Genomic DNA, 72089 nt, shown 5'->3' on the forward strand with positions numbered 1-72089 from the left:
TAAAATGCATTTTCGGCCTGCAAAAATTTAGAAAACTTTGGAGGCCCAAAAAAGGGGTTTACAGGCATCCTAGACCCCCTAAAGTCCAGAAAATGTTGTTGGACCAAAAATGGTGTCAGAGAGCTCTGAATGTCCCAAAACATTTGCAGCCTGAAAGGGGCATTAACCCGCATCCTAGACCACTGACATTTCCCAAAATATTTTTGGCATGAAAAATGCATGCTACACCCCTGAAAGTTCAGAAAACACCCCAGAAATGTTGCGAGCTCAAAAAAGGCCTTAACATGCATCTTAGGTCTGCAAAAATGTTGAAAACTTTGGAGACCCAAAAAAGGGGTTTACAGGCATCCTAGACCCCCTAAAGTCCAGAAAATGTTGTTGGACCAAAAATGGTGTCAGAGAGCTCTGAATGTCCCAAAAATATTTGCAGCCTGAAAGGGGCATTTACCCGCATCCTAGACCTCTGAAATTCCCAAAAATATTTTGTGCACGAAAAATGCATCCTATACCCCTGAAAGCTCAGAAAATGTTGGCAGCTCAAGAAAAGGCCTTAAAATGCATGTTAGGCCTTCAAAAATGTTGAAAACTTTGGAGGCCCAAAAAAGGGGTTTACAGGCATCCTAGACCCCCTAAAGTCCAGAAAATGTTGTTGGACCAAAAATGGTGTCAGAGAGCTCTGAATGTCCCAAAAATATTTGCAGCCTGAAAGGGGCATTAACCCGCATCCTAGACCTCTGAAATTCCCAAAAATATTTTGTGCACAAAAAATGCATCCTATACCCCTGAAAGCTCAGAATATGTTAGCAGCCCAAAGAAGGCCTTAAAATGCATTTTAGGCCTACAAAAATTTAGAAAACTTTGGAGGCCCAAAAAAGGGGTTTACAGGCATCCTAGACCCCCTAAAGTCCAGAAAATGTTGTTGGACCAAAAATGGTGTCAGAGAGCTCTGAATGTCCCAAAAACATTTGCAGCCACTGAAATTCCCAAAAATATTTTTGGCACGAAAAATGCATCCTACACCCCTGAAAGTTGAGAAAATGTTGGCAGCTCAAGAAAAGGCCTTAAAACGCATGTTAGGCCTTCAAAAATGTTGAAAACTTTGGAGGCCCAAAAAAGGGGTTTACAGGCATCCTAGACCCCCTAAAGTCCAGAAAATGTTGTTGGACCAAAATCGGTGTCAGAGAGCTCTGAAAGGGGCACTAACCCGCATCCTAGACCACTGAAATTCCCAAACATATTTTTGGCACGAAAAATGCATCCTACACCCCTGAAAGTTCAGAAAATGTTGGCAGCTCAAGAAAAGGCCTTAAAATGCATGTTAGGCCTTCAAAAATGTTGAAATCTTTGGAGGCCCAAAAAAGGGGTTTACAGGCATCCTAGACCCCCTAAAGTCCAGAAAATGTTGTTGGACCAAAATCGGTGTCAGAGAGCTCTGAATGTCCCAAAAACATTTGCAGCCTGAAAGGGGCATTAACCCGCATCCTAGACCACTGAAATTCCCAACATTTTTTTTGTTTTGAAAAATGCATCCTACACCCCTGCAAGTTCAGAAAATGTTGGCAGCTCAAGAAAAGGCCTTAAAATGCATGTTAGGCCTTCAAAAATGTTGAAATCTTTGGAGGCCCAAAAAAGGGGTTTACAGGCATCCTAGACCACCTAAAGTCCAGAAAATGTTGTTGGACCAAAATCGGTGTCAGAGAGCTCTGAATGTCCCAAAAACATTTGCAGCCTGAAAGGGGCATTAACCCGCATCCTAGACCACTGAAATTCCCAACATTTTTTTTGTTTTGAAAAATGCATCCTACACCCCTGCAAGTTCAGAAAATGTTGGCAACTCTAAAAAAGGCCTTAAAATGCATGTTAGGCCTTCAAAAATGTTGAAAACTTTGGACGCGCAAAATAGGGGTTTACAGGCAACCTAGACCTCCTAAAGTCCAGAAAATGTTGGATCAAAAACAGTGTCAGAAAGCTCTGAATGTCCCAAAAACATTTGCAGCCTGAAAGGGGCATTAACCCGCATCCTAGACCTCTGAAATTCCCAAAAATATTTTGTGCACGAAAAATTCATACTACACCCCTGAAAGTTCAGAATATGTTAGCAGCCCAAAAAAGGCATTAAAATGCATTTTCGGCCTGCAAAAATTTAGAAAACTTTGGAGGCCCAAAAAAGGGGTTTACAGGCATCCTAGACCCCTAAAGTCCAGAAAATGTTGTTGGACCAAAAATGGTGTCAGAGAGCTCTGAATGTCCCAAAACATTTGCAGCCTGAAAGGGGCATTAACCCGCATCCTAGACCACTGACATTTCCCAAAATATTTTTGGCATGAAAAATGCATGCTACACCCCTGAAAGTTCAGAAAACACCCCAGAAATGTTGCGAGCTCAAAAAAGGCCTTAACATGCATCTTAGGTCTGCAAAAATGTTGAAAACTTTGGAGACCCAAAAAAGGGGTTTACAGGCATCCTAGACCCCCTAAAGTCCAGAAAATGTTGTTGGACCAAAAATGGTGTCAGAGAGCTCTGAATGTCCCAAAAATATTTGCAGCCTGAAAGGGGCATTAACCCGCATCCTAGACCTCTGAAATTCCCAAAAATATTTTGTGCACGAAAAATGCATCCTATACCCCTGAAAGCTCAGAAAATGTTGGCAGCTCAAGAAAAGGCCTTAAAATGCATGTTAGGCCTTCAAAAATGTTGAAAACTTTGGAGGCCCAAAAAAGGGGTTTACAGGCATCCTAGACCCCCTAAAGTCCAGAAAATGTTGTTGGACCAAAATCGGTGTCAGAGAGCTCTGAAAGGGGCACTAACCCGCATCCTAGACCACTGAAATTCCCAAACATATTTTTGGCACGAAAAATGCATCCTACACCCCTGAAAGTTCAGAAAATGTTGGCAGCTCAAGAAAAGGCCTTAAAATGCATGTTAGGCCTTCAAAAATGTTGAAATCTTTGGAGGCCCAAAAAAGGGGTTTACAGGCATCCTAGACCCCCTAAAGTCCAGAAAATGTTGTTGGACCAAAATCGGTGTCAGAGAGCTCTGAATGTCCCAACAACATTTGCAGCCTGAAAGGGGCATTAACCCGCATCCTAGACCACTGAAATTCCCAAATTTTTTTTTGTTTTGAAAAATGCATCCTACACCCCTGCAAGTTCAGAAAATGTTGGCAACTCTAAAAAAGGCCTTAAAATGCATGTTAGGCCTTCAGAAATGTTGAAAACTTTGGAGGCCCAAAAAAGGGATTTACAGGCATCCTAGACCCCCTAAAGTCCAGAAAATGTTGTTGGATCAAAAACGGTGTCAGAGAGCTCTGAATGTCCCAAAAACATGTGCAGCCTGGAAGGGGCATTAACCCGCATCCTAGACCTCTGAAATTCCTAAAAATATTTTTGCCATGAAAAATGCATCCTACACCCCTGCAAGTTCAGAAAATGTTGGCAACTCTAAAAAAGGCCTTAAAATGCATGTTAGGCCTTCAGAAATGTTGAAAACTTTGGAGGCCCAAAAAAGGGATTTACAGGCATCCTAGACCCCCTAAAGTCCAGAAAATGTTGTTGGATCAAAAACGGTGTCAGAGAGCTCTGAATGTCCCAAAAACATGTGCAGCCTGGAAGGGGCATTAACCCGCATCCTAGACCTCTGAAATTCCCAAAAATATTTTTGCCATGAAAAATGCATCCTACACCCCTGCAAGTTCAGAAAATGTTGGCAACTCTAAAAAAGGCCTTAAAATGCATGTTAGGATTTCAAAAATGTTGAAAACTTTGGAGGCCCAAAAAAGGGATTTACAGGCATCCTAGACCCCCTAAAGTCCAGAAAATGTTGGTGGATCAAAAACGGTGTCAGAGAGCTCTGAATGTCCCAAAAACATGTGCAACCTGAAAGGGGCATTAACTCGCATCCCAGACCACTGAAATGCCCAAAAATATTTTTGCCCTGAAAAATGCATCCTACACCCCTGCAAGTTCAGAAAATGTTGGCAACTCTAAAAAAGGCCTTAAAATGCATGTTAGGCCTTCAAAAACGTTGAAAACTTTGGAGGCCCAAAAAAGGGATTTACAGGCATCCTAGACCCCCTAACGTCCAGAAAATGTTGTTGGATCAAAAACGGTGTCAGAAAGCTCTGAATGTCCCAAAAACATTTGCACCCTGAAAGGGGCATTAACCCGCATTCTAGACCTCTGAAATTCCCAAAAATATTTTGTGCACGGAAAATTCATACTACACCCCTGAAAATTCAGAATATGTTAGCAGCCCAAAAAAGGCATTAAAATGCATTTTAGGCCTGCAAAAAATTAGAAAACTTTGGAGGCCCAAAAAAGGGGTTTACAGGCATCCTAGACCCCCTAAAGTCCAGAAAATGTTGTTGGACCAAAAATGGTGTCAGAGAGCTCTGAATGTCCCAAAAGCATTTGCAGCCTGAAAGGGGCATTAACCCGCATCCTAGACCTCTGAAATTCCCAAAAATATTTTGTGCACGAAAAATGCATCCTATACCCCTGAAACTCAGAATATGTTAGCAGCCCAAAGAAGGCCTTAAAACGCATTTTAGGCCTAAAAAAATTTAGAAAAATTTGGAGGCCCAAAAAAGGCGTTTACAGGCATCCTAGACCCCCTAAAGTCCAGAAAATGTTGTTGGACCAAAAATGGTGTCAGAGAGCTCTGAATGTCCCAAAAATATTTGCAGCCTGAAAGGGGCATTAACCCGCATCCTAGACCTCTGAAATTCCCAAAAATATTTTGTGCACGAAAAATGCATCCTATACCCCTGAAAGCTCAGAAAATGTTGGCAGCTCAAGAAAAGGCCTTAAAATGCATGTTAGGCCTTCAAAAATGTTGAAAACTTTGGAGGCCCAAAAAAGGGGTTTACAGGCATCCTAGACCCCCTAAAGTCCAGAAAATGTTGTTGGACCAAAATCGGTGTCAGAGAGCTCTGAAAGGGGCACTAACCCGCATCCTAGACCACTGAAATTCCCAAACATATTTTTGGCACGAAAAATGCATCCTACACCCCTGAAAGTTCAGAAAATGTTGGCAGCTCAAGAAAAGGCCTTAAAATGCATGTTAGGCCTTCAAAAATGTTGAAATCTTTGGAGGCCCAAAAAAGGGGTTTACAGGCATCCTAGACCCCCCTAAAGTCCAGAAAATGTTGTTGGACCAAAATCGGTGTCAGAGAGCTCTGAATGTCCCAACAACATTTGCAGCCTGAAAGGGGCATTAACCCGCATCCTAGACCACTGAAATTCCCAAATTTTTTTTTGTTTTGAAAAATGCATCCTACACCCCTGCAAGTTCAGAAAATGTTGGCAACTCTAAAAAAGGCCTTAAAATGCATGTTAGGCCTTCAGAAATGTTGAAAACTTTGGAGGCCCAAAAAAGGGATTTACAGGCATCCAAGACCCCCTAAAGTCCAGAAAATGTTGTTGGATCAAAAACGGTGTCAGAGAGCTCTGAATGTCCCAAAAACATGTGCAGCCTGGAAGGGGCATTAACCCGCATCCTAGACCTCTGAAATTCCCAAAAATATTTTTGCCATGAAAAATGCATCCTACACCCCTGCAAGTTCAGAAAATGTTGGCAACTCTAAAAAAGGCCTTAAAATGCATGTTAGGATTTCAAAAATGTTGAAAACTTTGGAGGCCCAAAAAAGGGATTTACAGGCATCCTAGACCCCCTAAAGTCCAGAAAATGTTGGTGGATCAAAAACGGTGTCAGAGAGCTCTGAATGTCCCAAAAACATGTGCAACCTGAAAGGGGCATTAACTCGCATCCCAGACCACTGAAATGCCCAAAAATATTTTTGCCCTGAAAAATGCATCCTACACCCCTGCAAGTTCAGAAAATGTTGGCAACTCTAAAAAAGGCCTTAAAATGCATGTTAGGCCTTCAAAAACGTTGAAAACTTTGGAGGCCCAAAAAAGGGATTTACAGGCATCCTAGACCCCCTAACGTCCAGAAAATGTTGTTGGATCAAAAACGGTGTCAGAAAGCTCTGAATGTCCCAAAAACATTTGCACCCTGAAAGGGGCATTAACCCGCATTCTAGACCTCTGAAATTCCCAAAAATATTTTGTGCACGGAAAATTCATACTACACCCCTGAAAATTCAGAATATGTTAGCAGCCCAAAAAAGGCATTAAAATGCATTTTAGGCCTGCAAAAAATTAGAAAACTTTGGAGGCCCAAAAAAGGGGTTTACAGGCATCCTAGACCCCCTAAAGTCCAGAAAATGTTGTTGGACCAAAAATGGTGTCAGAGAGCTCTGAATGTCCCAAAAGCATTTGCAGCCTGAAAGGGGCATTAACCCGCATCCTAGACCTCTGAAATTCCCAAAAATATTTTGTGCACGAAAAATGCATCCTATACCCCTGAAACTCAGAATATGTTAGCAGCCCAAAGAAGGCCTTAAAACGCATTTTAGGCCTAAAAAAATTTAGAAAAATTTGGAGGCCCAAAAAAGGCGTTTACAGGCATCCTAGACCCCCTAAAGTCCAGAAAATGTTGTTGGACCAAAAATGGTGTCAGAGAGCTCTGAATGTCCCAAAAATATTTGCAGCCTGAAAGGGGCATTAACCCGCATCCTAGACCTCTGAAATTCCCAAAAATATTTTGTGCACGAAAAATGCATCCTATACCCCTGAAAGCTCAGAAAATGTTGGCAGCTCAAGAAAAGGCCTTAAAATGCATGTTAGGCCTTCAAAAATGTTGAAAACTTTGGAGGCCCAAAAAAGGGGTTTACAGGCATCCTAGACCCCCTAAAGTCCAGAAAATGTTGTTGGACCAAAATCGGTGTCAGAGAGCTCTGAAAGGGGCACTAACCCGCATCCTAGACCACTGAAATTCCCAAACATATTTTTGGCACGAAAAATGCATCCTACACCCCTGAAAGTTCAGAAAATGTTGGCAGCTCAAGAAAAGGCCTTAAAATGCATGTTAGGCCTTCAAAAATGTTGAAATCTTTGGAGGCCCAAAAAAGGGGTTTACAGGCATCCTAGACCCCCTAAAGTCCAGAAAATGTTGTTGGACCAAAATCGGGGTCAGAGAGCTCTGAATGTCCCAACAACATTTGCAGCCTGAAAGGGGCATTAACCCGCATCCTAGACCACTGAAATTCCCAAATTTTTTTTTGTTTTGAAAAATGCATCCTACACCCCTGCAAGTTCAGAAAATGTTGGCAACTCTAAAAAAGGCCTTAAAATGCATGTTAGGCCTTCAGAAATGTTGAAAACTTTGGAGGCCCAAAAAAGGGATTTACAGGCATCCTAGACCCCCTAAAGTCCAGAAAATGTTGTTGGATCAAAAACGGTGTCAGAGAGCTCTGAATGTCCCAAAAACATGTGCAGCCTGGAAGGGGCATTAACCCGCATCCTAGACCTCTGAAATTCCCAAAAACATTTTGTGCACGAAAAATGCATACTACACCCCTGAAAATTCAGAATATGTTGGCAGCTCAAGAAAAGGCCTTAAAATGCATGTTAGGCCTCCAAAAATGTTGAAAACTTTGGAGGCCCAAAAAAGGGGTTCACAGGCATCCTAGACCCCCTAAAGTCCAGAAAATGTTGGTGGATCAAAAACGGTGTCAGAAAGCTCTGAATGTCCCAAAAACATTTGCACCCTGAAAGGGGCATTAACCCGCATTCTAGACCTCTGAAATTCCCAAAAATATTTTGTGCACGGAAAATTCATACTACACCCCTGAAAATTCAGAATATGTTAGCAGCCCAAAAAAGGCATTAAAATGCATTTTAGGCCTGCAAAAAATTAGAAAACTTTGGAGGCCCAAAAAAGGGGTTTACAGGCATCCTAGACCCCCTAAAGTCCAGAAAATGTTGTTGGACCAAAAATGGTGTCAGAGAGCTCTGAATGTCCCAAAAACATTTGCAGCCTGAAAGGGGCATTAACCCGCATCCTAGACCACTGAAATTCCCCAATTTTTTTTTGTTTTGAAAAATGCATCCTACACCCCTGCAAGTTCAGAAAATGTTGGCAACTCTAAAAAAGGCCTTAAAATGCATGTTAGGCCTTCAGAAATGTTGAAAACTTTGGAGGCCCAAAAAAGGGATTTACAGGCATCCTAGACCCCCTAAAGTCCAGAAAATGTTGGTGGATCAAAAACGGTGTCAGAGAGCTCTGAATGTCCAAAAACATGTGCAACCTGAAAGGGGCATTAACTCGCATCCCAGACCACTGAAATGCCCAAAAATATTTTTACCCTGAAAAATGCATCCTACACCCCTGCAAGTTCAGAAAATGTTGGCAACTCTAAAAAAGGCCTTAAAATGCATGTTAGGCCTTCAAAAACGTTGAAAACTTTGGAGGCCCAAAAAAGGGATTTACAGGCATCCTAGACCCCCTAACGTCCAGAAAATGTTGTTGGATCAAAAACGGTGTCAGAAAGCTCTGAATGTCCCAAAAACATTTGCACCCTGAAAGGGGCATTAACCCGCATTCTAGACCTCTGAAATTCCCAAAAATATTTTGTGCACGGAAAATTCATACTACACCCCTGAAAATTCAGAATATGTTAGCAGCCCAAAAAAGGCATTAAAATGCATTTTAGGCCTGCAAAAAATTAGAAAACTTTGGAGGCCCAAAAAAGGGGTTTACAGGCATCCTAGACCCCCTAAAGTCCAGAAAATGTTGTTGGACCAAAAATGGTGTCAGAGAGCTCTGAATGTCCCAAAAACATTTGCAGCCTGAAAGGGGCATTAACCCGCATCCTAGACCTCTGAAATTCCCAAAAATATTTTGTGCACGAAAAATGCATCCTATACCCCTGAAACTCAGAATATGTTAGCAGCCCAAAGAAGGCCTTAAAACGCATTTTAGGCCTAAAAAAATTTAGAAAAATTTGGAGGCCCAAAAAAGGCGTTTACAGGCATCCTAGACCCCCTAAAGTCCAGAAAATGTTGTTGGACCAAAAATGGTGTCAGAGAGCTCTGAATGTCCCAAAAACATCTGCAGCCTGAAAGGGGCATTAACCCGCATCCTAGACCACTGAAATTTCCCAAAATATTTTTGCCATGAAAAATGCATGCTACACCCCTGAAAGTTCAGAAAACACCCCAGAAATGTTGTGAGCTCCAAAAAGGCCTTAACATGCATCATAGGTCTGCAAAAATGTTGAAAACTTTGGAGACCCAAAAAAGGGGTTTACAGGCATCCTAGACCCCCTAAAGTCCAGAAAATGTTGTTGGACCAAAAATGGTGTCAGAGAGCTCTGAATGTCCCAAAAACATTTGCAGCCTGAAAGGGGCATTAACCCGCATCCTAGACCTCTGAAATTCCCAAAAATATTTTGTGCACGAAAAATGCATCCTATACCCCTGAAACTCAGAATATGTTAGCAGCCCAAAGAAGGCCTTAAAACGCATTTTAGGCCTAAAAAAATTTAGAAAAATTTGGAGGCCCAAAAAAGGCGTTTACAGGCATCCTAGACCCCCTAAAGTCCAGAAAATGTTGTTGGACCAAAAATGGTGTCAGAGAGCTCTGAATGTCCCAAAAACATCTGCAGCCTGAAAGGGGCATTAACCCGCATCCTAGACCACTGAAATTTCCCAAAATATTTTTGCCATGAAAAATGCATGCTACACCCCTGAAAGTTCAGAAAACACCCCAGAAATGTTGTGAGCTCCAAAAAGGCCTTAACATGCATCTTAGGTCTGCAAAAATGTTGAAAACTTTGGAGACCCAAAAAAGGGGTTTACAGGCATCCTAGACCCCCTAAAGTCCAGAAAATGTTGTTGGACCAAAAATGGTGTCAGAGAGCTCTGAATGTCCCAAAAATATTTGCAGGCTGAAAGGGGCATTAACCCGCATCCTAGACCTCTGAAATTCCCAAAAATATTTTGTGCACGAAAAATGCATCCTATACCCCTGAAAGCTCAGAAAATGTTGGCATCTCAAGAAAAGGCCTTAAAATGCATGTTAGGCCTTCAAAAATGTTGAAAACTTTGGAGGCCCAAAAAAGGCATTTACATGCATCCTAGACCCCCTAAAGTCCAGAAAATGTTGTTGGACCAAAAATGGTGTCAGAGAGCTCTGAATGTCCCAAAAACATTTGCAGCCACTTAAATTCCCAAAAATATTTTTGGCACAAAAAATGCATCCTTACACCCCTGAAAGTTGAGAAAATGTTGGCAGCTCAAGAAAAGGCCTTAAAACGAATGTTAGGCCTTCAAAAATGTTGAAAACTTTGGAGGCCCAAAAAACGGGTTTACAGGCATTCTAAACCCCGTAAGGTCCAGAAAATGTTGTTGGATCAAAAACGGTGTCAGAGAGCTCTGAATGTCCCAAAAACATTTGCAGCCTGAAAGGGGCATTAACCCGCATCCTAGACCACTGAAATTTCCCAAAATATTTTTGGCATGAAAAATGCATGCTACACCCCTGAAAGTTCAGAAAACACCCCAGAAATGTTGCCAGCTCAAAAAAGGCCTTAAAATGCATCTTAGGCCTGCAAAAATGTTGAAAACTTTGGAGGCCCAAAAAAGGGGTTTACAGGCATCCTAGACCCCCTAAAGTCCAGAAAATGTTGTTGGACCAAAATCGGTGTCAGAGAGCTCTGAAAGGGGCATTAAACCGCATCCTAGACCACTGAAATTCCCAAAAATATTTTTGGCACGAAAAATGCATCCTACACCCCTGAAAGTTCAGAAAATGTTGGCATCTCAAGAAAAGGCTTTAAAATGCATGTTAGGCCTAAAAAAATGTTGAAATCTTTGGAGGCCCAAAAAAGGGGTTTACAGGCATCCTAGACCCCCTAAAGTCCAGAAAATGTTGTTGGACCAAAAATGGTGTCTGAGAGCTCTGAATGTCCCAAAAACATTTGCAGCCTGAAAGGGGCATTAACCCGCATCCTAGACACTGAAATTCCCAAAAATATTTTTGCCATGAAAAATGCATCCTACACCCCTGCAAGTTCAGAAAATGTTGGCAACTCTAAAAAAGGCCTTAAAATGCATGTTAGGATTTCAAAAATGTTGAAAACTTTGGAGGCCCAAAAAAGGGATTTACAGGCATCCTAGACCCCCTAAAGTCCAGAAAATGTTGGTGGATCAAAAACGGTGTCAGAGAGCTCTGAATGTCCCAAAAACATGTGCAACCTGAAAGGGGCATTAACTCGCATCCCAGACCACTGAAATTCCCAAAAATATTTTTGGCACTAAAAATACATCCTACACCCCTGAAAGTTCAGAAAATGTTGACAGCTCAAGAAAAGGCCTTAAAATGCATGTTAGGCCTTCAAAAATGTTGAAAACTTTGGAGGCGCAAAATAGGGGTTTACAGGCAATCTAGACCTCCTAAAGTCCAGAAAATGTTGTTGGATCAAAAACGGTGTCAGAAAGCTCTGAATGTCCCAAAAACATTTGCAGCCTGAAAGGGGCATTAACCCGCATCCGAGACCACTGACATTTCCCAAAATATTTTTGGCATGAAAAATGCATGCTACACCCCTGAAAGTTCAGCAAACACCCCAGAAATGTTGCGAGCTCAAAAAAGGCCTTAACATGCATCTTAGGTCTGCAAAAATGTTGAAAACTTTGGAGACCCAAAAAAGGGGTTTACAGGCATCCTAGACCCCCTAAAGTCCAGAAAATGTTGTTGGACCAAAAATGGTGTCAGAGAGCTCTGAATGTCCCAAAAATATTTGCAGCCTGAAAGCGGCATTAACCCGCATCCTAGACCTCTGAAATTCTCAAAAATATTTTGTGCACGAAAAATGCATCCTATACCCCTGAAAGCTCAGAAAATGTTGGCAGCTCAAGAAAAGGCCTTAAAATGCATGTTAGGCCTTCAAAAATGTTGAAAACTTTGGCGGCCCAAAAAAGGGGTTTACAGGCATGCTAGACCCCCTAAAGTCCAGAAAATGTTGTTGGACCAAAAATGGTGTCAGAGAGCTCTGAATGTCCCAAAAATATTTGCAGCCTGAAAGGGGCATTAACCCGCATCCTAGACCTCTGAAATTCCCAAAAATATTTTGTGCACAAAAAATGCATCCTATACCCCTGAAAGCTCAGAATATGTTAGCAGCCCAAAGAAGGCCTTAAAATGCATTTTAGGCCTACAAAAATTTAGAAAACTTTGGAGGCCCAAAAAAGGGGTTTACAGGCATCCTAGACCCCCTAAAGTCCAGAAAATGTTGTTGGACCAAAAATGGTGTCAGAGAGCTCTGAATGTCCCAAAAAAATTTGCAGCCTGAAAGGGGCATTAACCCGCATCCTAGACCACTGAAATTTCCCAAAATATTTTTGGCATGAAAAATGCATGCTACACCCCTGAAAGTTCAGAAAACACCCCAGAAATGTTGCCAGCTCAAAAAAGGCCTTAAAATGCATCTTAGGCCTGCAAAAATGTTGAAAACTTTTAAGACCCAAAAAAGGGGTTTACAGGCATCCTAGACCCCCTAAAGTCCAGAAAATGTTGTTGGACCAAAATCTGGGTCAGAGAGCTCTGAAAGGGGCATTAACCCGCATCCTAGACCACTGAAATTCCCAAACATATTTTTGGCACGAAAAATGCATCCTACACCCCTGAAAGTTCAGAAAATGTTGGCAGCTCAAGAAAAGGCCTTAAAATGCATGTTAGGCCTTCAAAAATGTTGAAATCTTTGGAGGCCCAAAAAAGGGGTTTACAGGCATCCTAGACCCCCTAAAGTCCAGAAAATGTTGTTGGACCAAAATCGGTGTCAGAGAGCTCTGAATGTCCCAAAAACATTTGCAGCCTGAAAGGGGCATTAACCCGCATCCTAGACCACTGAAATTCCCAAAAATGTTTTTGTTTTGAAAAATGCATCCTACACCCCTGCAAGTTCAGAAAATGTTGGCAACTCTAAAAAAAGGCCTTAAAATGCATGTTAGGCCTTCAGAAATGTTGAAAACTTTGGAGGCCCAAAAAAGGGATTTACAGGCATCCTAGACCCCCTAAAGTCCAGAAAATGTTGTTGGATCAAAAACGGTGTCAGAGAGCTCTGAATGTCCCAAAAACATGTGCAGCCTGAAAGGGGCATTAACCCGCATCCTAGACTTCTGAAATTCCCAAAAATATTTTGTGCACGAAAAATGCATACTACACCCCTGAAAGTTCAGAATATGTTGGCAGCTCAAGAAAAGGCCTTAAAATGCATGTTAGGCCTTCAAAAATGTTGAAAACTTTGGAGGCCCAAAAAAGGGGTTTACAGGCATCCTAGACCCCCTAAAGTCCAGAAAATGTTGGTGGATCAAAAACGGTGTCAGAGAGCTCTGAATGTCCCAAAAACATGTGCAACCTGAAAGGGGCATTAACCCGCATCCTAGACCACTGAAATTCCCAGAAATATTTTTGGCAATAAAAATGCATCCTACACCCCTGAAAGTTCAGTAAATGTTGGCAGCTCAAGAAAAGGCCTTAAAATGCATGTTAGGCCTTCAAAAATGTTGAAAACTTTGGAGGCACAATATAGGGGTTTACAGGCATCCTAGACCTCCTAAAGTCCAGAAAATGTTGTTGGATCAAAAACGGTGTCAGACAGCTCTGAATGTCCCAAAAACATTTGCAGCCTGAAAGGGGCATTAACCCACATCCTAGACCTCTGAAATTCCCAAAAATATTTTGTGCAAGAAAAATTCATACTACACCCTTGAAAGTTCAGAATATGTTAGCAGCCCAAAAAAGGCATTAAAATGCATTTTAGGCCTGCAAAAATTTAGAAAACTTTGGAGGCCCAAAAAAGGGCTTTACAGGCATCCTAGACCCCCTAAAGTCCAGAAAATATTGTTGTAACAAAAATGGTGTCAGAGAGCTCTGAATGTCCCAAAAACATTTGCAGCCTGAAAGGGGCATTAACCCGCATCCTAGACCTCTGAAATTCCCAAAAATATTTTTGGCACGAAAAATGCATCCTACACCCCTGAAAGTTGAGAAAATGTTGGCAGCTCAAGTAAAGGCCTTAAAATGCATGTTAGGCCTTCAAAAATGTTGAAAACTTTGGAGGCCCAAAAAAGGGGTTTACAGGCATCCTAGACCCCCTAAAGTCCAGAAAATGTTGTTGGACCAAAATCGGTGTCAGAGAGCTCTGATTGTCCCCAAAACATTTGCAGCCTGAAAGGGGCATTAACCCGCATCCTAGACCACTGAAATTCCCAAAAATATTTTTGGCATGAAAAATGCATCCTACACCCCTGCAAGTTCAGAAAATGTTGGCAGCTCAAGAAAAGGCCTTAAAATGCATGTTAGGCCTTCAAAAATGTTGAAAACTTTGGAGGCACAAAATAGGGGTTTACAGGCATCCTAGACCTCCTAAAGTCCAGAAAATGTTGTTGGATCAAAAACGGTGTCAGAGAGCTCTGAATGTCCCAAAAACATTTGCAGCCTGAAAGGGGCATTAACCCACATCCTAGACCTCTGAAATTCCCAAAAATATTTTGTGCAAGAAAAATTCATACTACACCGTTGAAAGTTCAGAATATGTTAGCAGCCCAAAAAAGGCATTAAAATGCATTTTAGGCCTGCAAAAATTTAGAAAACTTTGGAGGCCCAAAAAAGGGCTTTACAGGCATCCTGGACCCCCTAAAGTCCAGAAAATATTGTTGTAACAAAAATGGTGTCAGAGAGCTCTGAATGTCCCAAAAACATTTGCAGCCTGAAAGGGGCATTAACCCGCACCCTAGACCTCTGAAATTCCCAAAAATATTTTTGGCACGAAAAATGCATCCTACACCCCTGAAAGTTGAGAAAATGTTGGCAGCTCAAGTAAAGGCCTTAAAATGCATGTTAGGCCTTCAAAAATGTTGAAAACTTTGGAGGCCCAAAAAAGGGGTTTACAGGCATCCTAGACCCCCTAAAGTCCAGAAAATGTTGTTCGACCAAAATCGGTGTCAGAGAGCTCTGATTGTCCCCAAAACATTTGCAGCCTGAAAGGGGCATTAACCCGCATCCTAGACCACTGAAATTCCCAAAAATATTTTTGGCATGAAAAATGCATCCTACACCCCTGCAAGTTCAGAAAATGTTGGTAACTCTAAAAAAGGCCTTAAAATGCATGTCAGGCCTTCAAAAATGTTGAAAACTTTGGAGGCCCAAAAAAGGGATTTACAGGCATCCTAGACCTCCTAAAGTCCAGAAAATGTTGTTGGATCAAAAACGGTGTCAGAGAGCTCTGAATGTCCCAAAAACATTTGCAGCCTGAAAGGGGCATTAACCCACATCTAGACCTCTGAAATTCAAAAAAATATTTTGTGCACGAAAAATTCATACTACACCCCTGAAAGTTCAGAATATGTTAGCAGCCCAAAAAAGGCATTAAAATGCATTTTAGGCCTGCAAAAATTTAGAAAACTTTGGAGGCCCAAAAAAGGGGTTTACAGGCATCCTAGACCCCCTAAAGTCCAGAAAATGTTGTTGGACCAAAAATGGTGTCAGAGAGCTCTGAATGTCCCAAAAACATTTGCAGCCTGAAAGGGGCATTAACACGCATCCTAGACCACTGAAATTTCCCAAAATATTTTTGCCATGAAAAATGCATGCTACACCCCTGAAAGTTCAGAAAACACCCCAGAAATGTTGCCAGGTCAAAAAAGGCCTTGAAATGCATCTTAGGCCTGCAAAAATGTTGAAAACTTTGGAGACCCAAAAAAGGGGTTTACAGGCATCCTAGACCCCCTAAAGTCCAGAAAATGTTGTTGGACCAAAATCGGTGTCAGAGAGCTCCGAATGTCCCAAAAACATGTGCAACCTGAAAGGGGCATTAACCCGCATCCTAGACCACTGAAATTCCCAAAAATATTTTGGCACTAAAAATGCATCCTACACCCCTGAACGTTCATAAAATGTTGGCAGCTCAAGAAAAGGCCTTAAAATGCATGTTAGGCCTTCAAAAATGTTGAAAACTTTGGAGGCGCAAAATAGGGGTTTACAGGCATCCTAGACCTCCTAAAGTCCAGAAAATGTTGTTGGATCAAAAACGGTGTCAGAGAGCTCTGAATGTCCCAAAAACATTTGCAGCCTGAAAGGGGCATTAACCCGCATCCTAGACCTCTGAAATTCCCAAAAATATTTTGTGCACGAAAAATGCATTCTATACCCCTGAAACTCAGAATATGTTAGCAGCCCAAAAAAGGCATTAAAATGCATTTTAGGCCTGCAAAAATTTAGAAAACTTTGGAGGCCCAAAAAAGGGGTTTACAGGCATCCTAGACCCCCTAAAGTCCAGAAAATGTTGTTGGACCAAAAATGGTGTCAGAGAGCTCTGAATGTCCCAAAAACAGTTGCAGCCTGAAAGGAGCATTAACACGCATCCTAGACCACTGAAATTTCCCAAAATATTTTTGGCATGAAAAATGCATGCTACACCCCTGAAAGTTCAGAAAACACCCCAGAAATGTTGCGAGCTCAAAAAAGGCCTTAACATGCATCTTAGGTCTGCAAAAATGTTGAAAACTTTGGAGACCCAAAAAAGGGGTTTACAGGCATCCTAGACCCCCTAAAGTCCAGAAAATGTTGTTGGACCAAAAATGGTGTCAGAGAGCTCTGAATGTCCCAAAAATATTTGCAGCCTGAAAGGGGCATTAACCCGCATCCTAGACCTCTGAAATTCCCAAAAATATTTTGTGCACGAAAAATGCATCCTATACCCCTGAAAGCTCAGAAAATGTTGGCAGCTCAAGAAAAGGCCTTAACATGCATCTTAGGTCTGCAAAAATGTTGAAAACTTTGGAGACCCAAAAAAGGGGTTTACAGGCATCCTAGACCCCCTAAAGTCCAGAAAATGTTGTTGGACCAAAATCGGTGTCAGAGAGCTCTGAATGTCCCAAAAACATTTGCAGCCTGAAAGGGGCATTAACCCGCATCCTAGACCACTGAAATTCCCAAAAATGTTTTTGTTTTGAAAAATGCATCCTACACCCCTGCAAGTTCAGAAAATGTTGGCAACTCTAAAAAAGGCCTTAAAATGCATGTTAGGCCTTCAGAAATGTTGAAAACTTTGGAGGCCCAAAAAAGGGAATTACAGGCATCCTAGACCCCCTAAAGTCCAGAAAAAGTTGTTGGATCAAAAACGGTGTCAGAGAGCTCTGAATGTCCCAAAAACATGGGCAGCCTGAAAGGGGCATTAACCCGCATCCTAGACTTCTGAAATTCCCAAAAATATTTTGTGCACGAAAAATGCATACTACACCCCTGAAAGTTCAGAATATGTTGGCAGCTCAAGAAAAGGCCTTAAAATGCATGTTAGGCCTTCAAAAATGTTGAAAACTTTGGAGGCCCAAAAAAGGGGTTTACAGGCATCCTAGACCCCCTAAAGTCCAGAAAATGTTGGTGGATCAAAAACGGTGTCAGAGAGCTCCGAATGTCCCAAAAACATGTGCAACCTGAAAGGGGCATTAACCCGCATCCTAGACCACTGAAATTCCCAGAAATATTTTTGGCAATAAAAATGCATCCTACACCCCTGAAAGTTCAGTAAATGTTGGCAGCTCAAGAAAAGGCCTTAAAATGCATGTTAGGCCTTCAAAAATGTTGAAAACTTTGGAGGCCCAAAAAAGGGGTTTACAGGCATCCTAGACCCCCTAAAGTCCAGAAAATGTTGTTGGATCAAAAACGGTGTCAGAGAGCTCTGAATGTCCCAAAAACATTTGCAGCCTGAAAGGGGCATTAACCCACATCCTAGACCTCTGAAATTCCCAAAAATATTTTGTGCAAGAAAAATTCATACTACACCCTTGAAAGTTCAGAATATGTTAGCAGCCCAAAAAAGGCATTAAAATGCATTTTAGGCCTGCAAAAATTTAGAAAACTTTGGAGGCCCAAAAAAGGGCTTTACAGGCATCCTAGACCCCCTAAAGTCCAGAAAATATTGTTGTAACAAAAATGGTGTCAGAGAGCTCTGAATGTCCCAAAAACATTTGCAGCCTGAAAGGGGCATTAACCCGCATCCTAGACCACTGAAATTCCCAAATTTTTTTTTGTTTTGAAAAATGCATCCTACACCCCTGCAAGTTCAGAAAATGTTGGCAACTCTAAAAAAGGCCTTAAAATGCATGTTAGGCCTTCAAAAATGTTGAAAACTTTGGAGGCCCAAAAAAGGGGTTTACAGGCATCCTAGACCCCCTTAAGTCCAGAAAATGTTGTTGGACCAAAATCGGTATCAGAGAGCTCTGAATGTCCCAAAAACATTTGCAGCCTGAAAGGGGCATTAACCCGCATCCTAGACCACTGAAATTCCCAAAAATATTTTTGGCATGAAAAATGCATCCTACACCCCTGCAAGTTCAGAAAATGTTGGCAACTCTAAAAAAGGCCTTAAAATGCATGTTAGGCCTTCAAAAATGTTGAAAACTTTGGAGGCGCAAAATAGGGGTTTACAGGCAACCTAGACCTCCTAAAGTCCAGAAAATGTTGTTGGATCAAAAACGGTGTCAGAAAGCTCTGAATGTCCCAAAAACATTTGCAGCCTGAAAGGGGCATTAACCCGCATCCTAGACCTCTGAAATTCCCAAAAATATTTTGTGCACGAAAAATGCATCCTATACCCCTGAAACTCAGAATATGTTAGCAGCCCAAAGAAGGCCTTAAAATGCATTTTAGGCCTACAAAAATTTAGAAAACTTTGAAGGCCCAAAAAAGGCATTTACAGGCATCCTAGACCCCCTAAAGTCCAGAAAATATTGTGGGACTAAAAATGGTGTCAGAGAGCTCCGAATGTCCCAAAAACATGTGCATCCTGAAAGGGGCATTAACCCGCATCCTAGACCACTGAAATTCCCAAAAATATTTTGCCACTAAAAATGCATCCTACACCCCTGAACGTTCATAAAATGTTAGCAGCCCAAAAAAGGCATTAAAATGCATTTTAGGCCTGCAAAAATTTAGAAAACTTTGGAGGCCCAAAAAAGGGGTTTACAGGCATCCTAGACCCCCTAAAGACCAGAAAATGTTGGTGGAACAAAAACGGTGTCAGAGAGCTCCGAATGTCCCAAAAACATGTGCAACCTGAAAGGGGCATTAACCCACATCCTAGACCTCTGAAATTCCCAAAAATATTTTGTGCACGAAAAATTCATACTACACCCTTGAAAGTTCAGAATATGTTAGCAGCCCAAAAAAGGCATTAAAATGCATTTTAGGCCTGCAAAAATTTAGAAAACTTTGGAGGCCCAAAAAGGGGTTTACAGGCATCCTAGACCCCCTAAAGTCCAGAAAATGTTGTTGGACCAAAAATGGTGTCAGAGAGCTCTGAATGTCCCAAAAACATTTGCAGCCTGAAAGGGGCATTAACCAGCATCCTAGACCTCTGAAATTCCCAAAAATATTTTGTGCACAAAAAATGTATACTATACCCCTGAAACTCAGAATATGTTAGCAGCCCAAAGAAGGCCTTAAAATGCATTTTAGGCCTACAAAAATTTAGAAAACTTTGGAGGCCCAAAAAAGGCGTTTACAGGCATCCTAGACCCCCTAAAGTCCAGAAAATGTTGTGGGACTAAAAATGGTGTCAGAGAGCTCCGAATGTCCCAAAAACATGTGCAACCTGAAAGGGGCATTAACCCGCATCCTAGACCACTGAAATTCCCAAAAATATTTTGCCACTAAAAATGCATCCTACACCCCTGAACGTTCATAAAATGTTAGCAGCCCAAAAAAGGCATTAAAATGCATTTTAGGCCTGCAAAAATTTAGAAAACTTTGGAGGCCCAAAAAAGGGGTTTACAGGCATCCTAGACCCCCTAAAGTCCAGAAAATGTTGTTGGACCAAAAATGGTGTCAGAGAGCTCTGAATGTCCCAAAAACATCTGCAGCCTGAAAGGGGCATTAACCCGCATCCTAGACCTCTGAAATTCCTAAAAATATTTTGTGCACGAAAAATGCATCCTATACCCCTGAAACTCAGAATATGTTAGCAGCCCAAAGAAGGCCTTAAAATGCATTTTAGGCCTACAAAAATTTAGAAAACTTTGGAGGCCCAAAAAAGGGGTTTACAGGCATCCTAGACCCCCTAAAGTCCAGAAAATGTTGTGGGACCAAAAATGGTGTCAGGGAGCTCTGAAAGGGGCATTAACCTGCATCCTAGACCACTGAAATTCACAAAAATATTTTTGGCACGAAAAATGCATCCTACACCCCTGAAAGTTCAGAAAATGTTGGCAGCTCAAGAAAAGGCCTTAAAATGCATGTTAGGCCTTCAAAAATGTTGAAAACTTTGGAGGCCCAAAAAAGGGGTTTACAGGCAACCTAGACCCCCTAAAGTCCAGAAAATGTTGTTGGACCAAAAATGGTGTCAGAGAGCTCTGAATGTCCCAAAAACATTTGCAGCCTGAAAGGGGCATTAACCCGCATCCTAGACCTCTGAAATTCCAAAAAATATTTTGTGCACAAAAAATGTATCCTATACCCCTGAAACTCAGAATATGTTAGCAGCCCAAAGAAGGCCTTAAAATGCATTTTAGGCCTACAAAAATTTAGAAAACTTTGGAGGCCCAAAAAAGGCGTTTATAGGCATCCTAGACCCCCTAAAGTCCAGAAAATGTTGTGGGACTAAAAATGGTGTCAGAGAGCTCCGAATGTCCCAAAAACATGTGTAACCTGAAAGGGGCATTAACCCGCATCCTAGACCACTGAAATTCCCAAAATTATTTTGCCACTAAAAATGCATCCTACACCCCTGAACGTTCATAAAATGTTAGCAGCCCAAAAAAGGCATTAAAATGCATTTTAGGCCTGCAAAAATTTAGAAAACTTTGGAGGCCCAAAAAAGGGGTTTACAGGCATCCTAGACCCCCTAAAGTCCAGAAAATGTTGTTGGACCAAAAATGGTGTCAGAGAGCTCTGAATGTCCCAAAAACATCTGCAGCCTGAAAGGGGCATTAACCCGCATCCTAGACCTCTGAAATTCCTAAAAATATTTTGTGTACGAAAAATGCATCCTATACCCCTGAAACTCAGAATATGTTAGCAGCCCAAAGAAGGCCTTAAAATGCATTTTAGGCCTACAAAAATTTAGAAAACTTTGGAGGCCCAGAAAAGGGGTTTACAGGCATCCTAGACCCCCTAAAGTCCAGAAAATGTTGTGGGACCAAAAATGGTGTCAGGGAGCTCTGAAAGGGGCATTAACCTGCATCCTAGACCACTGAAATTCACAAAAATATTTTTTGCACGAAAAATGCATCCTACACCCCTGAAAGTTCAGAAAATGTTGGCAGCTCAAGAAAAGGCCTTAAAATGCATGTTAGGCCTTCAAAAATGTTGAAAACTTTGGAGGCCCAAAAAAGGGGTTTACAGGCATCCTAGACCCCCTAAAGTCCAGAAAATGTTGTTGGACCAAAAATGGTGTCAGAGAGCTCTGAATGTCCCAAAAACATTTGCAGCCTGAAAGGGGCATTAACCCGCATCCTAGACCTCTGAAATTCCAAAAAATATTTTGTGCACAAAAAATGTATCCTATACCCCTGAAACTCAGAATATGTTAGCAGCCCAAAGAAGGCCTTAAAATGCATTTTAGGCCTACAAAAATTTAGAAAACTTTGGAGGCCCAAAAAAGGCGTTTACAGGCATCCTAGACCCCCTAAAGTCCAGAAAATGTTGTGGGACTAAAAATGGTGTCAGAGAGCTCCGAATGTCCCAAAAACATGTGCAACCTGAAAGGGGCATTAACCCGCATCCTAGACCACTGAAATTCCCAAAATTATTTTGCCACTAAAAATGCATCCTACACCCCTGAACGTTCATAAAATGTTAGCAGCCCAAAAAAGGCATTAAAATGCATTTTAGGCCTGCAAAAATTTTGAAAACTTTGGAGGCCCAAAAAAGGGGTTTACAGGCATCCTAGACCCCCTAAAGTCCAGAAAATATTGTTGGACCAAAAATGGTGTCAGAGAGTTCTGAATGTCCCAAAAACATCTGCAGCCTGAAAGGGGCATTAACCCGCATCCTAGACCTCTGAAATTCCTAAAAATATTTTGTGCACGAAAAATGCATCCTATACCCCTGAAACTCAGAATATGTTAGCAGCCCAAAGAAGGCCTTAAAATGCATTTTAGGCCTACAAACATTTAGAAAACTTTGAAGGCCCAAAAAAGGCGTTTACAGGCATCCTAGACCCCCTAAAGTCCAGAAAATATTGTGGGACTAAAAATGGTGTCAGAGAGCTCCGAATGTCCCAAAAACATGTGCATCCTGAAAGGGGCATTAACCCGCATCCTAGACCACTGAAATTCCCAAAAATATTTTGCCACTAAAAATGCATCCTACACCCCTGAACGTTCATAAAATGTTAGCAGCCCAAAAAAGGCATTAAAATGCATTTTAGGCCTGCAAAAATTTAGAAAACTTTGGAGGCCCAAAAAAGGGGTTTACAGGCATCCTAGACCCCCTAAAGACCAGAAAATGTTGGTGGATCAAAAACGGTGTCAGAGAGCTCCGAATGTCCCAAAAACATGTGCAACCTGAAAGGGGCATTAACCCACATCCTAGACCTCTGAAATTCCCAAAAATATTTTGTGCACGAAAAATTCATACTACACCCTTGTAAGTTCAGAATATGTTAGCAGCCCAAAAAAGGCATTAAAATGCATTTTAGGCCTGCAAAAATTTAGAAAACTTTGGAGGCCCAAAAAGGGGTTTACAGGCATCCTAGACCCCCTAAAGTCCAGAAAATGTTGTTGGACCAAAAATGGTGTCAGAGAGCTCTGAATGTCCCAAAAACATTTGCAGCCTGAAAGGGGCATTAACCCGCATCCTAGACCTCTGAAATTCCCAAAAATATTTTGTGCACAAAAAATGTATACTATACCCCTGAAACTCAGAATATGTTAGCAGCCCAAAGAAGGCCTTAAAATGCATTTTAGGCCTACAAAAATTTAGAAAACTTTGGAGGCCCAAAAAAGGGGTTTACAGGCATCCTAGACCCCCTAAAGTCCAGAAAATGTTGTGGGACTAAAAATGGTGTCAGAGAGCTCCGAATGTCCCAAAAACATGTGCAACCTGAAAGGGGCATTAACCCGCATCCTAGACCACTGAAATTCCCAAAAATATTTTGCCACTAAAAATGCATCCTACACCCCTGAACGTTCATAAAATGTTAGCAGCCCAAAAAAGGCATTAAAATGCATTTTAGGCCTGCAAAAATTTAGAAAACTTTGGAGGCCCAAAAAAGGGGTTTACAGGCATCCTAGACCCCCTAAAGTCCAAAAAATGTTGTTGGACCAAAAATGGTGTCAGAGAGCTCTGAATGTCCCAAAAACATCTGCAGCCTGAAAGGGGCATTAACCCGCATCCTAGACCTCTGAAATTCCTAAAAATATTTTGTGCACGAAAAATGCATCCTATACCCCTGAAACTCAGAATATGTTAGTAGCCCAAAGAAGGCCTTAAAATGCATTTTAGGCCTACAAAAATTTAGAACACTTTGGAGGCCCAAAAAAGGGGTTTACAGGCATCCTAGACCCCCTAAAGTCCAGAAAATGTTGTGGGACCAAAAATGGTGTCAGGGAGCTCTGAAAGGGGCATTAACCTGCATCCTAGACCACTGAAATTCACAAAAATATTTTTGGCACGAAAAATGCATCCTACACCCCTGAAAGTTCAGAAAATGTTGGCAGCTCAAGAAAAGGCCTTAAAATGCATGTTAGGCCTTCAAAAATGTTGAAAACTTTGGAGGCCCAAAAAAGGGGTTTACAGGCATCCTAGACCCCCTAAAGTCCAGAAAATGTTGTTGGACCAAAAATGGTGTCAGAGAGCTCTGAATGTCCCAAAAACATTTGCAGCCTGAAAGGGGCATTAACCCGCATCCTAGACCTCTGAAATTCCAAAAAATATTTTGTGCACAAAAAATGTATCCTATACCCCTGAAACTCAGAATATGTTAGCAGCCCAAAGAAGGCCTTAAAATGCATTTTAGGCCTACAAAAATTTAGAAAACTTTGGAGGCCCAAAAAAGGCGTTTATAGGCATCCTAGACCCCCTAAAGTCCAGAAAATGTTGTGGGACTAAAAATGGTGTCAGAGTGCTCCGAATGTCCCAAAAACATGTGTAACCTGAAAGGGGCATTAACCCGCATCCTAGACCACTGAAATTCCCAAAATTATTTTGCCACTAAAAATGCATCCTACACCCCTGAACGTTCATAAAATGTTAGCAGCCCAAAAAAGGCATTAAAATGCATTTTAGGCCTGCAAAAATTTAGAAAACTTTGGAGGCCCAAAAAAGGGGTTTACAGGCATCCTAGACCCCCTAAAGTCCAGAAAATGTTGTTGGACCAAAAATGGTGTCAGAGAGCTCTGAATGTCCCAAAAACATCTGCAGCCTGAAAGGGGCATTAACCCGCATCCTAGACCTCTGAAATTCCTAAAAATATTTTGTGTACGAAAAATGCATCCTATACCCCTGAAACTCAGAATATGTTAGCAGCCCAAAGAAGGCCTTAAAATGCATTTTAGGCCTACAAAAATTTAGAAAACTTTGGAGGCCCAAAAAAGGGGTTTACAGGCATCCTAGACCCCCTAAAGTCCAGAAAATGTTGTGGGACCAAAAATGGTGTCAGGGAGCTCTGAAAGGGGCATTAACCTGCATCCTAGACCACTGAAATTCACAAAAATATTTTTGGCACGAAAAATGCATCCTACACCCCTGAAAGTTCAGAAAATGTTGGCAGCTCAAGAAAAGGCCTTAAAATGCATGTTAGGCCTTCAAAAATGTTGAAAACTTTGGAGGCCCAAAAAAGGGGTTTACAGGCATCCTAGACCCCCTAAAGTCCAGAAAATGTTGTTGGACCAAAAATGGTGTCAGAGAGCTCTGAATGTCCCAAAAACATTTGCAGCCTGAAAGGGGCATTAACCCGCATCCTAGACCTCTGAAATTCCAAAAAATATTTTGTGCACAAAAAATGTATCCTATACCCCTGAAACTCAGAATATGTTAGCAGCCCAAAGAAGGCCTTAAAATGCATTTTAGGCCTACAAAAATTTAGAAAACTTTGGAGGCCCAAAAAAGGCGTTTACAGGCATCCTAGACCCCCTAAAGTCCAGAAAATGTTGTGGGACTAAAAATGGTGTCAGAGAGCTCCGAATGTCCCAAAAACATGTGCAACCTGAAAGGGGCATTAACCCGCATCCTAGACCACTGAAATTCCCAAAATTATTTTGCCACTAAAAATGCATCCTACACCCCTGAACGTTCATAAAATGTTAGCAGCCCAAAAAAGGCATTAAAATGCATTTTAGGCCTGCAAAAATTTTGAAAACTTTGGAGGCCCAAAAAAGGGGTTTACAGGCATCCTAGACCCCCTAAAGTCCAGAAAATATTGTTGGACCAAAAATGGTGTCAGAGAGTTCTGAATGTCCCAAAAACATCTGCAGCCTGAAAGGGGCATTAACCCGCATCCTAGACCTCTGAAATTCCTAAAAATATTTTGTGCACGAAAAATGCATCCTATACCCCTGAAACTCAGAATATGTTAGCAGCCCAAAGAAGGCCTTAAAATGCATTTTAGGCCTACAAACATTTAGAAAACTTTGGAGGCCCAAAAAAGGCGTTTACAGGCATCCTAGACCCCCTAAAGTCCAGAAAATATTGTGGGACTAAAAATGGTGTCAGAGAGCTCCGAATGTCCCAAAAACATGTGCATCCTGAAAGGGGCATTAACCCGCATCCTAGACCACTGAAATTCCCAAAAATATTTTGCCACTAAAAATGCATCCTACACCCCTGAACGTTCATAAAATGTTAGCAGCCCAAAAAAGGCATTAAAATGCATTTTAGGCCTGCAAAAATTTAGAAAACTTTGGAGGCCCAAAAAAGGGGTTTACAGGCATCCTAGACCCCCTAAAGACCAGAAAATGTTGGTGGATCAAAAACGGTGTCAGAGAGCTCCGAATGTCCCAAAAACATGTGCAACCTGAAAGGGGCATTAACCCACATCCTAGACCTCTGAAATTCCCAAAAATATTTTGTGCACGAAAAATTCATACTACACCCTTGTAAGTTCAGAATATGTTAGCAGCCCAAAAAAGGCATTAAAATGCATTTTAGGCCTGCAAAAATTTAGAAAACTTTGGAGGCCCAAAAAGGGGTTTACAGGCATCCTAGACCCCCTAAAGTCCAGAAAATGTTGTTGGACCAAAAATGGTGTCAGAGAGCTCTGAATGTCCCAAAAACATTTGCAGCCTGAAAGGGGCATTAACCCGCATCCTAGACCTCTGAAATTCCAAAAAATATTTTGTGCACAAAAAATGTATACTATACCCCTGAAACTCAGAATATGTTAGCAGCCCAAAGAAGGCCTTAAAATGCATTTTAGGCCTACAAAAATTTAGAAAACTTTGGAGGCCCAAAAAAGGGGTTTACAGGCATCCTAGACCCCCTAAAGTCCAGAAAATGTTGTGGGACTAAAAATGGTGTCAGAGAGCTCCGAATGTCCCAAAAACATGTGCAACCTGAAAGGGGCATTAACCCGCATCCTAGACCACTGAAATTCCCAAAAATATTTTGCCACTAAAAATGCATCCTACACCCCTGAACGTTCATAAAATGTTAGCAGCCCAAAAAAGGCATTAAAATGCATTTTAGGCCTGCAAAAATTTAGAAAACTTTGGAGGCCCAAAAAAGGGGTTTACAGGCATCCTAGACCCCCTAAAGTCCAAAAAATGTTGTTGGACCAAAAATGGTGTCAGAGAGCTCTGAATGTCCCAAAAACATCTGCAGCCTGAAAGGGGCATTAACCCGCATCCTAGACCTCTGAAATTCCTAAAAATATTTTGTGCACGAAAAATGCATCCTATACCCCTGAAACTCAGAATATGTTAGTAGCCCAAAGAAGGCCTTAAAATGCATTTTAGGCCTACAAAAATTTAGAACACTTTGGAGGCCCAAAAAAGGGGTTTACAGGCATCCTAGACCCCCTAAAGTCCAGAAAATGTTGTGGGACCAAAAATGGTGTCAGGGAGCTCTGAAAGGGGCATTAACCTGCATCCTAGACCACTGAAATTCACAAAAATATTTTTGGCACGAAAAATGCATCCTACACCCCTGAAAGTTCAGAAAATGTTGGCAGCTCAAGAAAAGGCCTTAAAATGCATGTTAGGCCTTCAAAAATGTTGAAAACTTTGGAGGCCCAAAAAAGGGGTTTACAGGCATCCTAGACCCCCTAAAGTCCAGAAAATGTTGTTGGACCAAAAATGGTGTCAGAGAGCTCTGAATGTCCCAAAAACATTTGCAGCCTGAAAGGGGCATTAACCCGCATCCTAGACCTCTGAAATTCCAAAAAATATTTTGTGCACAAAAAATGTATCCTATACCCCTGAAACTCAGAATATGTTAGCAGCCCAAAGAAGGCCTTAAAATGCATTTTAGGCCTACAAAAATTTAGAAAACTTTGGAGGCCCAAAAAAGGCGTTTATAGGCATCCTAGACCCCCTAAAGTCCAGAAAATGTTGTGGGACTAAAAATGGTGTCAGAGTGCTCCGAATGTCCCAAAAACATGTGTAACCTGAAAGGGGCATTAACCCGCATCCTAGACCACTGAAATTCCCAAAATTATTTTGCCACTAAAAATGCATCCTACACCCCTGAACGTTCATAAAATGTTAGCAGCCCAAAAAAGGCATTAAAATGCATTTTAGGCCTGCAAAAATTTAGAAAACTTTGGAGGCCCAAAAAAGGGGTTTACAGGCATCCTAGACCCCCTAAAGTCCAGAAAATGTTGTTGGACCAAAAATGGTGTCAGAGAGCTCTGAATGTCCCAAAAACATCTGCAGCCTGAAAGGGGCATTAACCCGCATCCTAGACCTCTGAAATTCCTAAAAATATTTTGTGTACGAAAAATGCATCCTATACCCCTGAAACTCAGAATATGTTAGCAGCCCAAAGAAGGCCTTAAAATGCATTTTAGGCCTACAAAAATTTAGAAAACTTTGGAGGCCCAAAAAAGGGGTTTACAGGCATCCTAGACCCCCTAAAGTCCAGAAAATGTTGTGGGACCAAAAATGGTGTCAGGGAGCTCTGAAAGGGGCATTAACCTGCATCCTAGACCACTGAAATTCACAAAAATATTTTTGGCACGAAAAATGCATCCTACACCCCTGAAAGTTCAGAAAATGTTGGCAGCTCAAGAAAAGGCCTTAAAATGCATGTTAGGCCTTCAAAAATGTTGAAAACTTTGGAGGCCCAAAAAAGGGGTTTACAGGCATCCTAGACCCCCTAAAGTCCAGAAAATGTTGTTGGACCAAAAATGGTGTCAGAGAGCTCTGAATGTCCCAAAAACATTTGCAGCCTGAAAGGGGCATTAACCCGCATCCTAGACCTCTGAAATTCCAAAAAATATTTTGTGCACAAAAAATGTATCCTATACCCCTGAAACTCAGAATATGTTAGCAGCCCAAAGAAGGCCTTAAAATGCATTTTAGGCCTACAAAAATTTAGAAAACTTTGGAGGCCCAAAAAAGGCGTTTACAGGCATCCTAGACCCCCTAAAGTCCAGAAAATGTTGTGGGACTAAAAATGGTGTCAGAGAGCTCCGAATGTCCCAAAAACATGTGCAACCTGAAAGGGGCATTAACCCGCATCCTAGACCACTGAAATTCCCAAAATTATTTTGCCACTAAAAATGCATCCTACACCCCTGAACGTTCATAAAATGTTAGCAGCCCAAAAAAGGCATTAAAATGCATTTTAGGCCTGCAAAAATTTTGAAAACTTTGGAGGCCCAAAAAAGGGGTTTACAGGCATCCTAGACCCCCTAAAGTCCAGAAAATATTGTTGGACCAAAAATGGTGTCAGAGAGTTCTGAATGTCCCAAAAACATCTGCAGCCTGAAAGGGGCATTAACCCGCATCCTAGACCTCTGAAATTCCTAAAAATATTTTGTGCACGAAAAATGCATCCTATACCCCTGAAACTCAGAATATGTTAGCAGCCCAAAGAAGGCCTTAAAATGCATTTTAGGCCTACAAACATTTAGAAAACTTTGGAGGCCCAAAAAAGGCGTTTACAGGCATCCTAGACCCCCTAAAGTCCAGAAAATATTGTGGGACTAAAAATGGTGTCAGAGAGCTCCGAATGTCCCAAAAACATGTGCATCCTGAAAGGGGCATTAACCCGCATCCTAGACCACTGAAATTCCCAAAAATATTTTGCCACTAAAAATGCATCCTACACCCCTGAACGTTCATAAAATGTTAGCAGCCCAAAAAAGGCATTAAAATGCATTTTAGGCCTGCAAAAATTTAGAAAACTTTGGAGGCCCAAAAAAGGGGTTTACAGGCATCCTAGACCCCCTAAAGACCAGAAAATGTTGGTGGATCAAAAACGGTGTCAGAGAGCTCCGAATGTCCCAAAAACATGTGCAACCTGAAAGGGGCATTAACCCACATCCTAGACCTCTGAAATTCCCAAAAATATTTTGTGCACGAAAAATTCATACTACACCCTTGTAAGTTCAGAATATGTTAGCAGCCCAAAAAAGGCATTAAAATGCATTTTAGGCCTGCAAAAATTTAGAAAACTTTGGAGGCCCAAAAAGGGGTTTACAGGCATCCTAGACCCCCTAAAGTCCAGAAAATGTTGTTGGACCAAAAATGGTGTCAGAGAGCTCTGAATGTCCCAAAAACATTTGCAGCCTGAAAGGGGCATTAACCCGCATCCTAGACCTCTGAAATTCCAAAAAATATTTTGTGCACAAAAAATGTATACTATACCCCTGAAACTCAGAATATGTTAGCAGCCCAAAGAAGGCCTTAAAATGCATTTTAGGCCTACAAAAATTTAGAAAACTTTGGAGGCCCAAAAAAGGGGTTTACAGGCATCCTAGACCCCCTAAAGTCCAGAAAATGTTGTTGGACTAAAAATGGTGTCAGAGAGCTCCGAATGTCCCAAAAACATGTGCAACCTGAAAGGGGCATTAACCCGCATCCTAGACCACTGAAATTCCCAAAAATATTTTGCCACTAAAAATGCATCCTACACCCCTGAACGTTCATAAAATGTTAGCAGCCCAAAAAAGGCATTAAAATGCATTTTAGGCCTGCAAAAATTTAGAAAACTTTGGAGGCCCAAAAAAGGGGTTTACAGGCATCCTAGACCCCCTAAAGTCCAAAAAATGTTGTTGGACCAAAAATGGTGTCAGAGAGCTCTGAATGTCCCAAAAACATCTGCAGCCTGAAAGGGGCATTAACCCGCATCCTAGACCTCTGAAATTCCTAAAAATATTTTGTGCACGAAAAATGCATCCTATACCCCTGAAACTCAGAATATGTTAGTAGCCCAAAGAAGGCCTTAAAATGCATTTTAGGCCTACAAAAATTTAGAACACTTTGGAGGCCCAAAAAAGGGGTTTACAGGCATCCTAGACCCCCTAAAGTCCAGAAAATGTTGTGGGACCAAAAATGGTGTCAGGGAGCTCTGAAAGGGGCATTAACCTGCATCCTAGACCACTGAAATTCACAAAAATATTTTTGGCACGAAAAATGCATCCTACACCCCTGAAAGTTCAGAAAATGTTGGCAGCTCAAGAAAAGGCCTTAAAATGCATGTTAGGCCTTCAAAAATGTTGAAAACTTTGGAGGCCCAAAAAAGGGGTTTACAGGCATCCTAGACCCCCTAAAGTCCAGAAAATGTTGTTGGACCAAAAATGGTGTCAGAGAGCTCTGAATGTCCCAAAAACATTTGCAGCCTGAAAGGGGCATTAACCCGCATCCTAGACCTCTGAAATTCCCAAAAATATTTTGTGCACAAAAAATGCATCCTACACCCCTGAACGTTCATAAAATGTTAGCAGCCCAAAAAAGGCATTAAAATGCATTTTAGGCCTGCAAAAATTTAGAAAACTTTGGAGGCCCAAAAAAGGGGTTTACAGGCATCCTAGACCCCCTAAAGACCAGAAAATGTTGGTGGATCAAAAACGGTGTCAGAGAGCTCCGAATGTCCCAAAAACATGTGCAACCTGAAAGGGGCATTAACCCACATCCTAGACCTCTGAAATTCCCAAAAATATTTTGTGCACGAAAAATTCATACTACACCCTTGAAAGTTCAGAATATGTTAGCAGTCCAAAAAAGGCATTAAAATGCATTTTAGGCCTGCAAAAATTTAGAAAACTTTGGAGGCCCAAAAAGGGGTTTACAGGCATCCTAGACCCCCTAAAGTCCAGAAAATGATGTTGGACCAAAAATGGTGTCAGAGAGCTCTGAATGTCCCAAAAACATTTGCAGCCTGAAAGGGGCATTAACCCGCATCCTAGACCTCTGAAATTCCCAAAAATATTTTGTACACGAAAAATTCATACTACACCCTTGAAAGTTCAGAATATGTTAGCAGCCCAAAGAAGGCCTTAAAATGCATTTTAGGCCTACAAAAATTTAGAAAACTTTGGAGGCCCAAAAAAGGCGTTTACAGGCATCCTAGACCCCCTAAAGTCCAGAAAATGTTGTGGGACTAAAAATGGTGTCAGAGAGCTCCGAATGTCCCAAAAACATGTGCAACCTGAAAGGGGCATTAACCCGCATCCTAGACCACTGAAATTCCCAAAATTATTTTGCCACTAAAAATGCATCCTACACCCCTGAACGTTCATAAAATGTTAGCAGCCCAAAAAAGGCATTAAAATGCATTTTAGGCCTGCAAAAATTTAGAAAACTTTGGAGGCCCAAAAAAGGGGTTTACAGGCATCCTAGACCCCCTAAAGTCCAGAAAATGTTGTTGGACCAAAAATGGTGTCAGAGAGCTCTGAATGTCCCAAAAACATCTGCAGCCTGAAAGGGACATTAACCCGCATCCTAGACCTCTGAAATTCCTAAAAATATTTTGTGCACGAAAAATGCATCCTATACCCCTGAAACTCAGAATATGTTAGCAGCCTAAAGAAGGCCTTAAAATGCATTTTAGGCCTACAAAAATTTAGAAAACTTTGGAGGCCCAAAAAAGGGGTTTACAGGCATCCTAGACCCCCTAAAGTCCAGAAAATGTTGTGGGACCAAAAATGGTGTCAGGGAGCTCTGAAAGGGGCATTAACCTGCATCCTAGACCACTGAAATTCACAAAAATATTTTTGGCACGAAAAATGCATCCTACACCCCTGAAAGTTCAGAAAATGTTGGCAGCTCAAGAAAAGGCCTTAAAATGCATGTTAGGCCTTCAAAAATGTTGAAAACTTTGGAGGCCCAAAAAAGGGGTTTACAGGCATCCTAGACCCCCTAAAGTCCAGAAAATGTTGTTGGACCAAAAATGGTGTCAGAGAGCTCTGAATGTCCCAAAAACATTTGCAGCCTGAAAGGGGCATTAACCCGCATCCTAGACCTCTGAAATTCCAAAAAATATTTTGTGCACAAAAAATGTATCCTATACCCCTGAAACTCAGAATATGTTAGCAGCCCAAAGAAGGCCTTAAAATGCATTTTAGGCCTACAAAAATTTAGAAAACTTTGGAGGCCCAAAAAAGGCGTTTACAGGCATCCTAGACCCCCTAAAGTCCAGAAAATGTTGTGGGACTAAAAATGGTGTCAGAGAGCTCCGAATGTCCCAAAAACATGTGCAACCTGAAAGGGGCATTAACCCGCATCCTAGACCACTGAAATTCCCAAAATTATTTTGCCACTAAAAATGCATCCTACACCCCTGAACGTTCATAAAATGTTAGCAGCCCAAAAAAGGCATTAAAATGCATTTTAGGCCTGCAAAAATTTAGAAAACTTTGGAGGCCCAAAAAAGGGGTTTACAGGCATCCTAGACCCCCTAAAGTCCAGAAAATATTGTTGGACCAAAAATGGTGTCAGAGAGTTCTGAATGTCCCAAAAACATCTGCAGCCTGAAAGGGGCATTAACCCGCATCCTAGACCTCTGAAATTCCTAAAAATATTTTGTGCACGAAAAATGCATCCTATACCCCTGAAACTCAGAATATGTTAGCAGCCCAAAGAAGGCCTTAAAATGCATTTTAGGCCTACAAAAATTTAGAAAACTTTGAAGGCCCAAAAAAGGCGTTTACAGTCATCCTAGACCCCCTAAAGTCCAGAAAATATTGTGGGACTAAAAATGGTGTCAGAGAGCTCCGAATGTCCCAAAAACATGTGCATCCTGAAAGGGGCATTAACCCGCATCCTAGACCACTGAAATTCCCAAAAATATTTTTCCACTAAAAATGCATCCTACACCCCTGAACGTTCATAAAATGTTAGCAGCCCAAAAAAGGCATTAAAATGCATTTTAGGCCTGCAAAAATTTAGAAAACTTTGGAGGCCCAAAAAAGGGGTTTACAGGCATCCTAGACCCCCTAAAGACCAGAAAATGTTGGTGGATCAAAAACGGTGTCAGAGAGCTCCGAATGTCCCAAAAACATGTGCAACCTGAAAGGGGCATTAACCCACATCCTAGACCTCTGAAATTCCCAAAAATATTTTGTGCACGAAAAATTCATACTACACCCTTGAAAGTTCAGAATATGTTAGCAGCCCAAAAAAGGCATTAAAATGCATTTTAGGCCTGCAAAAATTTAGAAAACTTTGGAGGCCCAAAAAGGGGTTTACAGGCATCCTAGACCCCCTAAAGTCCAGAAAATGTTGTTGGACCAAAAATGGTGTCAGAGAGCTCTGAATGTCCCAAAAACATTTGCAGCCTGAAAGGGGCATTAACCCGCATCCTAGACTTCTGAAATTCCCAAAAATATTTTGTGCACGAAAAATGCATACTACACCCCTGAAAGTTCAGAATATGTTGGCAGCTCAAGAAAAGGCCTTAAAATGCATGTTAGGCCTTCAAAAATGTTGAAAACTTTGGAGGCCCAAAAAAGGGGTTTACAGGCATCCTAGACCCCCTAAAGTCCAGAAAATGTTGGTGGATCAAAAACGGTGTCAGAGAGCTCTGAATGTCCCAAAAACATGTGCAACCTGAAAGGGGCATTAACCCGCATCCTAGACCACTGAAATTCCCAGAAATATTTTTGGCAATAAAAATGCATCCTACACCCCTGAAAGTTCAGTAAATGTTGGCAGCTCAAGAAAAGGCCTTAAAATGCATGTTAGGCCTTCAAAAATGTTGAAAACTTTGGAGGCACAATATAGGGGTTTACAGGCATCCTAGACCTCCTAAAGTCCAGAAAATGTTGTTGGATCAAAAACGGTGTCAGACAGCTCTGAATGTCCCAAAAACATTTGCAGCCTGAAAGGGGCATTAACCCACATCCTAGACCTCTGAAATTCCCAAAAATATTTTGTGCAAGAAAAATTCATACTACACCCTTGAAAGTTCAGAATATGTTAGCAGCCCAAAAAAGGCATTAAAATGCATTTTAGGCCTGCAAAAATTTAGAAAACTTTGGAGGCCCAAAAAAGGGCTTTACAGGCATCCTAGACCCCCTAAAGTCCAGAAAATATTGTTGTAACAAAAATGGTGTCAGAGAGCTCTGAATGTCCCAAAAACATTTGCAGCCTGAAAGGGGCATTAACCCGCATCCTAGACCTCTGAAATTCCCAAAAATATTTTTGGCACGAAAAATGCATCCTACACCCCTGAAAGTTGAGAAAATGTTGGCAGCTCAAGTAAAGGCCTTAAAATGCATGTTAGGCCTTCAAAAATGTTGAAAACTTTGGAGGCCCAAAAAAGGGGTTTACAGGCATCCTAGACCCCCTAAAGTCCAGAAAATGTTGTTGGACCAAAATCGGTGTCAGAGAGCTCTGATTGTCCCCAAAACATTTGCAGCCTGAAAGGGGCATTAACCCGCATCCTAGACCACTGAAATTCCCAAAAATATTTTTGGCATGAAAAATGCATCCTACACCCCTGCAAGTTCAGAAAATGTTGGCAGCTCAAGAAAAGGCCTTAAAATGCATGTTAGGCCTTCAAAAATGTTGAAAACTTTGGAGGCACAAAATAGGGGTTTACAGGCATCCTAGACCTCCTAAAGTCCAGAAAATGTTGTTGGATCAAAAACGGTGTCAGAGAGCTCTGAATGTCCCAAAAACATTTGCAGCCTGAAAGGGGCATTAACCCACATCCTAGACCTCTGAAATTCCCAAAAATATTTTGTGCAAGAAAAATTCATACTACACCGTTGAAAGTTCAGAATATGTTAGCAGCCCAAAAAAGGCATTAAAATGCATTTTAGGCCTGCAAAAATTTAGAAAACTTTGGAGGCCCAAAAAAGGGCTTTACAGGCATCCTAGACCCCCTAAAGTCCAGAAAATATTGTTGTAACAAAAATGGTGTCAGAGAGCTCTGAATGTCCCAAAAACATTTGCAGCCTGAAAGGGGCATTAACCCGCACCCTAGACCTCTGAAATTCCCAAAAATATTTTTGGCACGAAAAATGCATCCTACACCCCTGAAAGTTGAGAAAATGTTGGCAGCTCAAGTAAAGGCCTTAAAATGCATGTTAGGCCTTCAAAAATGTTGAAAACTTTGGAGGCCCAAAAAAGGGGTTTACAGGCATCCTAGACCCCCTAAAGTCCAGAAAATGTTGTTCGACCAAAATCGGTGTCAGAGAGCTCTGATTGTCCCCAAAACATTTGCAGCCTGAAAGGGGCATTAACCCGCATCCTAGACCACTGAAATTCCCAAAAATATTTTTGGCATGAAAAATGCATCCTACACCCCTGCAAGTTCAGAAAATGTTGGTAACTCTAAAAAAGGCCTTAAAATGCATGTCAGGCCTTCAAAAATGTTGAAAACTTTGGAGGCCCAAAAAAGGGATTTACAGGCATCCTAGACCTCCTAAAGTCCAGAAAATGTTGTTGGATCAAAAACGGTGTCAGAGAGCTCTGAATGTCCCAAAAACATTTGCAGCCTGAAAGGGGCATTAACCCACATCTAGACCTCTGAAATTCAAAAAAATATTTTGTGCACGAAAAATTCATACTACACCCCTGAAAGTTCAGAATATGTTAGCAGCCCAAAAAAGGCATTAAAATGCATTTTAGGCCTGCAAAAATTTTGAAAACTTTGGAGGCCCAAAAAAGGGGTTTACAGGCATCCTAGACCACCTAAAGTCCAGAAAATGTTGTTGGACCAAAAATGGTGTCAGAGAGCTCTGAATGTCCCAAAAACATTTGCAGCCTGAAAGGGGCATTAACACGCATCCTAGACCACTGAAATTTCCCAAAATATTTTTGCCATGAAAAATGCATGCTACACCCCTGAAAGTTTAGAAAACACCCCAGAAATGTTGCCAGGTCAAAAAAGGCCTTGAAATGCATCTTAGGCCTGCAAAAATGTTGAAAACTTTGGAGACCCAAAAAAGGGGCTTACAGGCATCCTAGACCCCCTAAAGTCCAGAAAATGTTGTTGGACCAAAATCGGTGTCAGAGAGCTCCGAATGTCCCAAAAACATGTGCAACCTGAAAGGGGCATTAACCCGCATCCTAGACCACTGAAATTCCCAAAAATATTTTGGCACTAAAAATGCATCCTACACCCCTGAACGTTCATAAAATGTTGGCAGCTCAAGAAAAGGCCTTAAAATGCATGTTAGGCCTTCAAAAATGTTGAAAACTTTGGAGGCGCAAAATAGGGGTTTACAGGCATCCTAGACCTCCTAAAGTCCAGAAAATGTTGTTGGATCAAAAACGGTGTCAGAGAGCTCTGAATGTCCCAAAAACATTTGCAGCCTGAAAGGGGCATTAACCCGCATCCTAGACCTCTGAAATTCCCAAAAATATTTTGTGCACGAAAAATGCATTCTATACCCCTGAAACTCAGAATATGTTAGCAGCCCAAAAAAGGCATTAAAATGCATTTTAGGCCTGCAAAAATTTAGAAAACTTTGGAGGCCCAAAAAAGGGGTTTACAGGCATCCTAGACCCCCTAAAGTCCAGAAAATGTTGTTGGACCAAAAATGGTGTCAGAGAGCTCTGAATGTCCCAAAAACAGTTGCAGCCTGAAAGGAGCATTAACACGCATCGTAGACCACTGAAACTTCCCAAAATATTTTTGGCATGAAAAATGCATGCTACACCCCTGAAAGTTCAGAAAACACCCCAGAAATGTTGCGAGCTCAAAAAAGGCCTTAACATGCATCTTAGGTCTGCAAAAATGTTGAAAACTTTGGAGACCCAAAAAAGGGGTTTACAGGCATCCTAGACCCCCTAAAGTCCAGAAAATGTTGTTGGACCAAAAATGGTGTCAGAGAGCTCTGAATGTCCCAAAAATATTTGCAGCCTGAAAGGGGCATTAACCCGCATCCTAGACCTCTGAAATTCCCAAAAATATTTTGTGCACGAAAAATGCATCCTATACCCCTGAAAGCTCAGAAAATGTTGGCAGCTCAAGAAAAGGCCTTAAAATGCATGTTAGGCCTTCAAAAATGTTGAAATCTTTGGAGGCCCAAAAAAGGGGTTTACAGGCATCCTAGACCCCCTAAAGTCCAGAAAATGTTGTTGGACCAAAATCGGTGTCAGAGAGCTCTGAATGTCCCAAAAACATTTGCAGCCTGAAAGGGGCATTAACCCGCATCCTAGACCACTGAAATTCCCAAAAATGTTTTTGTTTTGAAAAATGCATCCTACACCCCTGCAAGTTCAGAAAATGTTGGCAACTCTAAAAAAGGCCTTAAAATGCATGTTAGGCCTTCAGAAATGTTGAAAACTTTGGAGGCCCAAAAAAGGGAATTACAGGCATCCTAGACCCCCTAAAGTCCAGAAAATGTTGTTGGATCAAAAACGGTGTCAGAGAGCTCTGAATGTCCCAAAAACATGGGCAGCCTGAAAGGGGCATTAACCCGCATCCTAGACTTCTGAAATTCCCAAAAATATTTTGTGCACGAAAAATGCATACTACACCCCTGAAAGTTCAGAATATGTTGGCAGCTCAAGAAAAGGCCTTAAAATGCATGTTAGGCCTTCAAAAATGTTGAAAACTTTGGAGGCCCAAAAAAGGGGTTTACAGGCATCCTAGACCCCCTAAAGTCCAGAAAATGTTGGTGGATCAAAAACGGTGTCAGAGAGCTCCGAATGTCCCAAAAACATGTGCAACCTGAAAGGGGCATTAACCCGCATCCTAGACCACTGAAATTCCCAGAAATATTTTTGGCAATAAAAATGCATCCTACACCCCTGAAAGTTCAGTAAATGTTGGCAGCTCAAGAAAAGGCCTTAAAATGCATGTTAGGCCTTCAAAAATGTTGAAAACTTTGGAGGCCCAAAAAAGGGGTTTACAGGCATCCTAGACCCCCTAAAGTCCAGAAAATGTTGTTGGATCAAAAACGGTGTCAGAGAGCTCTGAATGTCCCAAAAACATTTGCAGCCTGAAAGGGGCATTAACCCACATCCTAGACCTCTGAAATTCCCAAAAATATTTTGTGCAAGAAAAATTCATACTACACCCTTGAAAGTTCAGAATATGTTAGCAGCCCAAAAAAGGCATTAAAATGCATTTTAGGCCTGCAAAAATTTAGAAAACTTTGGAGGCCCAAAAAAGGGCTTTACAGGCATCCTAGACCCCCTAAAGTCCAGAAAATATTGTTGTAACAAAAATGGTGTCAGAGAGCTCTGAATGTCCCAAAAACATTTGCAGCCTGAAAGGGGCATTAACCCGCATCCTAGACCACTGAAATTCCCAAATTTTTTTTTGTTTTGAAAAATGCATCCTACACCCCTGCAAGTTCAGAAAATGTTGGCAACTCTAAAAAAGGCCTTAAAATGCATGTTAGGCCTTCAAAAATGTTGAAAACTTTGGAGGCCCAAAAAAGGGGTTTACAGGCATCCTAGACCCCCTTAAGTCCAGAAAATGTTGTTGGACCAAAATCGGTATCAGAGAGCTCTGAATGTCCCAAAAACATTTGCAGCCTGAAAGGGGCATTAACCCGCATCCTAGACCACTGAAATTCCCAAAAATATTTTTGGCATGAAAAATGCATCCTACACCCCTGCAAGTTCAGAAAATGTTGGCAACTCTAAAAAAGGCCTTAAAATGCATGTTAGGCCTTCAAAAATGTTGAAAACTTTGGAGGCGCAAAATAGGGGTTTACAGGCAAACTAGACCTCCTAAAGTCCAGAAAATGTTGTTGGATCAAAAACGGTGTCAGAAAGCTCTGAATGTCCCAAAAACATTTGCAGCCTGAAAGGGGCATTAACCCGCATCCTAGACCTCTGAAATTCCCAAAAATATTTTGTGCACGAAAAATGCATCCTATACCCCTGAAACTCAGAATATGTTAGCAGCCCAAAGAAGGCCTTAAAATGCATTTTAGGCCTACAAAAATTTAGAAAACTTTGAAGGCCCAAAAAAGGCGTTTACAGGCATCCTAGACCCCCTAAAGTCCAGAAAATATTGTGGGACTAAAAATGGTGTCAGAGAGCTCCGAATGTCCCAAAAACATGTGCATCCTGAAAGGGGTATTAACCCGCATCCTAGACCACTGAAATTCCCAAAAATATTTTGCCACTAAAAATGCATCCTACACCCCTGAACGTTCATAAAATGTTAGCAGCCCAAAAAAGGCATTAAAATGCATTTTAGGCCTGCAAAAATTTAGAAAACTTTGGAGGCCCAAAAAAGGGGTTTACAGGCATCCTAGACCCCCTAAAGACCAGAAAATGTTGGTGGAACAAAAACGGTGTCAGAGAGCTCCGAATGTCCCAAAAACATGTGCAACCTGAAAGGGGCATTAACCCACATCCTAGACCTCTGAAATTCCCAAAAATATTTTGTGCACGAAAAATTCATACTACACCCTTGAAAGTTCAGAATATGTTAGCAGCCCAAAAAAGGCATTAAAATGCATTTTAGGCCTGCAAAAATTTAGAAAACTTTGGAGGCCCAAAAAGGGGTTTACAGGCATCCTAGACCCCCTAAAGTCCAGAAAATGTTGTTGGACCAAAAATGGTGTCAGAGAGCTCTGAATGTCCCAAAAACATTTGCAGCCTGAAAGGGGCATTAACCAGCATCCTAGACCTCTGAAATTCCAAAAAATATTTTGTGCACAAAAAATGTATACTATACCCCTGAAACTCAGAATATGTTAGCAGCCCAAAGAAGGCCTTAAAATGCATTTTAGGCCTACAAAAATTTAGAAAACTTTGGAGGCCCAAAAAAGGCGTTTACAGGCATCCTAGACCCCCTAAAGTCCAGAAAATGTTGTGGGACTAAAAATGGTGTCAGAGAGCTCCGAATGTCCCAAAAACATGTGCAACCTGAAAGGGGCATTAACCCGCATCCTAGACCACTGAAATTCCCAAAAATATTTTGCCACTAAAAATGCATCCTACACCCCTGAACGTTCATAAAATGTTAGCAGCCCAAAAAAGGCATTAAAATGCATTTTAGGCCTGCAAAAATTTAGAAAACTTTGGAGGCCCAAAAAAGGGGTTTACAGGCATCCTAGACCCCCTAAAGTCCAGAAAATGTTGTTGGACCAAAAATGGTGTCAGAGAGCTCTGAATGTCCCAAAAACATCTGCAGCCTGAAAGGGGCATTAACCCGCATCCTAGACCTCTGAAATTCCTAAAAATATTTTGTGCACGAAAAATGCATCCTATACCCCTGAAACTCAGAATATGTTAGCAGCCCAAAGAAGGCTTTAAAATGCATTTTAGGCCTACAAAAATTTAGAAAACTTTGGAGGCCCAAAAAAGGGGTTTACAGGCATCCTAGACCCCCTAAAGTCCAGAAAATGTTGTGGGACCAAAAATGGTGTCAGGGAGCTCTGAAAGGGGCATTAACCTGCATCCTAGACCACTGAAATTCACAAAAATATTTTTGGCACGAAAAATGCATCCTACACCCCTGAAAGTTCAGAAAATGTTGGCAGCTCAAGAAAAGGCCTTAAAATGCATGTTAGGCCTTCAAAAATGTTGAAAACTTTGGAGGCCCAAAAAAGGGGTTTACAGGCATCCTAGACCCCCTAAAGTCCAGAAAATGTTGTTGGACCAAAAATGGTGTCAGAGAGCTCTGAATGTCCCAAAAACATTTGCAGCCTGAAAGGGGCATTAACCCGCATCCTAGACCTCTGAAATTCCAAAAAATATTTTGTGCACAAAAAATGTATCCTATACCCCTGAAACTCAGAATATGTTAGCAGCCCAAAGAAGGCCTTAAAATGCATTTTAGGCCTACAAAAATTTAGAAAACTTTGGAGGCCCAAAAAAGGCGTTTATAGGCATCCTAGACCCCCTAAAGTCCAGAAAATGTTGTGGGACTAAAAATGGTGTCAGAGAGCTCCGAATGTCCCAAAAACATGTGTAACCTGAAAGGGGCATTAACCCGCATCCTAGACCACTGAAATTCCCAAAATTATTTTGCCACTAAAAATGCATCCTACACCCCTGAACGTTCATAAAATGTTAGCAGCCCAAAAAAGGCATTAAAATGCATTTTAGGCCTGCAAAAATTTAGAAAACTTTGGAGGCCCAAAAAAGGGGTTTACAGGCATCCTAGACCCCCTAAAGTCCAGAAAATGTTGTTGGACCAAAAATGGTGTCAGAGAGCTCTGAATGTCCCAAAAACATCTGCAGCCTGAAAGGGGCATTAACCCGCATCCTAGACCTCTGAAATTCCTAAAAATATTTTGTGTACGAAAAATGCATCGTATCCCCCTGAAACTCAGAATATGTTAGCAGCCCAAAGAAGGCCTTAAAATGCATTTTAGGCCTACAAAAATTTAGAAAACTTTGGAGGCCCAAAAAAGGGGTTTACAGGCATCCTAGACCCCCTAAAGTCCAGAAAATGTTGTGGGACCAAAAATGGTGTCAGGGAGCTCTGAAAGGGGCATTAACCTGCATCCTAGACCACTGAAATTCACAAAAATATTTTTGGCACGAAAAATGCATCCTACACCCCTGAAAGTTCAGAAAATGTTGGCAGCTCAAGAAAAGGCCTTAAAATGCATGTTAGGCCTTCAAAAATGTTGAAAACTTTGGAGGCCCAAAAAAGGGGTTTACAGGCATCCTAGACCCCCTAAAGTCCAGAAAATGTTGTTGGACCAAAAATGGTGTCAGAGAGCTCTGAATGTCCCAAAAACATTTGCAGCCTGAAAGGGGCATTAACCCGCATCCTAGACCTCTGAAAATCCAAAAAATATTTTGTGCACAAAAAATGTATCCTATGCCCCTGAAACTCAGAATATGTTAGCAGCCCAAAGAAGGCCTTAAAATGCATTTTAGGCCTACAAAAATTTAGAAAACTTTGGAGGCCCAAAAAAGGCGTTTACAGGCATCCTAGACCCCCTAAAGTCCAGAAAATGTTGTGGGACTAAAAATGGTGTCAGAGAGCTCCGAATGTCCCAAAAACATGTGCAACCTGAAAGGGGCATTAACCCGCATCCTAGACCACTGAAATTCCCAAAATTATTTTGCCACTAAAAATGCATCCTACACCCCTGAACGTTCATAAAATGTTAGCAGCCCAAAAAAGGCATTAAAATGCATTTTAGGCCTGCAAAAATTTTGAAAACTTTGGAGGCCCAAAAAAGGGGTTTACAGGCATCCTAGACCCCCTAAAGTCCAGAAAATATTGTTGGACCAAAAATGGTGTCAGAGAGTTCTGAATGTCCCAAAAACATCTGCAGCCTGAAAGGGGCATTAACCCGCATCCTAGACCTCTGAAATTCCTAAAAATATTTTGTGCACGAAAAATGCATCCTATACCCCTGAAACTCAGAATATGTTAGCAGCCCAAAGAAGGCCTTAAAATGCATTTTAGGCCTACAAACATTTAGAAAACTTTGAAGGCCCAAAAAAGGCGTTTACAGGCATCCTAGACCCCCTAAAGTCCAGAAAATATTGTGGGACTAAAAATGGTGTCAGAGAGCTCCGAATGTCCCAAAAACATGTGCATCCTGAAAGGGGCATTAACCCGCATCCTAGACCACTGAAATTCCCAAAAATATTTTGCCACTAAAAATGCATCCTACACCCCTGAACGTTCATAAAATGTTAGCAGCCCAAAAAAGGCATTAAAATGCATTTTAGGCCTGCAAAAATTTAGAAAACTTTGGAGGCCCAAAAAAGGGGTTTACAGGCATCCTAGACCCCCTAAAGACCAGAAAATGTTGGTGGATCAAAAACGGTGTCAGAGAGCTCCGAATGTCCCAAAAACATGTGCAACCTGAAAGGGGCATTAACCCACATCCTAGACCTCTGAAATTCCCAAAAATATTTTGTGCACGAAAAATTCATACTACACCCTTGTAAGTTCAGAATATGTTAGCAGCCCAAAAAAGGCATTAAAATGCATTTTAGGCCTGCAAAAATTTAGAAAACTTTGGAGGCCCAAAAAGGGGTTTACAGGCATCCTAGACCCCCTAAAGTCCAGAAAATGTTGTTGGACCAAAAATGGTGTCAGAGAGCTCTGAATGTCCCAAAAACATTTGCAGCCTGAAAGGGGCATTAACCCGCATCCTAGACCTCTGAAATTCCAAAAAATATTTTGTGCACAAAAAATGTATACTATACCCCTGAAACTCAGAATATGTTAGCAGCCCAAAGAAGGCCTTAAAATGCATTTTAGGCCTACAAAAATTTAGAAAACTTTGGAGGCCCAAAAAAGGGGTTTACAGGCATCCTAGACCCCCTAAAGTCCAGAAAATGTTGTGGGACTAAAAATGGTGTCAGAGAGCTCCGAATGTCCCAAAAACATGTGCAACCTGAAAGGGGCATTAACCCGCATCCTAGACCACTGAAATTCCCAAAAATATTTTGCCACTAAAAATGCATCCTACACCCCTGAACGTTCATAAAATGTTAGCAGCCCAAAAAAGGCATTAAAATGCATTTTAGGCCTGCAAAAATTTAGAAAACTTTGGAGGCCCAAAAAAGGGGTTTACAGGCATCCTAGACCCCCTAAAGTCCAGAAAATGTTGTTGGACCAAAAATGGTGTCAGAGAGCTCTGAATGTCCCAAAAACATCTGCAGCCTGAAAGGGGCATTAACCCGCATCCTAGACCTCTGAAATTCCTAAAAATATTTTGTGCACGAAAAATGCATCCTATACCCCTGAAACTCAGAATATGTTAGTAGCCCAAAGAAGGCCTTAAAATGCATTTTAGGCCTACAAAAATTTAGAACACTTTGGAGGCCCAAAAAAGGGGTTTGCAGGCATCCTAGACCCCCTAAAGTCCAGAAAATGTTGTGGGACCAAAAATGGTGTCAGGGAGCTCTGAAAGGGGCATTAACCTGCATCCTAGACCACTGAAATTCACAAAAATATTTTTGGCACGAAAAATGCATCCTACACCCCTGAAAGTTCAGAAAATGTTGGCAGCTCAAGAAAAGGCCTTAAAATGCATGTTAGGCCTTCAAAAATGTTGAAAACTTTGGAGGCCCAAAAAAGGGGTTTACAGGCATCCTAGACCCCCTAAAGTCCAGAAAATGTTGTTGGACCAAAAATGGTGTCAGAGAGTTCTGAATGTCCCAAAAACATTTGCAGCCTGAAAGGGGCATTAACCCGCATCCTAGACCTCTGAAATTCCAAAAAATATTTTGTGCACAAAAAATGTATCCTATACCCCTGAAACTCAGAATATGTTAGCAGCCCAAAGAAGGCCTTAAAATGCATTTTAGGCCTACAAAAATTTAGAAAATTTTGGAGGCCCAAAAAAGGGGTTTACAGGCATCCTAGACCCCCTAAAGTCCAGAAAATGTTGTGGGACTAAAAATGGTGTCAGAGAACTCCGAATGTCCCAAAAACATGTGCAACCTGAAAGGGGCATTAACCCGCATCCTAGACCACTGAAATTCCCAAAAATATTTTGCCACTAAAAATGCATCCTACACCCCTGAACGTTCATAAAATGTTAGCAGCCCAAAAAAGGCATTAAAATGCATTTTAGGCCTGCAAAAATTTAGAAAACTTTGGAGGCCCAAAAAAGGGGTTTACAGGCATCCTAGACCCCCTAAAGACCAGAAAATGTTGGTGGATCAAAAACGGTGTCAGAGAGCTCCGAATGTCCCAAAAACATGTGCAACCTGAAAGGGGCATTAACCCACATCCTAGACCTCTGAAATTCCCAAAAATATTTTGTGCACGAAAAATTCATACTACACCCTTGAAAGTTCAGAATATGTTAGCAGTCCAAAAAAGGCATTAAAATGCATTTTAGGCCTGCAAAAATTTAGAAAACTTTGGAGGCCCAAAAAGGGGTTTACAGGCATCCTAGACCCCCTAAAGTCCAGAAAATGATGTTGGACCAAAAATGGTGTCAGAGAGCTCTGAATGTCCCAAAAACATTTGCAGCCTGAAAGGGGCATTAACCCGCATCCTAGACCTCTGAAATTCCCAAAAATATTTTGTACACGAAAAATTCATACTACACCCTTGAAAGTTCAGAATATGTTAGCAGCCCAAAGAAGGCCTTAAAATGCATTTTAGGCCTACAAAAATTTAGAAAACTTTGGAGGCCCAAAAAAGGCGTTTACAGGCATCCTAGACCCCCTAAAGTCCAGAAAATGTTGTGGGACTAAAAATGGTGTCAGAGAGCTCCGAATGTCCCAAAAACATGTGCAACCTGAAAGGGGCATTAACCCGCATCCTAGACCACTGAAATTCCCAAGATTATTTTGCCACTAAAAATGCATCCTACACCCCTGAACGTTCATAAAATGTTAGCAGCCCAAAAAAGGCATTAAAATGCATTTTAGGCCTGCAAAAATTTAGAAAACTTTGGAGGCCCAAAAAAGGGGTTTACAGGCATCCTAGACCCCCTAAAGTCCAGAAAATGTTGTTGGACCAAAAATGGTGTCAGAGAGCTCTGAATGTCCCAAAAACATCTGCAGCCTGAAAGGGGCATTAACCCGCATCCTAGACCTCTGAAATTCCTAAAAATATTTTGTGCACGAAAAATGCATCCTATACCCCTGAAACTCAGAATATGTTAGCAGCCTAAAGAAGGCCTTAAAATGCATTTTAGGCCTACAAAAATTTAGAAAACTTTGGAGGCCCAAAAAAGGGGTTTACAGGCATCCTAGACCCCCTAAAGTCCAGAAAATGTTGTGGGACCAAAAATGGTGTCAGGGAGCTCTGAAAGGGGCATTAACCTGCATCCTAGACCACTGAAATTCACAAAAATATTTTTGGCACGAAAAATGCATCCTACACCCCTGAAAGTTCAGAAAATGTTGGCAGCTCAAGAAAAGGCCTTAAAATGCATGTTAGGCCTTCAAAAATGTTGAAAACTTTGGAGGCCCAAAAAAGGGGTTTACAGGCATCCTAGACCCCCTAAAGTCCAGAAAATGTTGTTGGACCAAAAATGGTGTCAGAGAGCTCTGAATGTCCCAAAAACATTTGCAGCCTGAAAGGGGCATTAACCCGCATCCTAGACCTCTGAAATTCCAAAAAATATTTTGTGCACAAAAAATGTATCCTATACCCCTGAAACTCAGAATATGTTAGCAGCCCAAAGAAGGCCTTAAAATGCATTTTAGGCCTACAAAAATTTAGAAAACTTTGGAGGCCCAAAAAAGGCGTTTACAGGCATCCTAGACCCCCTAAAGTCCAGAAAATGTTGTGGGACTAAAAATGGTGTCAGAGAGCTCCGAATGTCCCAAAAACATGTGCAACCTGAAAGGGGCATTAACCCGCATCCTAGACCACTGAAATTCCCAAAATTATTTTGCCACTAAAAATGCATCCTACACCCCTGAACGTTCATAAAATGTTAGCAGCCCAAAAAAGGCATTAAAATGCATTTTAGGCCTGCAAAAATTTAGAAAACTTTGGAGGCCCAAAAAAGGGGTTTACAGGCATCCTAGACCCCCTAAAGTCCAGAAAATATTGTTGGACCAAAAATGGTGTCAGAGAGTTCTGAATGTCCCAAAAACATCTGCAGCCTGAAAGGGGCATTAACCCGCATCCTAGACCTCTGAAATTCCTAAAAATATTTTGTGCACGAAAAATGCATCCTATACCCCTGAAACTCAGAATATGTTAGCAGCCCAAAGAAGGCCTTAAAATGCATTTTAGGCCTACAAAAATTTAGAAAACTTTGAAGGCCCAAAAAAGGCGTTTACCGTCATCCTAGACCCCCTAAAGTCCAGAAAATATTGTGGGACTAAAAATGGTGTCAGAGAGCTCCGAATGTCCCAAAAACATGTGCATCCTGAAAGGGGCATTAACCCGCATCCTAGACCACTGAAATTCCCAAAAATATTTTTCCACTAAAAATGCATCCTACACCCCTGAACGTTCATAAAATGTTAGCAGCCCAAAAAAGGCATTAAAATGCATTTTAGGCCTGCAAAAATTTAGAAAACTTTGGAGGCCCAAAAAAGGGGTTTACAGGCATCCTAGACCCCCTAAAGACCAGAAAATGTTGGTGGATCAAAAACGGTGTCAGAGAGCTCCGAATGTCCCAAAAACATGTGCAACCTGAAAGGGGCATTAACCCACATCCTAGACCTCTGAAATTCCCAAAAATATTTTGTGCACGAAAAATTCATACTACACCCTTGAAAGTTCAGAATATGTTAGCAGCCCAAAAAAGGCATTAAAATGCATTTTAGGCCTGCAAAAATTTAGAAAACTTTGGAGGCCCAAAAAGGGGTTTACAGGCATCCTAGACCCCCTAAAGTCCAGAAAATGTTGTTGGACCAAAAATGGTGTCAGAGAGCTCTGAATGTCCCAAAAACATTTGCAGCCTGAAAGGGGCATTAACCCGCATCCTAGACCTCTGAAATTCCAAAAAATATTTTGTGCACAAAAAATGTATACTATACCCCTGAAACTCAGAATATGTTAGCAGCCCAAAGAAGGCCTTAAAATGCATTTTAGGCCTACAAAAATTTAGAAAACTTTGGAGGCCCAAAAAAGGGGTTTACAGGCATCCTAGACCCCCTAAAGTCCAGAAAATGTTGTGGGACTAAAAATGGTGTCAGAGAGCTCCGAATGTCCCAAAAACATGTGCAACCTGAAAGGGGCATTAACCCGCATCCTAGACCACTGAAATTCCCAAAAATATTTTGCCACTAAAAATGCATCCTACACCCCTGAACGTTCATAAAATGTTAGTAGCCCAAAAAAGGCATTAAAATGCATTTTAGGCCTGCAAAAATTTAGAAAACTTTGGAGGCCCAAAAAAGGGGTTTACAGGCATCCTAGACCCCCTAAAGTCCAGAAAATGTTGTTGGACCAAAAATGGTGTCAGAGAGCTCTGAATGTCCCAAAAACATCTGCAGCCTGAAAGGGTCATTAACCCGCATCCTAGACCTCTGAAATTCCTAAAAATATTTTGTGCACGAAAAATGCATCCTATACCCCTGAAACTCAGAATATGTTAGTAGCCCAAAGAAGGCCTTAAAATGCATTTTAGGCCTACAAAAATTTAGAACACTTTGGAGGCCCAAAAAAGGGGTTTACAGGCATCCTAGACCACTAAAGTCCAGAAAATGTTGTTGGACCAAAAATGGTGTCAGAGAGCTCTGAATGTCCCAAAAACATTTGCAGCCACTGAAATTCCCAAAAATATTTTTGGCACGAAAAATGCATCCTACACCCCTGAAAGTTGAGAAAATGTTGGCAGCTCAAGAAAAGGCCTTAAAGCACATGTTAGGCCTTCAAAAATGTTGAAAACTTTGGAGGCCCAAAAAAGGGGTTTACAGGCATCCTAGACCCCCTAAAGTCCAGAAAATGTTGTTGGACCAATATCGGTGTCAGAGAGCTATGAATGTCCCAAAAACATTTGCAGCCTGAAAGGGGCATTAACCCGCATCCTAGACCACTGAAATTTCCCAAAATATTTTTGGCATGAAAAATGCATGCTACACCCCTGAAAGTTCAGAAAACACCCCAGAAATGTTGCCAGCTCAAAAAAGGCCTTAAAATGCATCTTAGACCTGCAAAAATGTTGAAAACTTTGAAGACCCAAAAAAGGGGTTTACAGGCATCCTAGACCCCCTAAAGTCCAGAAAATGTTGTTGGACCAAAATCGGTGTCAAAGAGCTCTGAAAGGGGCATTAACCCGCATCCTAGACCACTGAAATTCCCAAACATATTTTTGGCACGAAAAATGCATCCTACACCCCTGAAAGTTCAGAAAATGTCGGCAGCTCAAGAAAAGGCCTTAAAATGCATGTTAGGCCTTCAAAATGTTGAAAACTTTGGAGGCCCAAAAAAGGGGTTTACAGGCATCCTAGACCCCCTAAAGTCCAGAAAATGTTGTTGGACCAAAAATGGTGTCAGAGAGCTCTGAATGTCCCAAAAACATCTGCAGCCTGAAAGGGGCATTAACCCGCATCCTAGACCTCTGAAATTCCTAAAAATATTTTGTGCACGAAAAATGCATCCTATACCCCTGAAACTCAGAATATGTTAGCAGCCCAAAGAAGGCCTTAAAATGCATTTTAGGCCTACAAAAATTTAGAAAACTTTGGAGGCCCAAAAAAGGGGTTTACAGGCATCCTAGACCCCCTAAAGTCCAGAAAATGTTGTGGGACCAAAAATGGTGTCAGGGAGCTCTGAAAGGGGCATTAACCTGCATCCTAGACCACTGAAATTCACAAAAATATTTTTGGCACGAAAAATGCATCCTACACCCCTGAAAGTTCAGAAAATGTTGGCAGCTCAAGAAAACGCCTTAAAATGCATGTTAGGCCTTCAAAAATGTTGAAAACTTTGGAGGCCCAAAAAAGGGGTTTACAGGCATCCTAGACCCCCTAAAGTCCAGAAAATGTTGTTGGACCAAAAATGGTGTCAGAGAGCTCTGAATGTCCCAAAAACATTTGCAGCCTGAAAGGGGCATTAACCCGCATCCTAGACCTCTGAAATTCCAAAAAATATTTTGTGCACAAAAAATGTATCCTATACCCCTGAAACTCAGAATATGTTAGCAGCCCAAAGAAGGCCTTAAAATGCATTTTAGGCCTACAAAAATTTAGAAAACTTTGGAGGCCCAAAAAAGGCGTTTACAGGCATCCTAGACCCCCTAAAGTCCAGAAAATGTTGTGGGACTAAAAATGGTGTCAGAGAGCTACCAATGTCCCAAAAACATGTGCAACCTGAAAGGGGCATTAACTCGCATCCTAGACCACTGAAATTCCCAAAATTATTTTGCCACTAAAAATGCATCCTACACCCCTGAACGTTCATAAAATGTTAGCAGCCCAAAAAAGGCATTAAAATGCATTTTAGGCCTGCAAAAATTTAGAAATTTTTGGAGGCCCAAAAAAGGGGTTTACAGGCATCCTAGACCCCCTAAAGTCCAGAAAATGTTGTTGGACCAAAAATGGTGTCAGAGAGTTCTGAATGTCCCAAAAACATCTGCAGCCTGAAAGGGGCATTAACCCGCATCCTAGACCTCTGAAATTCCTAAAAATATTTTGTGCACGAAAAATGCATCCTATACACCTGAAACTCAGAATATGTTAGCAGCCCAAAGAAGGCCTTAAAATGCATTTTAGGCCTACAAAAATTTAGAAAACTTTGGAGGCCCAAAAAAGGCGTTTACAGGCATCCTAGACCCCCTAAAGTCCAGAAAATGTTGTGGGACTAAAAATGGTGTCAGAGAGCTCCGAATGTCCCAAAAACATGTGCAACCTGAAAGGGGCATTAACCCGCATCCTAGACCACTGAAATTCCCAAAATTATTTTGCCACTAAAAATGCATCCTACACCCCTGAACGTTCATAAAATGTTAGCAGCCCAAAAAAGGCATTAAAATGCATTTTAGGCCTGCAAAAATTTAGAAAACTTTGGAGGCCCAAAAAAGGGGTTTACAGGCATCCTAGACCCCCTAAAGACCAGAAAATGTTGGTGGATCAAAAACGGTGTCAGAGAGCTCCGAATGTCCCAAAAACATGTGCAACCTGAAAGGGGCATTTACCCACATCCTAGACCTCTGAAATTCCCAAAAATATTTTGTGCACGAAAAATTCATACTACACCCTTGAAAGTTCAGAATATGTTAGCAGCCCAAAAAAGGCATTAAAATGCATTTTAGGCCTGCAAAAATTTAGAAAACTTTGGAGGCCCAAAAAGGGGTTTACAGGCATCCTAGACCCCCTAAAGTCCAGAAAATGTTGTTGGACCAAAAATGGTGTCAGAGAGCTCTGAAAGTCCCAAAAACATTTGCAGCCTGAAAGGGGCATTAACCCGCATCCTAGACCTCTGAAATTCCCAAAAATATTTTGTGCACAAAAAATGCATCCTATACCCCTGAAAGCTCAGAATATGTTAGCAGCCCAAAGAAGACCTTAAAATGCATTTTAGGGCTACAAACATTTAGAAAACTTTGGAGGCCCAAAAAAGGGGTTTACAGGCATCCTAGACCCCCTAAAGTCCAGAAAATGTTGTTGGACCAAAAATGGTGTCAGAGAGCTCTGAATGTCCCAAAAACATTTGCAGCCACTGAAATTCCCAAAAATATTTTTGGCACGAAAAATGCATCCTACACCCCTGAAAGTTGAGAAAATGTTGGCAGCTCAAGAAAAGGCCTTAAAGCACATGTTGGGCCTTCAAAAATGTTGAAAACTTTGGAGGCCCAAAAAAGGGGTTTACAGGCATCCTAGACCCCCTAAAGTCCAGAAAATGTTGTTGGACCAATATCGGTGTCAGAGAGCTATGAATGTCCCAAAAACATTTGCAGCCTGAAAGGGGCATTAACCCGCATCCTAGACCACTGAAATTTCCCAAAATATTTTTGGCATGAAAAATGCATGCTACACCCCTGAAAGTTCAGAAAACACCCCAGAAATATTGCCAGCTCAAAAAAGGCCTTAAAATGCATCTTAGGCCTGCAAAAATGTTGAAAACTTTGAAGACCCAAAAAAGGGGTTTACAGGTAACCTAGACCCCCTAAAGTCCAGAAAATGTTGTTGGACCAAAATCGGTGTCAGAGAGCTCTGAAAGGGGCATTAACCCGCATCCTTAACCACTGAAATTCCCAAACATATTTTTGGCACGAAAAATGCATCCTACACCCCTGAAAGTTCAGAAAATGTTGGCAGCTCAAGAAAAGGCCTTAAAATGCATGTTAGGCCTTCAAAAATGTTGAAAACTTTGGAGGCCCAAAAAAAGGGTTTACAGGCATCCTAGACCCCCTAAAGTCCAGAAAATGTTGTTGGACCAAAAATGGTGTCAGAGAGCTCTGAATGTCCCAAAAACATTTGCAGCCTGAAAGGGGCATTAACCCGCATCCTAGACCTCTGAAATTCCAAAAAATATTTTGTGCACGAAAAATGTATCCTATACCCCTGAAACTCAGAATATGTTAGCAGCCCAAAGAAGGCCTTAAAATGCATTTTAGGCCTACAAAAATTTAGAAAACTTTGGAGGCCCAAAACAGGCGTTTACAGGCATCCTAGACCCCCTAAAGTCCAGAAAATGTTGTGGGACTAAAAATGGTGTCAGAGAGCTCCGAATGTCCCAAAAACATGTGCAACCTGAAAGGGGCATTAACCCGCATCCTAGACCACTGAAATTCCCAAAATTATTTTGCCACTAAAAATGCATCCTACACCCCTGAACGTTCATAAAATGTTAGCAGCCCAAAAAAGGCATTAAAATGCATTTTAGGCCTGCAAAAATTTAGAAAACTTTGGAGGCCCAAAAAAGGGGTTTACAGGCATCCTAGACCCCCTAAAGTCCAGAAAATGTTGTTGGACCAAAAATGGTGTCAGAGAGCTCTGAATGTCCCAAAAACATCTGCAGCCTGAAAGGGGCATTAACCCGCATCCTAGACCTCTGAAATTCCTAAAAATATTTTGTGCACGAAAAATGCATCCTATACCCCTGAAACTCAGAATATGTTAGTAGCCCAAAGAAGGCCTTAAAATGCATTTTAGGCCTACAAAAATTTAGAACACTTTGGAGGCCCAAAAAAGGGGTTTACAGGCATCCTAGACCACTAAAGTCCAGAAAATGTTGTTGGACCAAAAATGGTGTCAGAGAGCTCTGAATGTCCCAAAAACATTTGCAGCCACTGAAATTCCCAAAACTATTTTTGGCACGAAAAATGCATCCTACACCCCTGAAAGTTGAGAAAATGTTGGCAGCTCAAGAAAAGGCCTTAAAGCACATGTTAGGCCTTCAAAAATGTTGAAAACTTTGGAGGCCCAAAAAAGGGGTTTACAGGCATCCTAGACCCCCTAAAGTCCAGAAAATGTTGTTGGACCAATATCGGTGTCAGAGAGCTATGAATGTCCCAAAAACATTTGCAGCCTGAAAGGGGCATTAACCCGCATCCTAGACCACTGAAATTTCCCAAAATATTTTTGGCATGAAAAATGCATGCTACACCCCTGAAAGTTCAGAAAACACCCCAGAAATGTTGCCAGCTCAAAAAAGGCCTTAAAATGCATCTTAGACCTGCAAAAATGTTGAAAACTTTGAAGACCCAAAAAAGGGGTTTACAGGCATCCTAGACCCCCTAAAGTCCAGAAAATGTTGTTGGACCAAAATCGGTGTCAGAGAGCTCTGAAAGGGGCATTAACCCGCATCCTAGACCACTGAAATTCCCAAACATATTTTTGGCACGAAAAATGCATCCTACACCCCTGAAAGTTCAGAAAATGTTGGCAGCTCAAGAAAAGGCCTTAAAATGCATGTTAGGCCTTCAAAATGTTGAAAACTTTGGAGGCCCAAAAAAGGGGTTTACAGGCATCCTAGACCCCCTAAAGTCCAGAAAATGTTGTTGGACCAAAAATGGTGTCAGAGAGCTCTGAATGTCCCAAAAACATCTGCAGCCTGAAAGGGGCATTAACCCGCATCCTAGACCTCTGAAATTCCTAAAAATATTTTGTGCACGAAAAATGCATCCTATACCCCTGAAACTCAGAATATGTTAGCAGCCCAAAGAAGGCCTTAAAATGCATTTTAGGCCTACAAAAATTTAGAAAACTTTGGAGGCCCAAAAAAGGGGTTTACAGGCATCCTAGACCCCCTAAAGTCCAGAAAATGTTGTGGGACCAAAAATGGTGTCAGGGAGCTCTGAAAGGGGCATTAACCTGCATCCTAGACCACTGAAATTCACAAAAATATTTTTGGCACGAAAAATGCATCCTACACCCCTGAAAGTTCAGAAAATGTTGGCAGCTCAAGAAAACGCCTTAAAATGCATGTTAGGCCTTCAAAAATGTTGAAAACTTTGGAGGCCCAAAAAAGGGGTTTACAGGCATCCTAGACCCCCTAAAGTCCAGAAAATGTTGTTGGACCAAAAATGGTGTCAGAGAGCTCTGAATGTCCCAAAAACATCTGCAGCCTGAAAGGGGCATTAACCCGCATCCTAGACCTCTGAAATTCCTAAAAATATTTTGTGCACGAAAAATGCATCCTATACCCCTGAAACTCAGAATATGTTAGCAGCCCAAAGAAGGCCTTAAAATGCATTTTACGCCTACAAAAATTTAGAAAACTTTGGAGGCCCAAAAAAGGGGTTTACAGGCATCCTAGACCCCCTAAAGTCCAGAAAATGTTGTGGGACCAAAAATGGTGTCAGGGAGCTCTGAAAGGGGCATTAACCCGCATCCTAGACCACTGAAATTAACAAAAATATTTTTGGCACGAAAAATGCATCCTACACCCCTGAAAGTTGAGAAAATGTTGGCAGCTCAAGAAAAGGCCTTAAAGCACATGTTAGGCCTTCAAAAATGTTGAAAACTTTGGAGGCCCAAAAAAGGGGTTTACAGGCATCCTAGACCCCCTAAAGTCCAGAAAATGTTGTTGGACCAATATCGGTGTCAGAGAGCTATGAATGTCCCAAAAACATTTGCAGCCTGAAAGGGGCATTAACCCGCATCCTAGACCACTGAAATTTCCCAAAATATTTTTGGCATGAAAAATGCATGCTACACCCCTGAAAGTTCAGAAAACACCCCAGAAATATTGCCAGCTCAAAAAAGGCCTTAAAATGCATCTTAGGCCTGCAAAAATGTTGAAAACTTTGAAGACCCAAAAAAGGGGTTTACAGGTAACCTAGACCCCCTAAAGTCCAGAAAATGTTGTTGGACCAAAATCGGTGTCAGAGAGCTCTGAAAGGGGCATTAACCCGCATCCTTAACCACTGAAATTCCCAAACATATTTTTGGCACGAAAAATGCATCCTACACCCCTGAAAGTTCAGAAAATGTTGGCAGCTCAAGAAAAGGCCTTAAAATGCATGTTAGGCCTTCAAAAATGTTGAAAACTTTGGAGGCCCAAAAAAAGGGTTTACAGGCATCCTAGACCCCCTAAAGTCCAGAAAATGTTGTTGGACCAAAAATGGTGTCAGAGAGCTCTGAATGTCCCAAAAACATCTGCAGCCTGAAAGGGGCATTAACCCGCATCCTAGACCTCTGAAATTCCTAAAAATATTTTGTGCACGAAAAATGCATCCTATACCCCTGAAACTCAGAATATGTTAGCAGCCCAAAGAAGGCCTTAAAATGCATTTTACGCCTACAAAAATTTAGAAAACTTTGGAGGCCCAAAAAAGGGGTTTACAGGCATCCTAGACCCCCTAAAGTCCAGAAAATGTTGTGGGACCAAAAATGGTGTCAGGGAGCTCTGAAAGGGGCATTAACCCGCATCCTAGACCACTGAAATTCACAAAAATATTTTTGGCACGAAAAATGCATCCTACACCCCTGAAAGTTCAGAAAATGTTGGCAGCTCAAGAAAAGGCCTTAAAATGCATGTTAGGCCTTCAAAAATGTTGAAAACTTTGGAGGCCCAAAAAAGGGGTTTACAGGCATCCTAGACCCCCTAAAGTCCAGAAAATGTTGTTGGACCAAAAATGGTGTCAGAGAGCTCTGAATGTCCCAAAAACATTTGCAGCCTGAAAGGGGCATTAACCCGCATCCTAGACCTCTGAAATTCCAAAAAATATTTTGTGCACAAAAAATGTATCCTATACCCCTGAAACTCAGAATATGTTAGCAGCCCAAAGAAGGCCTTAAAATGCATTTTAGGCCTACAAAAATTTAGAAAACTTTGGAGGCCCAAAAAAGGCGTTTACAGGCATCCTAGACCCCCTAAAGTCCAGAAAATGTTGTGGGACTAAAAATGGTGTCAGAGAGCTCCGAATGTCCCAAAAACATGTGCAACCTGAAAGGGGCATTAACCCGCATCCTAGACCACTGAAATTCCCAAAATTATTTTGCCACTAAAAATGCATCCTACACCCCTGAACGTTCATAAAATGTTAGCAGCCCAAAAAAGGCATTAAAATGCATTTTAGGCCTGCAAAAATTTAGAAAACTTTGGAGGCCCAAAAAAGGGGTTTACAGGCATCCTAGACCCCCTAAAGTCCAGAAAATGTTGTTGGACCAAAAATGGTGTCAGAGAGCTCTGAATGTCCCAAAAACATCTGCAGCCTGAAAGGGGCATTAACCCGCATCCTAGACCTCTGAAATTCCTAAAAATATTTTGTGCACGAAAAATGCATCCTATACCCCTGAAACTCAGAATATGTTAGCAGCCCAAAGACGGCCTTAAAATGCATTTTAGGCCTACAAAAATTTAGAAAACTTTGGAGGCCCAAAAAAGGGGTTTACAGGCATCCTAGACCCCCTAAAGTCCAGAAAATGTTGTGGGACCAAAAATGGTGTCAGGGAGCTCTGAAAGGGGCATTAACCTGCATCCTAGACCACTGAAATTCACAAAAATATTTTTGGCACGAAAAATGCATCCTACACCCCTGAAAGTTCAGAAAATGTTGGCAGCTCAAGAAAAGGCCTTAAAATGCATGTTAGGCCTTCAAAAATGTTGAAAACTTTGGAGGCCCAAAAAAGGGGTTTACAGGCATCCTAGACCCCCTAAAGTCCAGAAAATGTTGTTGGACCAAAAATGGTGTCAGAGAGCTCTGAATGTCCCAAAAACATTTGCAGCCTGAAAGGGGCATTAACCCGCATCCTAGACCTCTGAAATTCCAAAAAATATTTTGTGCACAAAAAATGTATCCTATACCCCTGAAACTCAGAATATGTTAGCAGCCCAAAGAAGGCCTTAAAATGCATTTTAGGCCTACAAAAATTTAGAAAACTTTGGAGGCCCAAAAAAGGCGTTTACAGGCATCCTAGACCCCCTAAAGTCCAGAAAATGTTGTGGGACTAAAAATGGTGTCAGAGAGCTCCGAATGTCCCAAAAACATGTGCAACCTGAAAGGGGCATTAACCCGCATCCTAGACCACTGAAATTCCCAAAATTATTTTGCCACTAAAAATGCATCCTACACCCCTGAACGTTCATAAAATGTTAGCAGCCCAAAAAAGGCATTAAAATGCATTTTAGGCCTGCAAAAATTTAGAAAACTTTGGAGGCCCAAAAAAGGGGTTTACAGGCATCCTAGACCCCCTAAAGTCCAGAAAATATTGTTGGACCAAAAATGGTGTCAGAGAGTTCTGAATGTCCCAAAAACATCTGCAGCCTGAAAGGGGCATTAACCCGCATCCTAGACCTCTGAAATTCCTAAAAATATTTTGTGCACGAAAAATGCATCCTATAGCCCTGAAACTCAGAATATGTTAGCAGCCCAAAGAAGGCCTTAAAATGCATTTTAGGCCTACAAAAATTTAGAAAACTTTGAAGGCCCAAAAAAGGCGTTTACAGGCATCCTAGACCCCCTAAAGTCCAGAAAATATTGTGGGACTAAAAATGGTGTCAGAGAGCTCTGAATGTCCCAAAAACATGTGCATCCTGAAAGGGGCATTAACCCGCATCCTAGACCACTGAAATTCCCAAAAATATTTTGCCACTAAAAATGCATCCTACACCCCTGAACGTTCATAAAATGTTAGCAGCCCAAAAAAGGCATTAAAATGCATTTTAGGCCTGCAAAAATTTAGAAAACTTTGGAGGCCCAAAAAAGGGGTTTACAGGCATCCTAGACCCCCTAAAGACCAGAAAATGTTGGTGGATCAAAAACGGTGTCAGAGAGCTCCGAATGTCCCAAAAACATGTGCAACCTGAAAGGGGCATTAACCCACATCCTAGACCTCTGAAATTCCCAAAAATATTTTGTGCACGAAAAATTCATACTACACCCTTGAAAGTTCAGAATATGTTAGCAGCCCAAAAAAGGCATTAAAATGCATTTTAGGCCTGCAAAAATTTAGAAAACTTTGGAGGCCCAAAAAGGGGTTTACAGGCATCCTAGACCCCCTAAAGTCCAGAAAATGTTGTTGGACCAAAAATGGTGTCAGAGAGCTCTGAATGTCCCAAAAACATTTGCAGCCTGAAAGGGGCATTAACCCGCATCCTAGACCTCTGAAATTCCAAAAAATATTTTGTGCACAAAAAATGTATACTATACCCCTGAAACTCAGAATATGTTAGCAGCCCAAAGAAGGCCTTAAAATGCATTTTAGGCCTACAAAAATTTAGAAAACTTTGGAGACCCAAAAAAGGGGTTTACAGGCATCCTAGACCCCCTAAAGTCCAGAAAATGATGTTGGACCAAAAATGGTGTCAGAGAGCTCTGAATGTCCCAAAAACATTTGCAGCCTGAAAGGGGCATTAACCCGCATCCTAGACCTCTGAAATTCCTAAAAATATTTTGTGCACGAAAAATGTATCCTATACCCCTGAAACTCAGAATATGTTAGCAGCCCAAAGAAGGCCTTAAAATGCATTTTAGGCCTACAAAAATTTAGAAAACTTTGGAGGCCCAAAAAAGGCGTTTACAGGCATCCTAGACCCCCTAAAGTCCAGAAAATGTTGTTGGACCAAAAATGGTGTCAGAGAGCTCTGAATGTCCCAAAAACATCTGCAACCTGAAAGGGGCATTAACCCGCATCCTAGACCACTGAAATTCCCAAAATTATTTTGCCACTAAAAATGCATCCTACACCCCTGAACGTTCATAAAATGTTAGCAGCCCAAAAAAGGCATTAAAATGCATTTTAGGCCTGCAAAAATTTAGAAAACTTTGGAGGCCCAAAAAAGGGGTTTACAGGCATCCTAGACCCCCTAAAGTCCAGAAAATGTTGTTGGACCAAAAATGGTGTCAGAGAGCTCTGAATGTCCCAAAAACATCTGCAGCCTGAAAGGGGCATTAACCCTCATCCTAGACCTCTGAAATTCCTAAAAATATTTTGTGCACGAAAAATGCATCCTATACCCCTGAAACTCAGAATATGTTAGCAGCCCAAAGAAGGCCATAAAATGCATTTTAGGCCTACAAAAATTTAGAAAACTTTGGAGGCCCAAAAAAGGGGTTTACAGGCATCCTAGACCCCCTAAAGTCCAGAAAATGTTGTGGGACCAAAAATGGTGTCAGGGAGCTCTGAAAGGGGCATTAACCTGCATCATAGACCACTGAAATTCACAAAAATATTTTTGGCACGAAAAATGCATCCTACACCCCTGAAAGTTCAGAAAATGTTGGCAGCTCAAGAAAAGGCCTTAAAATGCATGTTAGGCCTTCAAAAATGTTGAAAACTTTGGAGGCCCAAAAAAGGGGTTTACAGGCATCCTAGACCCCCTAAAGTCCAGAAAATGTTGTTGGACCAAAAATGGTGTCAGAGAGCTCTGAATGTCCCAAAAACATTTGCAGCCTGAAAGGGGCATTAACCCGCATCCTAGACCTCTGAAATTCCAAAACATATTTTGTGCACAAAAAATGTATCCTATACCCCTGAAACTCAGAATATGTTAGCAGCCCAAAGAAGGCCTTAAAATGCATTTTAGGCCTACAAAAATTTAGAAAACTTTGGAGGCCCAAAAAAGGCGTTTACAGGCATCCTAGACCCCCTAAAGTCCAGAAAATGTTGTGGGACTAAAAATGGTGTCAGAGAGCTCCGAATGTCCCAAAAACATGTGCAACCTGAAAGGGGCATTAACCCGCATCCTAGACCACTGAAATTCCCAAAATTATTTTGCCACTAAAAATGCATCCTACACCCCTGAACGTTCATAAAATGTTAGCAGCCCAAAAAAGGCATTAAAATGCATTTTAGGCCTGCAAAAATTTAGAAAACTTTGGAGGCCCAAAAAAGGGGTTTACAGGCATCCTAGACCCCCTAAAGTCCAGAAAATATTGTTGGACCAAAAATGGTGTCAGAGAGTTCTGAATGTCCCAAAAACATCTGCAGCCTGAAAGGGGCATTAACCCGCATCCTAGACCTCTGAAATTCCTAAAAATATTTTGTGCACGAAAAATGCATCCTATACCCCTGAAACTCAGAATATGTTAGCAGCCCAAAGAAGGCCTTAAAATGCATTTTAGGCCTACAAAAATTTAGAAAACTTTGAAGGCCCAAAAAAGGCGTTTACAGGCATCCTAGACCCCCTAAAGTCCAGAAAATATTGTGGGACTAAAAATGGTGTCAGAGAGCTCCGAATGTCCCAAAAACATGTGCATCCTGAAAGGGGCATTAACCCGCATCCTAGACCACTGAAATTCCCAAAAATATTTTGCCACTAAAAATGCATCCTACACCCCTGAACGTTCATAAAATGTTAGCAGCCCAAAAAAGGCATTAAAATGCATTTTAGGCCTGCAAAAATTTAGAAAACTTTGGAGGCCCAAAAAAGGGGTTTACAGGCATCCTAGACCCCCTAAAGACCAGAAAATGTTGGTGGATCAAAAACGGTGTCAGAGAGCTCCGAATGTCCCAAAAACATGTGCAACCTGAAAGGGGCATTAACCCACATCCTAGACCTCTGAAATTCCCAAAAATATTTTGTGCACGAAAAATTCATACTACACCCTTGAAAGTTCAGAATATGTTAGCAGCCCAAAAAAGGCATTAAAATGCATTTTAGGCCTGCAAAAATTTAGAAAACTTTGGAGGCCCAAAAAGGGGTTTACAGGCATCCTAGACCCCCTAAAGTCCAGAAAATGTTGTTGGACCAAAAATGGTGTCAGAGAGCTCTGAATGTCCCAAAAACATTTGCAGCCTGAAAGGGGCATTAACCCGCATCCTAGACCTCTGAAATTCCAAAAAATATTTTGTGCACAAAAAATGTATACTATACCCCTGAAACTCAGAATATGTTAGCAGCCCAAAGAAGGCCTTAAAATGCATTTTAGGCCTACAAAAATTTAGAAAACTTTGGAGGCCCAAAAAAGGGGTTTACAGGCATCCTAGACCCCCTAAAGTCCAGAAAATGTTGTGGGACTAAAAATGGTGTCAGAGAGCTCCGAATGTCCCAAAAAGATGTGCAACCTGAAAGGGGCATTAACCCGCATCCTAGACCACTGAAATTCCCAAAAATATTTTGCCACTAAAAATGCATCCTACACCCCTGAACGTTCATAAAATGTTAGCAGCCCAAAAAAGGCATTAAAATGCATTTTAGGCCTGCAAAAATTTAGAAAACTTTGGAGGCCCAAAAAAGGGGTTTACAGGCATCCTAGACCCCCTAAAGTCCAGAAAATGTTGTTGGACCAAAAATGGTGTCAGAGAGCTCTGAATGTCCCAAAAACATCTGCAGCCTGAAAGGGGCATTAACCCGCATCCTAGACCTCTGAAATTCCTAAAAATATTTTGTGCACGAAAAATGCATCCTATACCCCTGAAACTCAGAATATGTTAGCAGCCCAAAGAAGGCCTTAAAATGCATTTTAGGCCTACAAAAATTTAGAAAACTTTGGAGGCCCAAAAAAGGGGTTTACAGGCATCCTAGACCCCCTAAAGTCCAGAAAATGTTGTGGGACCAAAAATGGTGTCAGGGAGCTCTGAAAGGGGCATTAACCTGCATCCTAGACCACTGAAATTCACAAAAATATTTTTGACACGAAAAATGCATCCTACACCCCTGAAAGTTCAGAAAATGTTGGCAGCTCAAGAAAAGGCCTTAAAATGCATGTTAGGCCTTCAAAAATGTTGAAAACTTTGGAGGCCCAAAAAAGGGGTTTACAGGCATCCTAGACCCCCTAAAGTCCAGAAAATGTTGTTGGACCAAAAATGGTGTCAGAGAGCTCTGAATGTCCCAAAAACATTTGCAGCCTGAAAGGGGCATTAACCCGCATCCTAGACCTCTGAAATTCCAAAAAATATTTTGTGCACAAAAAATGTATCCTATACCCCTGAAACTCAGAATATGTTAGCAGCCCAAAAAAGGCATTAAAATGCATTTTAGGCCTGCAAAAATTTAGAAAACTTTGGAGGCCCAAAAAAGGGGTTTACAGGCATCCTAGACCCCCTAAAGTCCAGAAAATATTGTTGGACCAAAAATGGTGTCAGAGAGTTCTGAATGTCCCAAAAACATCTGCAGCCTGAAAGGGGCATTAACCCGCATCCTAGACCTCTGAAATTCCTAAAAATATTTTGTGCACGAAAAATGCATCCTATACCCCTGAAACTCAGAATATGTTAGCAGCCCAAAGAAGGCCTTAAAATGCATTTTAGGCCTACAAAAATTTAGAAAACTTTGAAGGCCCAAAAAAGGCGTTTACAGGCATCCTAGACCCCCTAAAGTCCAGAAAATATTGTGGGACTAAAAATGGTGTCAGAGAGCTCCGAATGTCCCAAAAACATGTGCATCCTGAAAGGGGCATTAACCCGCATCCTAGACCACTGAAATTCCCAAAAATATTTTGCCACTAAAAATGCATCCTACACCCCTGAACGTTCATAAAATGTTAGCAGCCCAAAAAAGGCATTAAAATGCATTTTAGGCCTGCAAAAATTTAGAAAACTTTGGAGGCCCAAAAAAGGGGTTTACAGGCATCCTAGACCCCCTAAAGACCAGAAAATGTTGGTGGATCAAAAACGGTGTCAGAGAGCTCCGAATGTCCCAAAAACATGTGCAACCTGAAAGGGGCATTAACCCACATCCTAGACCTCTGAAATTCCCAAAAATATTTTGTGCACGAAAAATTCATACTACACCCTTGAAAGTTCAGAATATGTTAGCAGCCCAAAAAAGGCATTAAAATGCATTTTAGGCCTGCAAAAATTTAGAAAACTTTGGAGGCCCAAAAAGGGGTTTACAGGCATCCTAGACCCCCTAAAGTCCAGAAAATGTTGTTGGACCAAAAATGGTGTCAGAGAGCTCTGAATGTCCCAAAAACATTTGCAGCCTGAAAGGGGCATTAACCCGCATCCTAGACCTCTGAAATTCCAAAAAATATTTTGTGCACAAAAAATGTATACTATACCCCTGAAACTCAGAATATGTTAGCAGCCCAAAGAAGGCCTTAAAATGCATTTTAGGCCTACAAAAATTTAGAAAACTTTGGAGACCCAAAAAAGGGGTTTACAGGCATCCTAGACCCCCTAAAGTCCAGAAAATGATGTTGGACCAAAAATGGTGTCAGAGAGCTCTGAATGTCCCAAAAACATTTGCAGCCTGAAAGGGGCATTAACCCGCATCCTAGACCTCTGAAATTCCTAAAAATATTTTGTGCACGAAAAATGTATCCTATACCCCTGAAACTCAGAATATGTTAGCAGCCCAAAGAAGGCCTTAAAATGCATTTTAGGCCTACAAAAATTTAGAAAACTTTGGAGGCCCAAAAAAGGCGTTTACAGGCATCCTAGACCCCCTAAAGTCCAGAAAATGTTGTGGGACTAAAAATGGTGTCAGAGAGCTCCGAATGTCCCAAAAACATGTGCAACCTGAAAGGGGCATTAACCCGCATCCTAGACCACTGAAATTCCCAAAATTATTTTGCCACTAAAAATGCATCCTACACCCCTGAACGTTCATAAAATGTTAGCAGCCCAAAAAAGGCATTAAAATGCATTTTAGGCCTGCAAAAATTTAGAAAACTTTGGAGGCCCAAAAAAGGGGTTTACAGGCATCCTAGACCCCCTAAAGTCCAGAAAATGTTGTTGGACCAAAAATGGTGTCAGAGAGCTCTGAATGTCCCAAAAACATCTGCAGCCTGAAAGGGGCATTAACCCGCATCCTAGACCTCTGAAATTCCTAAAAATATTTTGTGCACGAAAAATGCATCCTATACCCCTGAAACTCAGAATATGTTAGCAGCCCAAAGAAGGCCATAAAATGCATTTTAGGCCTACAAAAATTTAGAAAACTTTGGAGGCCCAAAAAAGGGGTTTACAGGCATCCTAGACCCCCTAAAGTCCAGAAAATGTTGTGGGACCAAAAATGGTGTCAGGGAGCTCTGAAAGGGGCATTAACCTGCATCCTAGACCACTGAAATTCACAAAAATATTTTTGGCACGAAAAATGCATCCTACACCCCTGAAAGTTCAGAAAATGTTGGCAGCTCAAGAAAAGGCCTTAAAATGCATGTTAGGCCTTCAAAAATGTTGAAAACTTTGGAGGCCCAAAAAAGGGGTTTACAGGCATCCTAGACCCCCTAAAGTCCAGAAAATGTTGTTGGACCAAAAATGGTGTCAGAGAGCTCTGAATGTCCCAAAAACATTTGCAGCCTGAAAGGGGCATTAACCCGCATCCTAGACCTCTGAAATTCCAAAAAATATTTTGTGCACAAAAAATGTATCCTATACCCCTGAAACTCAGAATATGTTAGCAGCCCAAAGAAGGCCTTAAAATGCATTTTAGGCCTACAAAAATTTAGAAAACTTTGGAGGCCCAAAAAAGGCGTTTACAGGCATCCTAGACCCCCTAAAGTCCAGAAAATGTTGTGGGACTAAAAATGGTGTCAGAGAGCTCCGAATGTCCCAAAAACATGTGCAACCTGAAAGGGGCATTAACCCGCATCCTAGACCACTGAAATTCCCAAAATTATTTTGCCACTAAAAATGCATCCTACACCCCTGAACGTTCATAAAATGTTAGCAGCCCAAAAAAGGCATTAAAATGCATTTTAGGCCTGCAAAAATTTAGAAAACTTTGGAGGCCCAAAAAAGGGGTTTACAGGCATCCTAGACCCCCTAAAGACCAGAAAATGTTGGTGGATCAAAAACGGTGTCAGAGAGCTCCGAATGTCCCAAAAACATGTGCAACCTGAAAGGGGCATTAACCCACATCCTAGACCTCTGAAATTCCCAAAAATATTTTGTGCACGAAAAATTCATACTACACCCTTGAAAGTTCAGAATATGTTAGCAGCCCAAAAAAGGCATTAAAATGCATTTTAGGCCTGCAAAAATTTAGAAAACTTTGGAGGCCCAAAAAGGGGTTTACAGGCATCCTAGACCCCCTAAAGTCCAGAAAATGTTGTTGGACCAAAAATGGTGTCAGAGAGCTCTGAATGTCCCAAAAACATTTGCAGCCTGAAAGGGGCATTAACCCGCATCCTAGACCTCTGAAATTCCAAAAAATATTTTGTGCACAAAAAATGTATACTATACCCCTGAAACTCAGAATATGTTAGCATCCCAAAGAAGGCCTTAAAATGCATTTTAGGCCTACAAAAATTTAGAAAACTTTGGAGGCCCAAAAAAGGGGTTTACAGGCATCCTAGACCCCCTAAAGTCCAGAAAATGTTGTGGGACTAAAAATGGTGTCAGAGAGCTCAGAATGTCCCAAAAACATGTGCAACCTGAAAGGGGCATTAACCCGCATCCTAGACCACTGAAATTCCCAAAAATATTTTGCCACTAAAAATGCATCCTACACCCCTGAACGTTCATAAAATGTTAGCAGCCCAAAAAAGGCATTAAAATGCATTTTAGGCCTGCAAAAATTTAGAAAACTTTGGAGGCCCAAAAAAGGGGTTTACAGGCATCCTAGACCCCCTAAAGTCCAGAAAATGTTGTTGGACCAAAAATGGTGTCAGAGAGCTCTGAATGTCCCAAAAACATCTGCAGCCTGAAAGGGGCATTAACCCGCATCCTAGACCTCTGAAATTCCTAAAAATATTTTGTGCACGAAAAATGCATCCTATACCCCTGAAACTCAGAATATGTTAGTAGCCCAAAGAAGGCCTTAAAATGCATTTTAGGCCTACAAAAATTTAGAACACTTTGGAGGCCCATAAAAGGGGTTTACAGGCATCCTAGACCCCCTAAAGTCCAGAAAATGTTGTGGGACCAAAAATGGTGTCAGGGAGCTCTGAATGTCCCAAAAACATTTGCAGCCTGAAAGGGGCATTAACCCGCATCCTAGACCTCTGAAATTCCAAAAAATATTTTGTGCACAAAAAATGTATCCTATACCCCTGAAACTCAGAATATGTTAGCAGCCCAAAGAAGGCCTTAAAATGCATTTTAGGACTACAAAAATTTAGAAAACTTTGGAGGCCCAAAAAAGGGGATTACAGGCATCCTAGACCCCCTAAAGTCCAGAAAATGTTGTGGGACTAAAAATGGTGTCAGAGAACTCCGAATGTCCCAAAAACATGTGCAACCTGAAAGGGGCATTAACCCGCATCCTAGACCACTGAAATTCCCAAAAATATTTTGCCACTAAAAATGCATCCTACACCCCTGAACGTTCATAAAGTGTTAGCAGCCCAAAAAAGGCATGCATTTTAGGCCTGCAAAAATTTAGAAAACTTTGGAGGCCCAAAAAAGGGGTTTACAGGCATCCTAGACCCCCTAAAGACCAGAAAATGTTGGTGGATCAAAAACGGTGTCAGAGAGCTCCGAATGTCCCAAAAACATGTGCAACCTGAAAGGGGCATTAACCCACATCCTAGACCTCTGAAATTCCCAAAAATATTTTGTGCACGAAAAATTCATACTACACCCTTGAAAGTTCAGAATATGTTAGCAGTCCAAAAAAGGCATTAAAATGCATTTTAGGCCTGCAAAAATTTAGAAAACTTTGGAGGCCCAAAAAGGGGTTTACAGGCATCCTAGACCCCCTAAAGTCCAGAAAATGATGTTGGACCAAAAATGGTGTCAGAGAGCTCTGAATGTCCCAAAAACATTTGCAGCCTGAAAGGGGCATTAACCCGCATCCTAGACCTCTGAAATTCCTAAAAATATTTTGTGCACGAAAAATGCATCCTATACCCCTGAAACTCAGAATATGTTAGCAGCCCAAAGAAGGCCTTAAAATGCATTTTAGGCCTACAAAATTTTAGAAAACTTTGAAGGCCCAAAAAAGGCGTTTACAGTCATCCTAGACCCCCTAAAGTCCAGAAAATATTGTGGGACTAAAAATGGTGTCAGAGAGCTCCGAATGTCCCAAAAACATGTGCATCCTGAAAGGGGCATTAACCCGCATCCTAGACCACTGAAATTCCCAAAAATATTTTTCCACTAAAAATGCATCCTACACCCCTGAACGTTCATAAAATGTTAGCAGCCCAAAAAAGGCATTAAAATGCATTTTAGGCCTGCAAAAATTTAGAAAACTTTGGAGGCCCAAAAAAGGGGTTTACAGGCATCCTAGACCCCCTAAAGACCAGAAAATGTTGGTGGATCAAAAACGGTGTCAGAGAGCTCCGAATGTCCCAAAAACATGTGCAACCTGAAAGGGGCATTAACCCACATCCTAGACCTCTGAAATTCCCAAAAATATTTTGTGCACGAAAAATTCATACTACACCCTTGAAAGTTCAGAATATGTTAGCAGCCCAAAAAAGGCATTAAAATGCATTTTAGGCCTGCAAAAATTTAGAAAACTTTGGAGGCCCAAAAAGGGGTTTACAGGCATCCTAGACCCCCTAAAGTCCAGAAAATGTTGTTGGACCAAAAATGGTGTCAGAGAGCTCTGAATGTCCCAAAAACATTTGCAGCCTGAAAGGGGCATTAACCCGCATCCTAGACCTCTGAAATTCCAAAAAATATTTTGTGCACAAAAAATGTATACTATACCCCTGAAATTCAGAATATGTTAGCAGCCCAAAGAAGGCCTTAAAATGCATTTTAGGCCTACAAAAATTTAGAAAACTTTGGAGGCCCAAAAAAGGGGTTTACAGGCATCCTAGACCCCCTAAAGTCCAGAAAATGTTGTGGGACTAAAAATGGTGTCAGAGAGCTCCGAATGTCCCAAAAACATGTGCAACCTGAAAGGGGCATTAACCCGCATCCTAGACCTCTGAAATTCCAAAAAATATTTTGTGCACAAAAAATGTATACTATACCCCTGAAACTCAGAATATGTTAGCAGCCCAAAGAAGGCCTTAAAATGCATTTTAGGCCTACAAAAATTTAGAAAACTTTGGAGGCCCAAAAAAAGGGTTTACAGACATCCTAGACCCCCTAAAGTCCAGAAAATGTTGTTGGACCAAAAATGGTGTCAGAGAGCTCTGAATGTCCCAAAAACATCTGCAGCCTGAAAGGGGCATTAACCCGCATCCTAGACCTCTGAAATTCCCAAAAATATTTTGTGCACGAAAAATTCATACTACACCCTTGAAAGTTCAGAATATGTTAGCAGCCCAAAGAAGGCCTTAAAATGCATTTTACGCCTACAAAAATGTAGAAAACTTTGGAGGCCCAAAAAAGGGGTTTACAGGCATCCTAGACCCCCTAAAGTCCAGAAAATGTTGTGGGACCAAAAATGGTGTCAGGGAGCTCTGAAAGGGGCATTAACCTGCATCCTAGACCACTGAAATTCACAAAAATATTTTTGGCACGAAAAATGCATCCTACACCCCTGAAAGTTCAGAAAATGTTGGCAGCTCAAGAAAAGGCCTTAAAATGCATGTTAGGCCTTCAAAAATGTTGAAAACTTTGGAGGCCCAAAAAAGGGGTTTACAGGCATCCTAGACCCCCTAAAGTCCAGAAAATGTTGTTGGACCAAAAATGGTGTCAGAGAGCTCTGAATGTCCCAAAAACATTTGCAGCCTGAAAGGGGCATTAACCCGCATCCTAGACCTCTGAAATTCCAAAAAATATTTTGTGCACAAAAAATGTATCCTATACCCCTGAAACTCAGAATATGTTAGCAGCCCAAAGAAGGCCTTAAAATGCATTTTAGGCCTACAAAAATTTAGAAAACTTTGGAGGCCCAAAAAAGGCGTTTACAGGCATCCTAGACCCCCTAAAGTCCAGAAAATGTTGTGGGACTAAAAATGGTGTCAGAGAGCTCCGAATGTCCCAAAAACATGTGCAACCTGAAAGGGGCATTAACCCGCATCCTAGACCACTGAAATTCCCAAAATTATTTTGCCACTAAAAATGCATCCTACACCCCTGAACGTTCATAAAATGTTAGCAGCCCACAAAAGGCATTAAAATGCATTTTAGGCCTGCAAAAATTTAGAAAACTTTGGAGGCCCAAAAAAGGGGTTTACAGGCATCCTAGACCCCCTAAAGACCAGAAAATGTTGGTGGATCAAAAACGGTGTCAGAGAGCTCCGAATGTCCCAAAAACATGTGCAACCTGAAAGGGGCATTAACCCACATCCTAGACCTCTGAAATTCCTAAAAATATTTTGTGCACGAAAAATGCATCCTATACCCCTGAAACTCAGAATATGTTAGCAGCCCAAAGAAGGCCTTAAAATGCATTTTACGCCTACAAAAATGTAGAAAACTTTGGAGGCCCAAAAAAGGGGTTTACAGGCATCCTAGACCCCCTAAAGTCCAGAAAATGTTGTGGGACCAAAAATGGTGTCAGGGAGCTCTGAAAGGGGCATTAACCTGCATCCTAGACCACTGAAATTCACAAAAATATTTTTGGCACGAAAAATGCATCCTACACCCCTGAAAGTTCAGAAAATGTTGGCAGCTCAAGAAAAGGCCTTAAAATGCATGTTAGGCCTTCAAAAATGTTGAAAACTTTGGAGGCCCAAAAAAGGGGTTTACAGGCATCCTAGACCCCCTAAAGTCCAGAAAATGTTGTTGGACCAAAAATGGTGTCAGAGAGCTCTGAATGTCCCAAAAACATTTGCAGCCTGAAAGGGGCATTAACCCGCATCCTAGACCTCTGAAATTCCAAAAAATATTTTGTGCACAAAAAATGTATCCTATACCCCTGAAACTCAGAATATGTTAGCAGCCCAAAGAAGGCCTTAAAATGCATTTTAGGCCTACAAAAATTTAGAAAACTTTGGAGGCCCAAAAAAGGCGTTTACAGGCATCCTAGACCCCCTAAAGTCCAGAAAATGTTGTGGGACTAAAAATGGTGTCAGAGAGCTCCGAATGTCCCAAAAACATGTGCAACCTGAAAGGGGCATTAACCCGCATCCTAGACCACTGAAATTCCCAAAATTATTTTGCCACTAAAAATGCATCCTACACCCCTGAACGTTCATAAAATGTTAGCAGCCCACAAAAGGCATTAAAATGCATTTTAGGCCTGCAAAAATTTAGAAAACTTTGGAGGCCCAAAAAAGGGGTTTACAGGCAACCTAGACCCCCTAAAGTCCAGAAAATGTTGTTGGACCAAAAATGGTGTCAGAGAGTTCTGAATGTCCCAAAAACATCTGCAGCCTGAAAGGGGCATTAACCCGCATCCTAGACCTCTGAAATTACTAAAAATATTTTGTGCACGAAAAATGCATCCTATACCCCTGAAACTCAGAATATGTTAGCAGCCCAAAGAAGGCCTTAAAATGCATTTTAGGCCTACAAAAATTTAGAAAACTTTGAAGGCCCAAAAAAGGCGTTTACAGGCATCCTAGACCCCCTAAAGTCCAGAAAATATTGTGGGACTAAAAATGGTGTCAGAGAGCTCCGAATGTCCCAAAAACATGTGCATCCTGAAAGGGGCATTAACCCGCATCCTAGACCACTGAAATTCCCAAAAATATTTTGCCACTAAAAATGCATCCTACACCCCTGAACGTTCATAAAATGTTAGCAGCCCAAAAAAGGCATTAAAATGCATTTTAGGCCTGCAAAAATTTAGAAAACTTTGGAGGCCCAAAAAAGGGGTTTACAGGCATCCTAGACCCCCTAAAGACCAGAAAATGTTGGTGGAACAAAAACGGTGTCAGAGAGCTCCGAATGTCCCAAAAACATGTGCAACCTGAAAGGGGCATTAACCCACATCCTAGACCTCTGACATTCCCAAAAATATTTTGTGCACGAAAAATTCATACTACACCCTTGAAAGTTCAGAATATGTTAGCAGCCCAAAAAAGGCATTAAAATGCATTTTAGGCCTGCAAAAATTTAGAAAACTTTGGAGGCCCAAAAAGGGGTTTACAGGCATCCTAGACCCCCTAAAGTCCAGAAAATGTTGTTGGACCAAAAATGGTGTCAGAGAGCTCTGAATGTCCCAAAAACATTTGCAGCCTGAAAGGGGCATTAACCAGCATCCTAGACCTCTGAAATTCCAAAAAATATTTTGTGCACAAAAAATGTATACTATACCCCTGAAACTCAGAATATGTTAGCAGCCCAAAGAAGGCCTTAAAATGCATTTTAGGCCTACAAAAATTTAGAAAACTTTGGAGGCCCAAAAAAGGCGTTTACAGGCATCCTAGACCCCCTAAAGTCCAGAAAATGTTGTGGGACTAAAAATGGTGTCAGAGAGCTCCGAATGTCCCAAAAACATGTGCAACCTGAAAGGGGCATTAACCCGCATCCTAGACCACTGAAATTACCAAAAATATTTTGCCACTAAAAATGCATCCTACACCCCTGAACGTTCATAAAATGTTAGCAGCCCAAAAAAGGCATTAAAATGCATTTTAGGCCTGCAAAAATTTAGAAAACTTTGGAGGCCCAAAAAAGGGGTTTACAGGCATCCTAGACCCCCTAAAGTCCAGAAAATGTTGTTGGACCAAAAATGGTGTCAGAGAGCTCTGAATGTCCCAAAAACATCTGCAGCCTGAAAGGGGCATTAACCCGCATCCTAGACCTCTGAAATTCCTAAAAATATTTTGTGCACGAAAAATGCATCCTATACCCCTGAAACTCAGAATATGTTAGCAGCCCAAAGAAGGCCTTAAAATGCATTTTAGGCCTACAAAAATTTAGAAAACTTTGGAGGCCCAAAAAAGGGGTTTACAGGCATCCTAGACCCCCTAAAGTCCAGAAAATGTTGTGGGACCAAAAATGGTGTCAGGGAGCTCTGAAAGGGGCATTAACCTGCATCCTAGACCACTGAAATTCACAAAAATATTTTTGGCACGAAAAATGCATCCTACACCCCTGAAAGTTCAGAAAATGTTGGCAGCTCAAGAAAAGGCCTTAAAATGCATGTTAGGCCTTCAAAAATGTTGAAAACTTTGGAGGCCCAAAAAAGGGGTTTACAGGCATCCTAGACCCCCTAAAGTCCAGAAAATGTTGTTGGACCAAAAATGGTGTCAGAGAGCTCTGAATGTCCCAAAAACATTTGCAGCCTGAAAGGGGCATTAACCCGCATCCTAGACCTCTGAAATTCCAAAAAATATTTTGTGCACGAAAAATGCATCCTATACCCCTGAAACTCAGAATATGTTAGCAGCCCAAAGAAGGCCTTAAAATGCATTTTAGGCCTACAAAAATTTAGAAAACTTTGAAGGCCCAAAAAAGGCGTTTACAGGCATCCTAGACCCCCTAAAGTCCAGAAAATATTGTGGGACTAAAAATGGT

Source organism: Ambystoma mexicanum, chromosome 9 (genome assembly GCF_040938575.1).
Source record: "Ambystoma mexicanum isolate Mex_15411 chromosome 9, UKY_AmexF1_1, whole genome shotgun sequence".
NCBI classification, from domain to species: Eukaryota; Metazoa; Chordata; class Amphibia; order Caudata; family Ambystomatidae; genus Ambystoma; species Ambystoma mexicanum.